This window comes from Triticum aestivum, chromosome 5B (assembly GCF_018294505.1).
Source record: "Triticum aestivum cultivar Chinese Spring chromosome 5B, IWGSC CS RefSeq v2.1, whole genome shotgun sequence".
NCBI lineage: Eukaryota > Viridiplantae > Streptophyta > Magnoliopsida > Poales > Poaceae > Triticum > Triticum aestivum.
The window spans coordinates 9,318,279-9,390,367 of record NC_057807.1 but is presented as its reverse complement, the minus strand read 5'-3'; the positions used below and the strand labels follow the sequence as shown (position 1 = coordinate 9,390,367).

At 44.4% G+C, this 72,089-nt stretch overlaps 3 protein-coding genes across 3 annotated transcripts; 1 reads left to right on the top strand and 2 right to left on the bottom strand.

Annotated features, from left to right (window-relative positions):
• The first annotated feature begins 7,806 nt into the window (after positions 1 to 7,806).
• LOC123114538 (E3 ubiquitin-protein ligase WAV3-like) lies at positions 7,807 to 9,380 on the top strand. Its single transcript, XM_044536054.1, has 2 exons — positions 7,807 to 7,852; positions 7,990 to 9,380. Exons 1-2 carry the CDS (start codon positions 7,807 to 7,809, stop codon positions 9,378 to 9,380), a joined length of 1,437 nt encoding a protein of 478 aa, XP_044391989.1.
• Positions 9,381 to 38,747: 29,367 nt separating this feature from the next.
• Positions 38,748 to 40,317, bottom strand: LOC123115424 (uncharacterized). The gene is made up of 2 exons (XM_044536584.1): positions 39,371 to 40,317; positions 38,748 to 39,279 (listed from the first exon to the last, which is right to left on the bottom strand). Exons 1-2 carry the CDS (start codon positions 39,747 to 39,749, stop codon positions 38,942 to 38,944), a joined length of 717 nt encoding a protein of 238 aa, XP_044392519.1. The 5' UTR covers positions 39,750 to 40,317; the 3' UTR covers positions 38,748 to 38,941.
• A 16,842-nt stretch (positions 40,318 to 57,159) lies between these two features.
• Positions 57,160 to 58,892, bottom strand: LOC123115423 (cell number regulator 2). Its single transcript, XM_044536583.1, has 4 exons — positions 58,726 to 58,892; positions 58,550 to 58,621; positions 58,223 to 58,435; positions 57,160 to 57,503 (listed from the first exon to the last, which is right to left on the bottom strand). The coding sequence occupies exons 1-4, from the start codon at positions 58,838 to 58,840 to the stop codon at positions 57,442 to 57,444; spliced, it is 462 nt and encodes a 153-aa protein (XP_044392518.1). The 5' UTR covers positions 58,841 to 58,892; the 3' UTR covers positions 57,160 to 57,441.
• Between the last annotated feature and the right edge of the window lie 13,197 nt (positions 58,893 to 72,089).

Below are 72,089 nucleotides of genomic sequence, written 5' to 3'. Positions count from 1 at the left end.
AATATTACAGTCTAGAAAACTATTAAGGTATGGATTTGTTTGATTAGGGCCAATAGTACAGTCTAGTTAACTATCCCCGGTATGGGTTAAGCAGCACAATTTTTGTGCACTTCCTTGACTACATATTAAACGAAGTGATGAAATCTCGAATGCAATCAATACTAGCTAGCTAAATTATTGTAGCTGCACAGGGGTGTTCTCGTTGATGGTCGGTTTCTGAAAAAGTGTGAGGAAATGTTAGTAACTGATTAAGGTCTCATTTGGTTCATAGGGTAGGAAAATCATAGGAAATGAGATGGCATCTATCTGAAATCCTATGAGGAATAGGAAAGAAGATGTCTTTTGGTTCATATTATAGGATTTTTTTTCATTGAGTCTAGTCTAATGTTTATGCTTCCCTTGGTTCATAGGGTAGGAAAATCATAAGGATAGGGAAGTCATTGAAAATGAGACGACATGTGTCTCAAGGGATAGAAAAGGAGATGCCCTTTGATTCACACCATATGACTTTTTTCATTGAGTCTAGGCTAATGTTTATTTTCCTATGAAATGTGGGGGATAGAAAGAATTCCTCCATAGGAATAGGATTTCATTCCTACAAATCAACAGGCTCTAGATGATTTTTTTTTCTATAGAAATGCTATCATATGGAAATGCTACAAAAATCTTCCAAACCAAAGGAGGCCTTATTTTCGTATGAAATGTGAAGGATAGGATGAATTCCTCCATGGGAATAGGATTTTGTTCCTACAAATCAAAGGGCTCTAAAGGAATTTTTTTTCCTATAGAAATCCTATCCTATGGAATTCCTACAAAATTCCTCCAAACCAAAGGAGGCATAAGCCCTTTGGAATATGACAAAGTTTGTTCTCAACTCTTCCATCATAACTACAGATGGAATAATATGATGTACACAGTGCTTTACCTCTTGCTCATAGTGGAGAGTAACTTATACTAGTGTCACGCATATGAGACTAGTCTAATTTACTACCTTTATAGTGCACAGTAACATAGTAGTAGTATCATAGATGGTCTCATTTATTAGCTTATAGACTCATCTTGTGTAAGGAAGCGCTATGTTACAGTAACATATTATGTTACCACTTCTCATTAACTACTTGCCACATAAGCAAAATTTTCTTGAAGTGCGCTATATTACTAGCTATGTTACTCCCACTATGACTAGCCTTAAGACCACGTGCATCTGATCGCAGCATTGGATGTTGTGTAACTAAAGAAAGACCGACCGAGTCATCTATTTGGAGTCTTAATTAATTTGTAATTCTTAGCCATATGCCCAACCTATTCAGACTCGATGGTATATCGCAAGATATTGACTCGATCATGTAGTCGCTATCTTTTGCTTACTAAGACTTGGGAGAGATGCCTCTAACCAATTACAAGTGAAATATATCAAATAACTTAACTAACTTGGAGGGTTGGAGAAATTAATTTGAGCCTGGTGCACTCTTACTCCGACCTTATGGCACCACTGTCGCATGCACCCCACTGCTTTAGCCCCACGCTCTTTAACCAAGTGCTACCTACTAGCCTTGGCCAAGCTAGTGCCACAACATTGGATGCCGAGGTGCAAGAGAAACCCTAGGGGCCTCTATGTTGGTCAGCATGTTGAATCTATCCCGTATTCAGGTGTGTTGTCTCGTTAGTGTGATGCCCTTCGACAGTGTCGGAGGAACTCCTCCATGTATTGCAAACGTGCGTGTGGGGAGGGGGGGGGAGGGGGGTGTATATGCGTGCGTCCTTGCATTTCTGTGCGCGCATGTGTGTGCGCGCGCACGCTTGTTTTCTCTTCTCTTCTTTAGTTCCCATGTGCTTCTAGCTCACTTGAGCCCATCTTGTAATGGTGCAAATCCTTATTCAGGTGTGTATGCTCTCGTTCGATGACTGTTCAAAAAAACATGTTTGAGTTTTCCTTTCTCTACAGTCTACTTAGCTCGACAAAAAGGTGCTCCACGCACATATGTTCCCAAGATGTTTTTCTCTTCTCAAGAAAATTGATTATGTTTTTAAAGAACAAACAAGGTCTAGCTATCATCTTCGAGCGGGAAGTTTTATGTCTATAGCTAGCTGATTTCTTTGTTCTTCTGTAACAAAGCTAACTTATATGCTTAGGATTGTTAGAAATTAATCAGTCATATACCATGTTCAATGAATAATAAACTTTCAGATCCCAATCTCTCCTTCTTTAATGAATGATTGGCTTGACATCTTCAAGGGGTGCTGGGTTGTTTTTCTAATTAATGATAGTGTGCATAAAACCTTATCTTTGACCAGCTCCTAGCAGTCTAGTCTTGAGAAGTATTGAGGTCTTCCTGGTCTAATTGAGGCATGTACTGTGCAAACTAATATAACTAGAGAATACCTCGTGCATTGCTGCGTGAATCGATTGCAATATATTTTAGTGATTTGATTGTATGAAGCTTTCATCGTTGAATTACTAATATATGAACTAAAGCTGAAAATAAATATTATATATTGTATTTGATTATTGTGTAGTAAGAAAATATTTTGAATATAGGTGGTACAACGTAATAGAAATGCATGTTGAGTGGACTTTTGATTAGGTGGCATGTGTGGTGAGATGAAAGGTGTGCATGAGGTCAACTAATAATGATTTTTTCCTCTCATGCATGTAGTGGTGGGCCTTTGATGATGTGGAATGTGTGCATGTTGAGATAAATAGGATAGTGGGGATCAACTTCTTATTTATATAGGATGTGATGTGATGAAATGTTTACTTGGCAATACCATTGTTTAGGACTTAATGGTGCACATTACTCATTCCTAGCATATCCATTTAAGGACGCAAACCTCCTGTTTTATTATTCCAATATTGCCCCCTTAACTATGAATGTCAGACGTAGCAAAGGGGCAATTGTAGTGAGGTGTACGAGTTCTTATCAATTATGACCGTCAGCTGCCAGAATATGCGAATATACGTAGTATAACGTAGATAAATACAAAGGTTCGATCTAGTGGAGTATCTATTTTCGTGTACACCTCCTTTGACTATATATAAAATATGTGATGTAGTCTACGTGCTGTCCAAGTCTAAAAAACTATGAAGGTCGATCTGGTCTATATAATTAGGCATCCCATTTTTTCTGTAGACTTCCTTGACTACATATTAAATGACGTGATGAAATTATGAGTGTGATAACTAGCTAAGTATTGTTGTACTTGTAAATGGGTGTTTGGTCGTAGTCAAACTTGTTAGAAAGGAGAGAGGGATTGGCGGAATATGATGGATGTATTATTGAGCCTCGAGGGCGAGGATATATTGAGTACAAGGCTTGAAGGGCAAGACGTCTCTCCTAGAGATAAGGTAGGAGACGGATTACAAATCCTAGACTACCAAACATATGTAACCCAAATATATCTCTAACATCCCCCCCCCCACCCCCAGTCGTAGCGGTGGCGGCAGCCGAAGAAGAGCAGCGGCGGCTAGGTTAGGAGTGTGGTGGCGGTGCTCGAAGTAGGCGAGGAAACCGACAGCGTGACGAAGACACGCGCGGACGGTGGCATTCTCGCACCAAGGGAGGCGGCACGATGCACCATGGGAAGTCGACGCGCCCGGACGGCGAGTGGACTGCGGGCTGCGACGCTATGGCCCGAAGGGGCGACACAACGGCGGCTGGTAGGTCAGGGCTATAGTAGGAAGACCTCGGGGCGGCAGCGGGGACCGTGTTCTGCAATGCTACAGCCCGAAGAGGCGGTGTAGCGGCGGCTCCACAGGTCGGTGCAACCATGGGGACGGCCTTGGGCGGCGGCGCTGACCGCATGCAGTAGCGCTACAGCCCGAAGAGACGGTGTAGCGGCGACTCGCAGGTCGAGGAAGCCGCGTGGAGAACCACTAGCCGGGGGCGATGGCCTGACGGGAGGCAGCATGGACCCTAAGGGGCGACGCAGAGGCGACGACGGCTATAGGGGTAGCCGGCGGGAGGATCTCGGGGCGGCGGCATGGACCACGTTCCGCGACGCGACAGCCCGAAGGGGCGTCGATGGTAGCGGCGCGCGAGTTGGGGTAGCCGACGGGAAGACCTCGGGCGGTGACGCAGCGGTCCGAAGGGACGACACAGCGGCAACCTGTTGCTCGATGGGCGGTAGGCGCGTTCTCGGGGACGTGCTTGGCGAAGACAGGCATGTGATCGGTTGATCAGAACGACAGCGACGCTGTATGCGTCATGGCGGGGACGACGCGCAGATCGCAGTCGATGGCGACATTGTCGGTGATGTCCCGGGCAATGACGACGAAGACGGACCGGCGACGGAGACTGCGCGGATGAGCGGTCGGTAGCGACGCACAAAGGCATCCCTTGAGCGACGCGTCCGGCCTTGCCGTGCGGTTGATGACGAAGCAGCCGGTGTAGTCGATGCCTATGTCGGAGTAGAGGCGCGGGGGTCGACGGCGGCGGCGGACGACGCAAACCGATCAAGCATAGATCGGAAAACCAAAAAAAACGCCGATCAAGATGACCGGCGGGAGAGAAAAACTCGGAGCAAAGGCTCGAGAAAAAGACTCTCTAGGGCAGCCGGTCAATGACCGGGCGGACGAACCCTAGGTACGGGCGGCGCGGCCCCCGGCGGCGGTTATGGAGGCCGACTGCCCCCGGGGCGGCGCGCGGGGCGGAAGCGGCGGGTGACGGCTAGGGTTGGATCGGTTAGTCTGATACCATGTTGGAAAGGAGAGAGGGATTGGCGGAATATGATGGATGTATTATTGAGCCTCGAGGGCGAGTATATATTGAGTACAAGGCTTGAGGGCAAGACGCCTCTCCTAAAGATAAGGTAGGAAACAGATTATAAATGCTAGACTACCAAACATATGTAACCCAAATATATCTCTAACAAAACTTAACAACTTTGCGCATGTTACTATCACTGATGGTTGTTTCTTATCGAAACATCAAGGTATGTTAGTGAATGAGAGAACCCTCTGCGATACGGCAAAGTATTCGTTCAACTTGCTGCTCATACGTCCACATGAAATAATATCATGCACATTGCGTTTTATGTGTGGATTAGCATCAGCTTAAGGGTACGTGCATGTGAATGTCGAGTAGGAGTATTTGTAACTGAAGAAAGACTGACCGAGTCATCTATCTAGAGTCGTATTTAGTACTCCCTCCATCCGAAAATACTTGTTATTAAAATGGATAAAAAAATGTATCTAGAATTAAAATACATCTAGATACATCCCCTTTTATTTATTTTGACGACAAGTATTTTCGGACAGAGGGTTCATAGTCAAGTACAATCTATACACAGTTTAACACTCGACGGTCTGTTGTAAGATACATGCCTCGATCTCTAAGTTTTTCTAACATAATACTCCTCTGTTCCCAAACAAGAATGGCTGATTTAGTAGTAGACTAAAACAGTGACCCTTATTTTGAGACGGAGGGAGTACTTGCAAAACCAATGACACTTATTCTGCCAATGCACAAGGGGGTGCCTGGTGTGCAGGTCAGCATGTTGAATCGGTCCTGTAGCAAAAAATTGACTGAAAACCCCTACAAGGCTGAAGTAATCATCTGAGAAAAACCAAGTGTAAAAACACGACAAGACAAAAAATACATAGTTAAAATAGCCCTAAAGCACCGCCAAACGGGCACACGCGGTAGCAAAGATGACTTGGTGAAACACATAAGCAAAGCACACATCGAAGGACCACAATCCATGTCATCGTTCATAGCCAATAGCACCAAAGACTCAACTACAACATCCAACATGAGAATCCTGTCGAGGGCACCGAATCGCTATAACCGTGACTATCAGCTCCGCCAACACAAGAGAGAGAACTTAGACCTTGAACTGGATTTTTTTTATGTCGACTAGCTACCTATTTCTTTGTTCTTTATGAAACAAAGCTAACTACTATATTTTGGATTAAGTAGAAATTAATCATTCATACAACATGTCCAAGAAAAATATCAACTTGGCTACCCAATCTTTCCTTCTTTAATGCATGACTGACTTGGTAGATTCGTGTTGTGGTGGTTTTTCCAATCAATTATCGTGTGCTGACAACAATACAATTTGTCTTTAGCCAGAGCCCATGCATGAGTCTAGTCTTAATAAGTATTGAGGTCTTACAAGCCTAGCTGAGGCTCTCTATACTAATATAATATGGTGTGATAAAATTTTATAATAACATATACTAACTAATTCCCATGTGTAGGACTTGGTGCAAATTACTCTTTCCTACAAGTCATCATATATACAGAAAATTCAGTTACCTACACCAAACTTCCTTTTTATTAATCCATGATTGTTCTAGCCTGGCAATGCGTATGTTTCTACTCTGAAGATGGGTTGATAGAAGACGGTGGTGTCGGCCCATGCAGTGTGCGCATGTGGTGCCCACTGAGAGTACACCGGACCGGTGTGTGACCCAGTCCTGGCATTGTGGCTTGGATGGGGTACCCGGCTTTAGATGTTAAGCTTTGGTACGATGTCTGTTTGGTATTAGGCTCGGACATTCGGCACCCCTTCATCAAGGGGATATGCGTAGCGACATATGTTGCCTAAATGGAGGCTTCAGGCTTACTGATTTATTAATTTGTAAGACCCTTGTGAATAATTAATAAAATGGATGCATGCATCGCTCAAATGCAGAGGTCGGGGGTATATCCTCATTTTCTGTTAAAGAAACTAAAAATATTAGCCAATGGCTAGTGGACAGTTGTAATGGGAGGCAGGGGCGGAGCCACGCCTTGGACCCGGCCCTTGAGCGTAGGTTTTCTCCCAGCTATTACTTATACTCTCTGTAGTCCTTTTTACTTCGCATATTACATTTCTGTCAAGTCAAACTTTGTAAAGTTTGACTGAATTTGTATTAAAAACACCAACGTCTATGATACCAAATATGTATGCTATGAAATTACATTTCATAATGAATCTAACAATTTAGATTTGGCATTTTGAATTTTGATACTTTTTTCTACAAGTGTTGTGAAAGTAGACTTACTTTGACTTTGGAAAACTTATACTATGCAGGACCGGAGAGAGTACTTAGATAGATTTTTGTATGTGCCCAGGTTCAGGCAGCCCAGCACAACCAAACAGGACAAGTGAATGGGTTGGGATATACAGCTAGCAAACGATCTTGTACATTTCCATGTCCACCTAGCTCTCCACCACTGAACACACGGGCACGACCAAGGCATGACCTAGCTCGCGAACTCCAATGCTCATGTGTCACCGTTCGCCAGCGGCCGCCCTCCTCCCTAGCACCCCTAGTAATTTTATTTACACCGAAAGAAATGTCAATGCAAACCAGGCATTTGCAGACTAGTACGAATGGATCAATAAGCCACTAGCCTTGCCTGCTCACATGGAATATTCTTATTCTTGCAATATTTAGCAGTAGTATAAGCTTATAAACATCTACTGCCTCCGTTTCAAAGTAATTTAATTTCTAACTTTATCCCAGGCCAAACTTCCTTGACAATTAGTAAACGGTCCATACAAAGTGTATTGATCCCATTATCTTGTTTGCACGGCCTTGAACATCATGTATGTATGACAAAGTTTTAGTATTTGACAAACTGTTTCAAAGTCCACTTGCCAAAATTACTTTCCCTCTCCTATCTAGTACATAGCTATCTTGTTGTTTTTGAATGTTGGTAGCTATCTTGTTGTTGGATGTGTGTATATATAGAGGTATCACTGCCCATCTATCGATCTCACTCACACATACAAGCGACAGGCAGACAGACAGACAGACAGAAGTTGTGCTGTGCTCTCTGCCTCTTGTTAGCGACCTTAGCAGGACCAGGCGGGATGGCGTCGTTCGGAGACGATGAGAAGCCTCCTTCTCCGAATGCAGGTACAGCTAGCTAACTTAAGTCAGTAGAGATGCATGCATGAATATTTCAACTCGTGGCCCCAATATATCTGATTGATTCATCAATGGAATGGAGTTATTGATCGAGGATTATTTATATGCCATGTGCCCTTGTGCAGGTAGCAAAGATGGGCTGGTGACCATGGCAATTCCGGCGTACAACAGGAAAGATGTGGGGCTGACCAAGGACACGGTGACGGCGATGGTGGAGATCAAGGCGACATCCTCCGCCGCCATGAGGGAGGGGCTGGACCTGGTGGCGGTGCTGGACGTGAGCAGGCACAAGATCGAGAGCGTGAAGAAGGCCCTGCAGTTCATCATCATGAAGCTCACCCGCGTGGACCGCCTCTCCATCGTCAGCTTCGATAGCACCGCGCGCAGGCTCAACCCGCTTCGCTGCATGACGCAGGCTGCCCAGACCGACCTCAAGGCCGTCGTCGACGGCCTGGAGGACGGCGGCGGCGCCGACATAATGGCCGGTCTCGAGCTGGGGCTGGCCGTCCTCCGCGGCCGCGTCCACACCGAATCCCGCACCGCCAACGTCTTCCTCATGTCCGACGGGCAGACGACCTCCGGCGACCCCAGGCAAGTTAACCCCGGCGAAGTGGCCGTCTACACCTTTGGCTTCGGCGCCGGCACGGACCACAAGCTGCTGAGCGACCTGGCCAACAAGTCTACTGGCGGGACGTACAGCGCGGTGCCCGACGGGACCAACCTCAGCGCGCCCTTCTCGCAGCTGCTCGGCGGCCTGCTCACGGTGGTGGCGCAGGACGTGCAGCTCACGCTTGAGCCCAACACCGCCGATGGCGACCTGGAGGAGATGGCCGTGGCCCCGGGCACGGACTACACGACGATCACTGACGACAAGAGCGGCCTTATCACCATCAAGTTCGGCACCCTCTTCAGCGGCGAAGCCCGCAAGGTGGCCGTCAACTTCATGCTCAGGGACAGCGACGAGACCGAAGAGTACGACGCCACCTTGGCCGAGGCACGGCACAGCTACGCCGGCCAGAAGACGCGCCAGTCTCTCGAGGCCATCCTCATTGTGCGCACGCCGAACCCAAGCTCTCCCGCCGACGCCGGTGTCGAGAACCGCTCGGTGCAGGCCGAGGAGTTGCGCCGGCTGCACGCCGACTCCATCAACGCCGCGAGCCTCCTTGCAGAGGCCGAGAGGCTGGAGGAGGCGCGGGAGAAGATCGTGGACGCGCAGAACGCGGTGGAGGACATCGTGCTGCTGAACGACGGGGAGAAGATGGTCAACGCGCTCCGCGCCGAGCTGCTGCAGCTGCTGGCCTTCATGGAGTCACAGGAGCTCTACAACCAGCGGGGACGCCCCTACGCCCTCGCCACCGTCACGTCCCACGGGCGCCAGCGCACCGCCCCGAGGGACGACGAGGGGGAGGTCAGGTGCCTCTATGCGGCGCCGCGCATGACCACCTACCTGGAGCAGGCCAAGAGGTCCGAGGAGAACCCCAAGGAGCCCGTGCCCTCCGCGGACGACGATCTCTAGTCTAGGAGATAAGAAAAACGCCACCCCTTCGCCGCCATCGCCGACGCCAGCAACAAATTATACTGTACTTTATCATTGCATGTATTTGTACGTCCTTACTTTCCCAGGCTTTCTGTTAATATAAACTGCATGTAATTGCTTGAGTTTGATTAATAAAGTTGCTTATCTACCAGTTCAAACAAACCCAGCCCATCTTTATAATACCCTCACGTATTTTAGAATTTTATTTTACTACAATCTGGTCAACGGACAAAATGGTAATCATCAAATCATCCAAAAATAAAACTATGAATTACATGTAAAAATATACAAGTATGTTAAAGAAACCAATGTCCGATTTTTAAGATTCCCGAGCAAAAATCCATTTTGCGCCCACGAGATTAGCTGCCATTTTTTAATGGAGAGTGCTTTTAGGTTGATTATTTTTAAAGAAGATTAATAGATAAATTAATCAGATCCACCAATTTATTTCAGAATTTTTGGAGTTACAGAAGTATACTTTTGATTCAAATTACTACATACTGTTCTGTTTTTGACAGATTCTGTTTTCTATGTGTTGTTTTCTTATTTTGATGAATCTATGAGTAGTGTCGGAGGGTATGAACCATAGAAAAGTTTGAATACATTAGATATTACACCAATATGAATTTAGAATGAGTTCACAACAGTACCTAAGTGGTGATTTATTTTCTTATACTAACAGAGCATACGAGTTTTCTGTTGAGTTTTGTACTGTGAAGTTCTTAAGTTTTGAGTAAAGATTCGATGGACTATGGAATAAGGAGTGGCAAAAGGCTAAGCTTGGGAATGCCCAAGGCACCCCAAGGTAATATTCAAGGACAACCAAGAGCCTAAGCTTGGGGATGCCCCGGAAGGCATCCCCTCTTTCGTCTTCGTTTATTGGTAACTTTACTTGGAGCTATATTTTTATTCACCACATGATATGTGTTTTGCTTGGAGCGTCTTGTATTATATGAGTCTTTGCTTTTTAGTTTACCAAAATCATCCTTATTGTACACACCTTTTGGGAGAGACGCATATGATTCGGAATTTATTAGAATACTCTATGTGCTTCACTTATATCTTTTGAGCTAGATAATTTTTGCTCTAGTGCTTCACTTATATTTTTTAGAGCACGGTGATGGTTTTATTTTATAGAAATTATTGATCTCTCATGCGTCACTTATATTATTTTGAGTCTTTTATAACAGCATGGTATTTGCTATGGTTATAAAATTGGTCCTAGAATGATGGGCATCCAAGTTGGGTATAATAAAAACTATCATAGAAAGTGCATTTAATGCTATGATCAATTTTATGCTTAATAATTGTTTTGAGATATAAAGGTGGTAATGTTAGAGTCATGCTAGTTGGATAATTATGAAACTGAGAAATGCTTGTGTTGAAGTTGGCAAGTCCCATAGCATGTACGTATGGTAAAAATTGTGTAACAAATTTGTTGCATGGGGTGCTCTTTTGATTGCCTTCCTTATGTGTGGAGGTCGGGATCACGCGATGGTTAACTCCTACCAAACCTTCCTTTAGGAGCATGTGTAGTAGTACTTTGCTTCGAGGGCTAATAAACTTTTGCAATAAGTATATGAGTTCTTTATGACTAATGTGAGTCCATGGATTATACGCACTCTCACCCTTCCACCATTGCTATCCTCTATTATGCCACGCAACTTTCGTCGGTATCATACATCCACCATTTATCTTTCTCAAAACAGCCACCATATCTACCTATTATGACATTTCCATAGCCATTACGAGATATATTGCCATGCAACTTTCCACCGTTCCGTTTATTATGACACGCTCCATCATTGTCATATTGCTTTTGCATAATCATGTAGTTGACATCGTATTTGTGGCAAAGCCACCTTCATAATTCTTTCATACATGTCGCTCTTGATTCATTGCATATCTCGGTACACCGTCGGAGGCATTCATATAAGTCATATCTTGTTCTAGTATCGAGTTGTAATCCATGAGTTGTAAATCAATAGTGATGATCTTCATTATTAGAGCATTGCCCCAAAGTGAGGAAAGGATGATGAAGACTATGATTCCCCCAGAAGTCGGAATGAGACTTCGGACTTTATAACAATAAAAGAGGCCAAAGAAGGCCAAATAAAAAAAGAGGCCAAAGAAGCCCATCTCAAAAAAAGAGAAAAGAGAGATGGGACATTGTTACTATCCTTTTTCCACACTTGTGCTTCAAAGTAGCACCATGATCTTCATGATACAGAGTCTCCTATGTTGTCACTTTCATATACTAGTGGGAATTTTTCATTATAGAACTTGCCTTGTATATTTCAATGATGGGCTTCCTCAAAATGCCCTAGGTCTTCGTGAGCAAGCAAGTTGGATGCACACTCCACTAGTAGAAAAAAGGTCTAATGTGCAGCTCATTAGTCCAGGTTTGAAAGTAAGCCGGCACTAATGTGACCATTAGTGCCGGTTCCAACGGCTGGGCGGGCCGCTCCCTTTAGTACCGGTTCGTGCGGAACCTTTAGCACCGGTTCGTGCCACGAACCGGTACTAAAGGGTGTGGTGGCAGGATATTGTCAGACTGGGGCCCGTCCAGCACCTTTAGTACCGGTTCTTGCCACGAACCGGTACTATAGGTCGTCCTGCATATAAACCCTTCGTCCAGCTCGCTCTGTTCTCCCCCCCCCCTTTCCCCTCTCCTCCTCCCTGTTCTTCCTCTTCTCCCCTCGAGCTCATCACACATTTTGCCCAAATTTTGTCAAGATTTGAAGGCCCCCCATCCATTCAAGTGATCACAAAGGTTAGCAACTTTGTCCTTTCATCTCTCATTGCTAGATTAGCTCTTGCAATGCTTTATATAGTGATTAATTTGTGGGGTTTAGTAATTTGGGAGGAATTATATGTGGTACTATATTTTATTTATATGCAATTTGAGCTTAAAATAACTCTTAGTTTGCATATGTAGGTGTGGTTTACTTAGTGCCTTCCCGTCTCCGTCGTAAGCACCGTCGATCGTCCGTCCCGACCCGCCGCTGGCACCACCTTGTGGTGAGCCTGTTGTTCTTATCTTTTTTATATAAAAAAATCATGTTTGTGTGATTTAGATATATAGTTACTTGTATAATTAGCTTACCCGTACGTTGTTTTTTATATATAGTGCCATGGTTTTGATATCCGTCCCCGTCGGCCCTCGTCCGTGTTATGATTCGGATGTGGTATATTCTCTTTTAAAACTATTTGTTGCATTTCGTGTTTATGACAAATTGTGCCCATCAAGTTGACATAGATATTTTTATCCTGGAGGTATGTGAACCGGAAATTCCAACCGACCCTATTGTCGAGAGGTTAAATTTAGTTGAAAGAGAAAACGAGTATTTGAAAGAAAAATTGAAAAGAATTGAGGGGGAGAAGATGGAATTGGAGTTTCATGTTGCCGATGTCGTCGATGATCACAAGATCAAGATGAAGAAAATGCGGTTGAAGATTAGAAAGATTAGAAAATATGCCATTGATAGTGTGCCTTGGTATCATTATGATGTTGGATCAATTGTTACCTTAGTTGCAATCTTGATCGCATTTGTTGTTGCATTTAAATTCTTTAGCTAGAGAGTTATTTGTATGTTGCATTTAAGTGTTGTATATGAACTTTATGTATGAACTTGTATTAATTTGGTCTATTCGGTGGTGTGTAATGAAGATGCGCCGGCAATGGATGTACGATGACCGATGCTCTCCCCAGTTCATTGATGGCGTGCATTGCTACGTCTTGAGCTAGCGTTGGTTTTCCCCGAAGAGGAGAGGGTGATGCAGCAAGTGTAGCGTAAGTATTTCCCTCAGTTTTTGAGAACCAAGGTATCAATCCAGTAGGAGGCTCCTCAAAAGTCCCACGCACCTACACAAACAAACTGAGAACTCGTAACCAACGCAATAAAGGGGTTGTCAATCCCTTCACGGCCACTTGCGAAAGTGAGATCTGATAAAGATAGTATGATAAGATAAATATATTTTTGGTATTTTATAATATAGATGCAAGAAAGTAAAGATGCAAATAAAAGTAGATTGAAAGCAAATATGATAAGAGATAGACCCGGGGGCCATAGGTTTCACTAGAGGCTTCTCTCGAGAGCATAAGTATTACGATGGGTGAACAAATTACTATCAAGCAATTGATAGAAAAGCGAATAATTATGACATTATCTAGGCATAATCATGTATATAGGCATCACATCCAAAACAAGTAGACCGACTCCTGCCTGCATCTACAAATATTACTCCACACATCGACCGCTATCCAGCATACATTTAGAGTATTAAGTTCATAAGAACGAAGTAACGCATTAAGCAATATGATATGATGTAGAGGGATAAACTCATGCAATATGATATAAACCCCATCTTGTTATCCTCGATGGCAACAATACAATACGTGTCTTGTAACCCTTTCTGTCACTGGGTAAGAACACCGCAAGATTGAACCCAAAGCTAAACACTTCTCCCATGGCAAGAAAGATCAATCTAGTAGGCCAAACCAAACCGATAATTCGAAGAGACTTGCAAAGATAACTCAATCATACATAAAAGAATTCAGAGAAGATTCAATTAATAACCATAGATAAATCTGATCATAAACTCACAATTCATCGGATCTTGACAAACACACCGCAAAAAGAGATTACATCGAATAGATCTCCACAAGAGAGGGGGAGAACATTGTATTGAGATCCAAAAAGAGAGAAGAAGCCATCTAGCTAATAATTATGGACCCGTAGGTCTGTGGTAAACTACTCACAACTCATAGGGGGGGCAAGGATGTTGATGTAGAGGCCCTCCATGGTCGATTCCCCCTCCGGCAGAGTGCTGGCGAAGGCTCCAAGATGGGATCTCGCGGATACATAAGGTTACGGTGGTGGAAATTGTGTTTCGTGGTGCCCCTAGATGTTTTCGGGGTCCGTAGGTATATATAGGAGGAAGAAGTACGTCGGTGGACGCCCGAGGGGCCCATGAGACAGGGGGGCACGCCCTACAGGGGGGTGCCCTCCTATCTTGTGGGGCCCTCGGAGCTTTCTTGACTTGCACTCCAGGCTCTCCGGATCAGATTGGTTCCAAAAATAACGCTCCCTAAGGTTTCATTCCGTTTGGACTCCGTTTGATATTCCTTTTCTTCGAAATACTAAAATAGGCAAAAAAAACAGCAATATGGGCTGGGCCTCCGGTTAGTAGGTTAGTCCCAAAATGATATAAATATGTAGAATAAAGACCATAAGCATCCAAAACAGGTAATATAATAGCATGGAACAATCAAAAATTATAGATACGTTGGAGACGTATCAAGCATCCCCAAGCTTAATTCCTGCTCGTCCTCGAGTAGGTAAATGATAAAAAGAGAATTTTTGATGTGGAATGCTACCTAGCATAATTCATAATGTAATTTTCTTTCATTGTGGCATGAATGTTCAGATCCAAATAATACAAAATAAAAGTTCATATTGACATAAGAGATAGTAATACTTCAAGCATACCAAGCAAGTAATCATGTCTTCTCAAAATAGCATGGCCAAAAGAAAGTTATCCCTACAAAATCATATAGTCTAGCTATGCTCTATCTTCATCACACAAAGTATTTAATCATGCACAACCCCGATGACGAGCCAAGCAATTGTTTCATACTTTAATAATCTCAAACTCTTTCAACTTTCACGCAATACATGAGCGTGAGCCATGGACATAGCACTCTATGTGGAATAGAATGGTGGTTGTGGAGAAGATAAAAAAGGAGAAGATAAAAAAGGAGAAGATAGTCTCACATCAACTAGGCGTATCAACGGGCTATGGAGATGCCCATTAATAGATATCAATGTGAGTGAGTAGGGATTGCCATGCAACGGATGCACTAGAGCTATAAATATATGAAAGCTCAACAAAAGAAAACTAGTGGGTGTGCATCCAACTTGCTCGCTCACGAAGACCTAGGTCATTTTGAGGAAGCCCATCATTGGAATATACAAGCCAAGTTCTATAATGAAAAATTCCCACTAGTAAATGAAAGTGACAACATATGAGACTCTCTATCATGAAGATCATGGTGCTATTTTAAAGCACAAGTGTGGAAAAAGAGATAGTAGCATTGTCTTTTCTCTATTTTTCTCTCATTCTTTTTTTTCTTTTCTTTTATATATTTTTTCTTTCTTTTTTTTCTTTTTGGCCTTCTCTTTTTTTTTGCCTTTCTTTTTCTTTTTCTTTTTGCAAAGTCCGAAGTCTCATCCCGACTTGTGGGGGAATCATAGTCTTTATCATCCTTTCCTCACTGGGACAATGCTCTAATAATGAAGATCATCACACTTTTATGGATTTACAACTCAAAGCTAGAACAACATACGACTCTAGGTGAATGCCTCCGGCGGTATACCGGGATATGCAATGAATCAAGAGCGACATGTATGAAGAATATGATGGTGGCTTTGCCACAAATACGATGTCAACTACATGATCATGCAAAGAGCAATATGACAAAAGTAATGTGTGTCATATGAACGGAACGGTGAAAAGTTGCATGGCAATATATCTCGGAATGGCTATGGAAATGCCATAATAGGTAGGTATGGTGGCTGCTTTGAGGAAGGTATAAGGTGGGTGTATGGTACCGGCGAAAGTTGCACGATACAAGAGAGGCTAGCAATAATGGAGGTGTGAGAGGAGTGCGTATAATCCATGGACTCAACATTAATCAAAAGAACTCATATACTTGTTGTAAAAATTTAGAAGTCATCAAAAACCAAAGCACTACACGCATGCTCCTAGGGGTATATATTGGTAGGCAAAGACCATCACTCGTCCCCGACTGCCACTCATAAGGAAGACAATCAATAAATAAAATTGTGCTCCAACTTCATCACAAAGCGGTTCACCATACGTGCATGCTACGGGAATCACAAACTTCAACACAAGCATTCTTTAAATCCATAATCACCCAACTAGCATGACTTTAATGTTACTACCTCCATATCTCAAAACAATTATCAAGCATCAAATTGATCATAGCATCCAATTCACTTCATATGATAGTTTTTATTATACCCAACTTGGATGCTCATCATTCTAGGACCAAATTAAAACCATAGCAAATACCATGCTGTTCAAATAATATAAGTATAGCATGAGAGACTAGTACTTTCTATAAAATTAATCCACCACCATGCTCTAAAAGATATAAGTGAAGCACTAGAGAAAAAACTATCAAGCTCAAAAGATATAAGTGAAGCACATAGAGTATTCTAGCAAATTCTAATCAAATAGGCTTCTCCAAAAAGATGTGTTACAGTAAGTATGATTGTGGTAAACTAACAAGCAAAGACCAATATAATACACGACGCTCCAAGCAAAACACATATCATGTAGCGAATAAAAATATAGCTCCAAGTAAAGTTACCAATGAACGAAGACGAAAGAGAGGATGCCTTCCCGGGGCATCCCCAATCTTAGGCTTTTGGATATTCTTGAATATCTTGGGGTGCCATGGGCATACCCAAGCTTAGGCTCTTGTCACTCTTTATTCCATAGTCCATAAAAGCTTTACCCAAAACTTGAAAACTTCACAACACAAAACTCAACAGGAAATCTTATAAGCTCCGTTAGTGAAAGAAAACAAAACCACCACATAAGGTACTGTAATTAACTCATTATTTATTTATTTGGGTGTTAAACCTACTGTATTCCAACTTCCTTATGGTTTATAAACTAATTTATTAGCCATAGATGCATTGAAATAAGCAAACAACACACGAAAAACAGAATCTGTCAAAAACAGAACAGTCTGTAGTAATCTGTAACTAAAGCAAACTTCTGAAACTCTCAAAATCCTACCAAAATAGGACGTACTGGACAATTTTTTTATTGATCAGCATCAAAAAGAATCAATGCAAAATCTCTTTTCTTTGATTTATTGAATATTTTCTCGTGAGCGCGAAGTTTCTGTTTTTCAGCAGAATCAAATCAACCATCATCATAGTTTATCCTATAGGTTCTACTTGGCACAAACACTAAACAAAAGATCAAAACACATCTAAAAAGAAAGTAGAAACAAAATTTAACACTAAACAGTAAAAAAACAAAGAACATAAAGGAAATTGGGTTGCCTCCCAACTAGCGGTATCATTTAACGCCCCTAGCTAGGCATAAAAGTAAGGATAGATCTAACGAGTGCCATCTTTGGCACTTGATTCATAAGTAGCACGATCGTCATCTCCAGAGATCTCTCCCTTTTTAGTAACGGCCAAACCTTGAGGTCCGCATCTTCCTTACTAGAAGTTTCACCTTTATTTTTAGGAACATAGATGAGCTTGGTGGTTTTTGTAGGGAGTTTTGGGGTATCTTTCATGGGAGAAAAAGCCGAACCTAAGTTGGTAATTATATCTTCAAGTTCACCAATTTTAGCAGAATCAAGATCTATTTTTTCATTAACTATAGGTTCTTTTGCTTTAAGATTTTTCAAGGTAACTCCAACCCTAGATTCATATTGGGTGATAAGATTATGAATCTTTTTATCCAAATTTTCAATCAACTCAACAGTGGCAATTTTATTTTCAATAATATCAAGCCGTTGCATAACGTGTTCTAAAGTTAAAACAGTTCCATTAACCAAAAGAGGTGGTGAGCCAAATAAATCTAACATAGCTCTATAAGCATCAAACGTATGGCTACTCATGAAATCACCTCCAGTAGCAATATCAAGAACACATCTATTCCAAGGAGTAATGCCTACATAAAAATTGCGGAGAAGAACGGAAGTGGAAAGCTTCCTAGGAGATTTGTATTGGGCATTGCAAATTCTATGCCAAGCATCTTTTAAATTTTCTCCCTCCCTTTGCTTAAAATTGAGAATTTCTTGTTCGAGAGAGATAATAAGGATAGGAGAACTATTCATAGCGACAAGGCAAACGAGCAAACACACGGGCAACGGAAAAAGGCGAGCGAAAAGAGAGGAGGAGATTGGGAAAGAGAGGGCGAATAAAACGGCAAGGGTGAAGTGGGGGAGAGGAAAACGAGAGGCAAATGGCAAATAATGTAAATGCGAAGGAGATGAGTTTGTGATGGGTACTTGGTATGTCTTGACTTGAGCGAAGACCTCCCCGGCAACCGTGCCAGAAATCCTTCTTGCTACGTCTTGAGCTAGCGTTGGTTTTCCCCGAAGAGGAGAGGGTGATGCAGCAAGTGTAGCGTAAGTATTTCCCTCAGTTTTTCAGAAGCAAGGTATCAATCCAGTAGGAGGCTCCTCAAAAGTTCCACGCACCTACACAAACAAACTGAGAACTCGCAACCAACGCAATAAAGGGGTTGTCAATCCCTTCACGGCCACTTGCGAAAGTGAGATCTGATAAAGATAGTATGATAAGATAAATATATTTTTGGTATTTTATAATATAGATGCAAGAAAAGTAAAGATGCAAATAAAAGTAGATTGAAAGCAAATATGATAAGAGATAGACCCGGGGGCCATAGGTCTCACTAGAGGCTTCTCTCAAGAGCATAAGTATTACGGTGGGTGAACAAATTACTATCAAGCAATTGATAGAAAAGCGAATAATTATGACGTTATCTAGGCATGATCATGTATATAGGCATCACATCCAAAACAAGTAGACCGACTCCTGCCTGCATCTACTACTATTACTCCACACATCGACCACTATCCAGCATGCATCTAGAGTATTAAGTTCATAAGAACGGAGTAACGCATTAAGCAAGATGATATGATGTAGAGGGATAAACTCATGCAATATGATATAAACCCCATTTTGTTATCCTCGATGGCAACAATACAATACGTGTCTTGCAACCCTTTCTGTCACTGGGTAAGAACACCGCAAGATTGAACCCAAAGCTAAGCACTTCTCCCATGGCAAGAAAGATCAATCTAGTAGGCCAAACCAAACCGATAATTCGAAGAGACTTGCAAAGATAACTCAATCATACATAAAAGAATTCAGAGAAGATTCAATTAATAACCATAGATAAATCTGATCATAAACTCACAATTCATCGGATCTTGACAAACACACCACAAAAAGAGATTACATCGAATAGATCTCCACAAGAGAGGGGGAGAACATTGTATTGAGATCCAAAAAGAGAGAAGAAGCCATCTAGCTAATAACTATGGACCCGTAGGTCTGTGGTAAACTACTCACAACTCATAGGAGGGGCAAGGATGTTGATGTAGAGGCCCTCCGTGGTCGATTCCCCCTCCGGCAGAGTGCCGGCGAAGGCTCCAAGATGGGATCTCGCGGATACAGAAGGTTACGGTGGTGGAAATTGTGTTTCGTGGTGCCCCTGGATGTTTTCGGGGTCCATAGGTATATATAGGAGGAACAAGTACGTCGGTGGACACCCGAGGGGCCCACAAGACAGGGGGCGCGCCCTCCTATCTCGTGGGGCCCTCGGAGCTTTCTTGACTTGCACTCCAGGCTCTCCGGATCAGATTTGTTCCAAAAATAAAGCTCCCGAAGGTTTCATTCCGTTTGGACTCCGTTTGATATTCCATTTCTTCGAAATACTGAAATAGGCAAAAAACCAGGAATATGGGATGGGCCTCCGGTTAGTAGGTTAGTCCCAAAAATGATATAAATATGTAGAATAAAGCCCATAAGCATCCAAAACAGGTAATATAATAGCATGGAACAATCAAAAATTATAGATACGTTGGAGACGTATCATGCATACTTTTCTGATTGCGGCTCAGGCAAACAAGCGGGCGAATGGTCTTATGCCTTGTCCAGGTGCTGGATGTAATAATGGTCACAATTACTCTAACTCAAGAACCATTCACGTCCACCTGTTTGAGTCCGGTTTCATGCCCCACTATAATGTTTGGACCAAGCACGGAGAAAGAGGGGTTATGATGGAAGACAATGAAGAAGAAGAGGATGATGATAGCTATCCTGGCCATCGGTTCCCTGAATACGATGATACAACAATGGGGGAAGAAGCTGAGCCGGCCATGCGGGAAGAAGCTGAAGAAGAGGCATGAGATGAGCCCGCTGATGATCTAGGTCGGGTCATTGCCTATGTGAAGAGAAACTGCGCAAGTGAAAAGGAGAAGAAGAAGTTGCAACGCATGTTAGAGGATCACAAGAATTGTTGTACCCGAATTGCAAAGGTGACAAGAAAAAACTGGGCACCACACTGGAATTGCTGCAATGGAAGGCAGAGAATGGTCTATCTGACAAGGGATTTGGAAAGTTGCTAGTAATGATAAAGAATATGCTTCCAAAGGACAACGAATTGCCCGAGAGTACGTACGAAGCGAAGAAGGTTGTCTGCCCTCTTGGTTTAGAGGTGCAGAAGATACATGAATGCCCTAATGACTGCATTCTCTACCACGATGAGTACGAGGATTTGAATGTGTGCCCGGTATGCGGTGCATTGCGCTATAAGATCAGTCACGATGACCATGGTGATGTCGAGGGCGAGCGCCCCAGGAAGAAGATTCCTGCGAAGGTGATGTGGTATGCTCCTATAATACCACGGTTGAAACGTTTGTTCCAAAACAAAGAGCATGTGAAGGCGATGCGATGGCACGACGAAGACTGTAAGAAAGACGGAAAGTTGAGAGTACCCGCTGACGGGCGCAGTGGAGAAAAATCGAGAGAAAGTACAGGGAGGAGTTTGCAGGTGACCCAAGGAACGTATGGTTTGGTCTAAGCGCAGATGGAATTAATCCTTTTGGGGAGCAGAGCAGCAACCATAGCACGTGGCCTGTGACTCTATGTTTGTATAACCTTCCTCCTTGGTTGTGCATGAAGCGGAAGTTCATTATGATGCCAGTGCTCATCCAAGGCCCTAAGCAACCTGGCAACGACATTGATGTGTACCTAAGGCCATTAGTTGAAGAACTATTACAGTTGTGGAATGGAAAAGGTGTACGTGCGTGGGATGAGCACAAACAGGAAGAATTTGACCTAAAGGTGTTGCTGTTCGTGACCATCAATGATTGGCCTGCTCTCAGTAACCTTTCAGGACAGACAAACAAGGGATACCACGGATGCACGCACTGTTTGGATGATACCGACAGTATATATTTGGATAGTTGTAGGAAGAATATGTACCTGGGACATCGTCGATTTCTTCTGAGCGGGCATCCCGTAAGAAAGAATGGCAAGCATTTCAAAGTGAGGCGGATCACCGGATGAAGCCTCGCCATCATACTGGTGCTTATGTACATGATATGGTCAAGGATTTGAAGGTAATCTTCGGAAAGGGTCCTGGCGGACAACCTGTTTTGAAGGACGCTGACGGACGCGTACCCATGTGGAAGAAGAAATGTATACTTTGGGACCTGCCATATTGGAAAGACCTAGAGGTCCACTCCGCAATCGATATGAGGCACGTGATGAAGAATCTTTGCGTGACCCTGCTTGGCTTCTTGGGCGTGTATGGGAAGACAAAAGATACACCAGAGGCATGGGAGGACCAGCAACGTATGCACGGAAAAGATGGCATACATCAGGGTCAGGCCAGCTACGCTCCTACCAAAGAAGAGAAGGAGATCTTCTTTGAATGCCTGCTTAATATGAAGGTACCGTATGGCTTCTCGTCGAATATAAAGGGGGAATAATAAATATGGCAGAGAAAAAGTTTCAGAACCTAAAGTCTCATGACTACCACGAGATTATGATGCAACTGCTGCCGGTTGCATTGAGGGGGCTTCTACCGGAAAATGTTCGATTAGCCATTGTGAAGCTATGTGCATTCCTCAATACAATATCTCAGAAGGTAATCAATCTAGAAATCATACCAAGGTTACAGAATGATTTGGTGCAATGTCTTATCAGTTTCGAGTTGGTGTTCCCACCATCCTTCTTCAACATCATGACGCACGTCCTAGTTCACCTTTGCAAAGAGATTAACGTTTTGGATCCTGTATTTCTACACAATATGTTCCCCTTTGAGAGGTTCATGGGAGTCTTGAAGAAATATGTTCATAACCGTGCTAGGTCAGAAGGAAGCATCTCAAAGGGCCATGAAAATGAGGAGGTCATTGAGTTTTGTATTGACTTTATTCCTGACCTTAAGCCGATTGGTGTTCCTGAATCACGGCATAAGGACAGACTGGATGGAAAAGGCATGCTAGGAGGGGATCAAATAATATGTATGGACGGGCATTCTCTCACTGAAGCACACTACACAGTTCTACAGAATTCTGCCTTGGTGGCTCCATATATGGAGGAACACAAGAATTTTCTACGCTCCAAACACCCGGAGCAGTCTGACGACTGGATTACACGTGAACAAACGAGGACTTTCGCCGGTTGGTTGCAGACACGTGCCATGCATGATGGCGATATTGAAGATGACATGTACTTGTTGTCCCAGTTACCATCTTCGAATATAATGACTTTCAAAGGGCACGAGATAAATGGGAATACATTTTACACGATTGCCCAAGATAAGAAGAGCACCAACCAAAACAGTGGTGTCCGCTTTGATGCAACAACCAACACGGGAAAGGAAACATATTATGGTTACATAAAGCACATATGGGAACTTAACTATGGAGGTGGTTTGAAGGTCCGTTTGTTTCGGTGCAAATGGGTCAATATGACACGAGGCGGGGTAACAGAAGACCTGCACGGAATGACAACAGTGGATCTCAACAATCTTGCGTATGCAGATGAACCATTCGTCCTAGCCAATGATGTGGCGCAGGTTTTCTATGTGTGAATAAATAGACCACAACATGTCCCTAGTGAGCCTCTAGTTGACTAGCTCGTTGATCAACAGATGGTCATGGTTTCCTGACTATGGACATTGGATGTCATTGATAACGGGATCACATCATTAGAAGAATGATGTGATGGACAAGACCCAATCCTAAGCTTAGCACAAGATAGTGTAGTTCGTTTGCTAAAGCTTTTCTAATGTCAAGTATCATTTCCTTAGACCATGAGATTGTGCAACTCCCGGATACCGTAGGAATGCATTGGGTGTACCAAATGTAACAACGTAACTGGGTGGCTATAAAGGTGCACTACAGGTATCTCCGAAAGTGTCTGTTGGGTTGGCACGAATTGAGACTGGGATTTGTCACTCCGTATGACGGAGAGGTATCTCTGGGCCCACTCGGTAATGCATCATCATAATGAGTTCAATGTGACTAAGTAGTTGGTCACGGGATAATACATTACGGAACGAGTAAAGTGACTTGCCGGTAACGAGATTGAATGAGGTATTGGGATACCGACGATCGAATCTCGGGCAAGTAACATACCGATTGACAAAGGGAATTGTATACGGGATTACTTGAATCCTCGACATCGTGGTTCATCCGATGAGATCATCGTGGAACATGTGGGAACCAACATGGGTATCTAGATCCCGTTGTTGGTTATTGGCCGGAGAGCTGTCTCGGTCATGTCTGCATGATTCCCGAACCCGTAGGGTCTAAACACTTAAGGTTCGATGACGCTAGGGTTATAGGGAAGGTTTGTACGTGGTTACCGAATGTTGTTCGGAGTCTCGGATGAGATCCTGGACGTCACGATGAGTTCTAGAATAGTCCGGATGTGAAGATTTATATATGGAAAGTCATCATACGGTCACCGAAAGTGTTCGGGGGTTTATCGGCATAGTACCGGGACCATCGAAGGGATTCCGGGGGTCCACCGGGAGGGTCCACCTGCCCCGGAGGGCCCTTATGGGCTGTATGTGGAAGGGAACCAGCTCAACGTTGGCTGGGCGCAACCCCCTAGGGCCCATGCGCCTAGGGTTGGGGGGACCCTAAAGGGGGCGCCCCCTTGGCTTGGGGGCAAGCCCCCTCCCCTTGGCCGCCCCCCCCCCCTCCCTCTAGATCTCATCTAGAGGGGCCGACCCCCTTCCCCCTTCACCCTGTAAATAGAGGGAAGGAGGGAGGGCAGCCGTACCACATCCAAGGCACAGCCCTCCCCCTCTCCAACACCTCTCCTCCTTCGTTTGAGCTTGGCGAAGCCCTACCGGAGAACCGCTGCTCCACCACCACCACACCGTCGTGCTGCTGCTGGAGCCTTCTTCCTCAACCTCTCCCTCCTCCTTGCTGGATCAAGGTGGAGGAGACGTCACTGGGCTGCACGTGTGTTGAACGCGGAGGTTCCGTTGTTCGGCGCTTAGATCGGAATCCACCTTGATCTGAATCGCTACGAGTACAACTCCTTCATCCGCGTTCTTGTAACCCTTCCGTGTCGTGATCTTCAAGGGTATGAAGATGCACTCCCCTCTCTCTCGTTGCTAGTTTCTCCATAGATTGATCTTGGTGATGCGTAGAAATTTTTTAATTTCTGCAACGATCCCCAACAATGGCATCATGAGCTAGGTCTATGCGTAGTTTCTATGCACGAGTAGAACACAAGTTGTTGTGGGCGTCGATTTTGTCAATTTACTTGCCACTACTAGTCTTATCTTGATTCGGCGGCATCATAGGATGAAGCGGCCCGGACCGACCTTACATGTACGCTTACGTGAGACAGGTTACACCGACTGACATGCACTAGTTACATAAGGTGGCTAGCGGGTGTGTGTCCCTTTCACTTTATTCGGATCATATTCGATGAAAAGGGTCCTTATGAAGGGTAAATAGCAATTGGCATATCATGTTGTGGTTTTGGCGTAGGTAAGAAACGTTCTTGCTAGAAACCTATAGCAGCCACGTAAAAAACTTGCAACAACAATTAGAGTGCTTTTATTGCAAGGGAAACGAACACTGGAAGCGGAACTGCCCCAAGTACTTAGCGGACAAGAAGGCCGGCAACACCAAAGGTATATGTGATATACATGTTATTGATGTGTACCTTACTAGTACTCGTAGTAGCTCCTGGGTATTTGATACTGGTGCAGTTTCTCATATTTGTAACTCAAAATAGGAGCTATGGAATAAGCGGAGACTGGCGAAGGACGAGGTGACGATGCACATCAGGAATGGTTCCAAGGTCGATGTGATCGCCGTCGGCACGCTACCTCTACATTTACCCACGGGATTAGTTTTAAACCTCAATAATTGTTATTTAGTGCCAGCTTTGAGCATGAACATTGTATATGGATCTCGTTTAATACGAGATGGCTACTGATTTAAATCCAAAAATAATGGTTGTTCTATTTATATGAGAGATATGTTTTATGGTCATGCCCCGCTGGTCAATGGTTTATTCTTCATGAATCTCGAACGTAATGTTACACATATTCATAGTGTGAATACCAAAAGATGTAAGGTTGATAATGATAGTCCCACATACTTATGGCACTGCCGTCTTGGTCACATTGGTGTCAAACACATGAAGAAGCTCCATGCAGGTGGACTTTTGGAGTCTCTTGATTAAGAATCATTTGACACATGCGAACCATGCATCATGGGCAAAATGACCAAGACTCCGTTCTCCGGAACAATGGAGTGAGCAACCAACTTATTGAAAATCATACATACTGATGTTTGCGGTCCAATGAGCGTTGAGGCTCGTGGAGGCTATCGTTATGTTCTCACCCTCACTGATGACTTAAGTAGATATGGGTATGTCTACTTGATGAAACACAAGTCTGAGACCTTTGAAAAGTTCAAGGAATTTCAGAATGAGGTAGAGAATCAACATCACAGAAAAATAAAATTCTTACGATCAGATCATGGGGGAGAATATTTAAGTCACAAATTTGGTACGCACTTAAGGAAATGTGGAATTGTTTCACAACTCACGCCACCTGGAACACCTCAGCGTAACGGTGTGTCCGAACGTCGTAATCGCACTCTATTAGATATGGTGCGATCTATGATGTCTCTTACCAATTTACTGCTATCATTTTGGGGATATGCTCTAGAGACAGCTACATTCACTTTAAATAGGGCACCCTATAAATCCATTGAGATGACACCGTATGAATTATGGTTTGGGAAGAAACCTAAAATGTCATTTCTAAAAGTTTGGGGATGCGATGCTTATGTCAAGAAACTTCAACCTAAAAAGCTCAAACCCAAGTCAGAAAAATTCGTCTTCGTAGGATATCCTAAGGAAACCATTGGGTATACCTTCTACCTCAGATACGAAGGCAAGATCTTTGTTGCCAAGAACGGGTCCTTTCTGGAGAAAGAGTTTCTTTGGAAAGAAGTAAGTGGGAGGAAAGTAGAACTTGATGAAGTACTACCTCTTGAACCAGAAAGTAGCGCAGCTCAGGAAGATGTTTCTGTGGTGCCTGCACCGACTAGAGAGGAAGTTAATGATGATGATCAAGGTACTTCGGATCAAGTTGCTACTGAACTTCGTAGGTCCACAAGGACACATTCCACACCAGAATGGTATGGCAACCGTGTCCTGGAAATCATGTTGTTAAACAACGGTGAACCTTCGAACTATGAAGAAGCGATGGCGGGCCCAGATTCCAACAAATAGCTTGAAGCCATGCAATCCGAGATAGGATCCATGTATGAAAACAAAGTATGGACTTTGACAGACTTGCCCGATGATCGGTGAACGATAGAAAATAAATGGATCTTTAAGAAGAAGACGGACGCGGATGGTAATGTTTTTTCTTTTGCGTTTTCATTACGTCTTTTTTATTATGTACAAATATGAATGAAAACCGCCGAATATGAATGAAACCCGTTGAATTCGTGTCTTTTCGGTCCAATTTTAGCCGAACTTCAATTCAAAAGATGGCGTCTGGGGGTCGACCAGGGACGGTGGTTGGGAACCCGCCGCGGCCAGAAAAGCGTCGGCTAGCCCCAGGAAACTTTTCATTCAGACTAATGGAGAAGCCCGGGTTTACAAGAAAGTGAGTGGGAGCTTTGTAGCATTTCTCGTATTATATGTGGATGCCATACTATTGATGGAAAATGATATAGAACTTTTGGAATGCATAAAGGCCTACTTGAATAAGTGTTTTTCAAAGAAGGACCTTGGAGAAGCTGCTTACAAAGATCTATAGAGATAGATCGAAACGCCTCATAGGTCTTTCACAAAGCACATACCTTGATAAGATATTGAAGAAGTTTAATATGATCGGTCCAAGAGGGGGTTCTTGCCTATATTGCAAGGTGTGAAATTGAGCTCGGCTCAAAGCCCGACCACGGCAGAAGATAGAGAAAAGATGAGTGTCATCCCCTATGCCTCAGCCATAGGGTGTATTATGTATGCCATGTTGTGTACCAGACCTGATGTAAACCTTGCCGTAAGTTTGGTAGGGAGGTACCAAAGTAATCCCGGCATGGAACACTGGACATCGGCCAAGAATATCCTGAAGTACCTGAAAAGGACTAAGGATATGTTTCTTCTTTATGGAGGTGACGAAGAGCTCGTCGAAAAGGGTTACATCGATGCTAGCTTCGACACAGATCTGGATGACTCCAAGTCACAAACCGGATACATGTAAATTTTGAATGGTGGGGCAGTAAGCTGGTGCAGTTACAAGCAAAGCGTCGTGGCGGGATCTACATGTGAAGCAGAACACATGGCAGCCTCGGAGGCAGCACATGAAGCAATCTGGATGAATGGGTTCATTACCGACCTAGGAGTTATTCCCAATGCGTCGGGCCCGATGACTCTCTTCTATGACAACACTGGAGCTATTGCCCTTGCCAAGGAGCCCAGGTTTCACAAGAAGACCAGGCACATCAAGCGTTGCTTCAACTCCATACGTGAAAATGTTCAAGATGGAGACATAGATATTTCTAAAGTGCATACAGATCTAAATGTCGCAGATCCGTTGACTAAACCTCTTCCACGAGCAAAACATGATCAACACCAGAACTCTATGGGTGTTCGATTCATCACAATGTAACTAGATTATTGACTCTAGTGCAAGTGGGAGACTGTTGGAAATATGCCCTAGAGGCAATAATAAAATGGTTATTATTCTATTTCCTTGTTCATGATAATTGTCTATCATTCATGCTATAATTGTATTGACCGGAAACCGTAATACATGTGTGAATAAATAGACCACAACATGTCCCTAGTGAGCCTCTAGTTGACTAGCTCGTTGATCAATAGATGGTCATGGTTTCCTGACTATGGACATTGGATGTCATTGATAACGGGATCACATCATTAGAAGAATGATGTGATGGACAAGACCCAATCCTAAGCTTAGCACAAGATCGTGTAGTTCGTTTGCTAAAGCTTTTCTAATGTTAAGTATTATTTCCTTAGACCATGAGATTGTGCAACTCCTGGATACCGTGGGAATGCTTAGGGTGTACCAAACGTCACAACATAACTGGGTGGCTATAAAGGTGCACTATGGGTATCTCCGAAAGTGTCTGTTGGGTTGGCACGAATTGAGACTGGGATTTGTCACTCCGTATGACGGAGAGGTATCTCTGGGCCTACTCGGTAATGCATCATCATAATGACCTCAATGTGACTAAGTAGTTGGTCACGGGATCATGCATTACGGAACGAGTAAAGTGACTTGCCGGTAACGAGATTGAACAAGGTATTGGGATACTGACGATCGAATCTCGGGCAAGTAACATACCGATTGACAAAGGGAATTGTATACGGGATTGCTTGAATCCTTGACATCGTGGTTCATCCGATGAGATCATCGTGGAACATGTGGGAGCCAACATGGGTATCCAGATCCCGCTGTTGTTTATTGGCCGGAGAGCTGTCTCGGTCATGTCTGCATGATTCCCGAACCCGTAGGGTCTACACACTTAAGGTTCAATGACGCTAGGGTTATAGGAAGGTTTGTACGTGGTTACCGAATAATGTTCGGAGTCCCGGATGAGATCCCGGACGTTCCCGGATGAGATCCCGGACGTCACGAGGAGTTCCGGAATAGTCCGCAGGTGAAGATTTATATACGGGAAGTTATCATACGGTCACCAAAAGTGTTCGGGGGTTTATCGGTATTGTACCAGGAACAGCGAAGGGATTCCAGGGGTCCACCGGGAGGGTCCACCTGCCCCGGAGGGCCCTTATGGGCTGTATGTGGAAGGGAACCAGCCCCAAGTGGGCTGGGCGCCACCCCCTGGGTCCCATGCGCCTAGGGTTGGGGGGGAACCCTAAAGGGGCGCCCCCCTTGGCTTGGGGGGCAAGCCCCCTCCCCTTGGCCGCCCCCCCCCCCCCTCTAGATATCATCTAGAGGGGCCGGCCCCCTTCCCCCTTCACCCTATAAATAGAGGGGAGGAGGGAGGGCAGCCGCACCACATCCAAGGTGCAGCCCTCCCCCTCTCCAACACCTCTCCTCCTCCGTTTGAGCTTGGCGAAGCCCTGTCGGAGAACCGCTGCTCCACCACCACCACGCTCTCGTGCTGCTGCTGGAGCCTTCTTCCTCAACCTCTCCCTCCTCCTTGCTGGATCAAGGCGCGGGAGACGACATCGGGCTGCACGTGTGTTGAACTCGGAGGTGCCATTGTTCGGCGCTTAGATCGGAATCCACCGCGATCTGAATCGTTACGAGTACGACTCCTTCATCCGCGTTCTTGTAACGCTTCCTTGTCGCGATCTTCAAGGATATGAAGTGATACGTCTGCAACGTATCTATAATTTATGAAGCATTCATGCTATTTTATTATCTGTTTTGAATAATTATGGGCTTTATTATACACTTTTATATTACTTTTGGGACTAACCTATTAACTAGAGGCCCAACCCATATTGTTGTTTTATTGCCTGTTTCAGTATTTCTAAGAAAAGGAATATCAAACGGAGTCCAAAAGGAATGAAACCTTCGGCAACGTTATTTTTGCAAAGAATATCACCCAGGAGACTTGGAGTTCACGTCAGAAGAGCCTCGAGGAGGCCACTAGATAGGAGGGCCCCCCTACTGGGCGCGCCCCCTGTCTCCTGGGCCCCTCGAGCACCTCCTGACCGACTTCTTTCGCCTATATAAGCCTACGTACCCTAAAACCATCAAAAATCAAGATATATCGGGAGTTCCGCCACCGCAAGCCTCTGTAGCCACCAAAAACCTCTCGGGAGCCCTTCCCAGCACCCTGCCGGAGGGGGGATCCTTCACCGGTGGCCATTTTCATCATCCCGACGCTCTCCATGACGAGGAGGGAGTAGTTCACCCTCGAGGCTGAGGGTATGTACCAGTAGCTATGTGTTTGATCTCTCTCTCTCGTGTTCCCTCTATGGCACGATCTTGATGTATCCCGAGCTTTGCTATTATAGTTGGATCTTATGATGTTTCTCCCCCTCTACTCTCTTGTGATGAATTGAGTTCCCCCTTTGAAGTTATCTTATCGGATTGAGTCTTTTATGAGAACACTTGATGTATGTCTTGCCGTGCTTATCTGTGGTGACAATGGGATATCATGTGCCTCTTGATGTATGTTTTGGTGACCAACTTGCGGGTTCCGCCCATGAACCTATGCATAGGGGTTGGCACACGTTCTTGACTCTCCGGTAGAAACTTTGGGACACTCTTTGAAGTACTTTGTGTTGGTTGAATAGATGAATCTGAGATTGTGTGATGCATATCGTATAATCATGCCCACGGATACTTGAGGTGACAATGGAGTATCTAGGTGGCATTAGGGATTTGGTTGATTTGTGTCTTAAGGTGTTATTCTAGTACGAACTCTTGAATAGATTGATCTGAAAGAATAACTTTGAGGTGGTTTTGTACCCTACCATAATCTCTTCGTTCGTACTCCGCTATTAGTGTCTTTGGAGTGACTCTTTGTTGCATGTTGAGGGCTTGTTATATGATATATCTATGTTATTATTGTTGAGAGAACTTGCACTAGTGAAAGTATGAACCCTAGGCCTTGTTTCCTATCATTGCAATACCGTTTAGGCTCACTTTTATCGCTTGCTACCTTGCTGTTTTTATAATTTCTGATTACAAATACCTTTATCTACCATCCATATTGCACTTGTATCACCATCTCTTCGCCGAACTAGTGCACCTATACAATTTACCATTGTATTGGGTGTGTTGGGGACACAAGAGACTCTTTGTTATTTGGTTGCAGGGTTGTTTGAGAGAGACCATCTTCATCCTACGCCTCCTACAGATTGATAAACCTTAGGTCATCCACTTGAGGGAAATTTGCTACTGTCCTACAAACATGTGCACTTGCAGGCCCAACAACGTCTACAAGAAGAAGATTGTGTAGTAGACATCAAGCTCTTTTCTGGCGCCGTTGCCGGGGAGGCTAGGTAAGCGGCACCCACACCCCGTCAACTAAGCTCTTTTCTGGCGCCGTTGCCGGGGAGGTTAGCGCTTGAAGGTATATCTTTAGATCTTGCAATCGAATCTTTTTGTTTCTTGTTTTATCACTAGTTTAGTCTATAAAAGAAAACTACAAAAAAAGGAATTAAGTTTGTCTCATACGCTTCATCTTTTTAATATCTTTCGTGAGAATGATGGAAAGGAAAATTGTGTTCAAGTGCTAGAAGAAGAATGCATTAGAATGTTTGGTACTAGATCTTTGAATGATGAGCATGATTGCAATGTTGTTAGTATGAATTCCTTGAATATCCATGATGCTAATGATATGCAAAGCCACAAGCTTGGGGATGCTATGTTTAATGAATATGATATTTTTTTGTCCCCCAAGTTTTGATGAGCAAATTTATTATGATGAAAGCATGCCTCCTATTTATGATGATTATATTGATGAAAGTGGGTTTGGAAGAGTGTCAATTTTAGGTAGTATTGATCCCACTATTTTGGAGGATATTGAATCTTATTGTGATGAATATGAAAGTGGATTTGGAAGAGTGTCAACTTTATTTAATGATGATTCCACTATTTCGGAAGAGGTTCCAATTGATTATGAGAACAAAGTTGCTATCTATGATGATTATTGTGATGACTTGTATGCTATTAAGAATAATGATAAACATGAAACTTGTCATCATGATTTTAGTTTTCAATTGGATTATGCCTCACATGATAATCATTTTGTTGAGTTTGCTGCCACTATTATTCATGAGAAGAATTTTGCTTATGTGGAGAGTAGTAAATCTTCTATGCTAGTAGATCATGAAAAGAATGCTTTAGGTGTTGGTTATATTTTTGAATTCATTCATGATACTACTAAAATTTATTATGAGAGAGGAACATATGCTTGTACGAATTGCAATAATATCAAGTTTTCTCTCTCTATGTGTTAAAATTCTTGAAGCTATGCTTGTTTTATCTTCCTATGCTAGTTGATTATTGTTCCCATAAGTTATTTGCTCACAAAATCCCTATGCATAGGAAGTGGTTTAGGCTTAAATGTGCTAGTCATATGCTTCATGATGCTCCCGTTATGTTTCAATTCTTATCTTCTATGTGAGCATCATTGTCATCATCATGTCTAGCTAGAAAGGCATTAAAGAAAAGCGCTCGTTGGGGGACAACCCAATATTTACCCTTACTGTTTTTGTGTTTTCACATGATTATGCTACTGTAGTAATCATGTTTTATAGCTCTTGTTTCAATAAAGTGCCAAGTAGAACCTTTGGAAAGACTTGGGTGAAGTTTATGTGATCTTGTTGTAGAAAACAGAAACTTTAGCGCTCACGAGATTAGCTGCCATTTTTTATTGGAGAGTGCTTTTAGGTTGATTCTTTTTGCATATGATTAATAGACCAATTATTCAGGTCCAGCAATTTATTTAAATTTTTTTTGAATTCCAGAAGTATACGTTTGATACAGATTACTACAGACTGTTATGTTTTTGACAGATTCTGTTTTCATTGTGTTGTTTGCTTATTTTGATCAATCTATGGCGAGTATTAAGTGGTATGAACCATAGAGAAGTTAGAATACAGTATATATTACACCAATATGAATTTAGAATGAGTTCATTACAGTACGTAAGTGGTGGATTTATTTTCTTATACTAACGGAGCTTACGAGTTTTGTTTTGAGTTTTGTGTGGTTGAAGCTTTCAAGTTTTGGGTAAAGATTCGATGGATTATGGAATAAGGAGTGGCAAGAGCCTAAGCTTGGGGATGCCCAATGCGACCCAAGGTAATATTCAAGGACAACCAAGAGACTAAGCTTGGGGATGCCCCGGAAGGCATCCCCTCTTTCGTCTTCGTTCATCGGTAACTTTACTTGGAGCTATATTTTTATTCGCCACATGATATGTGTTTTGCTTGGAGCATCATTTTCTCCTGTTAGTATTCCCTTGCTGTTATTTAGATTAATGTTTTGAATCTTTATTTTCAATAAAAAAAAGTCAAGGATAGCCTTTGCCATGCTTATTTTGGTAGTATACATGCTGCTGTTTGAAAACAGAAAGTTTACCGCTGTTGCAAAAATTCCCTAGAAAAGTCAGAGAATTGTATAGTGTTGAATATTTTTTCATATTAAGCTCTGATAAATTTATTACAGTGGGAATTTTAGTTCATAATTTTTGGAGTCAGGGAAGTATTGTTACTCTTGCATTCTTTACAGACTGTACTGTTTTGGCAGATTGCTGTTATGTTTGCATTGTTTGCGTATGTTTGCTTGTTTAATGACTCTATTTGAGGATAGGAGTATTAAATATGCAGAGGCATTTAGTATGCAATGTTGAATAATAATTTTAGTGATTTGTTACAGTAGAAAGTGATAAGTTTTTGCATTGGTTTATACTAACCGATCTCACGAGTTCTTGTTGAGTTTGTTGTGAATGAAGCTTTTGATAAAAAGAAGAGAAACCATGATATGAAAGGAATTAAGGAGACACAAAAGCTCAAGCTTGCGGATGCCCAAGGCACCCCAAGATATTATTTCAAGAAGTCTCAATCATCTAAACTTGGGGATGCCCCGGTAGGCATCCCACCTTTCTTCTTCAACCACTATCGGTTAGTATCGGTTGAACCTAAGTTTTTGCTTCTTCACATGAGTTGTGCTATCCTTGCATTGTCTTTTTTATTTTGTTTTGCTTGCTGTTTGAATACAATACCAAGATCTGAAATTCCTTAATGAGAGAGAGTCTTCACATACTTACGTAATTATTTAGCTACTCATTGATCTTCACTTATATCTTTTTGGAGTAGCTTTTCATTTACTCGTGTGCTTCACTTATATACTATGAGTAAATTGTTGAATGAGTTGATTGTCATAAATCTGAAATTATATATGCCTCATTTGCTTATTCCATGGGGAGTAATGACTTCACATCTAAGAAGTAGAGGTTGTAAATTTATTGACGGTTAGCAAGCATTGTATTGGTCATTTGAACAATTCATGAAAGAATATTGAAGGAAGAGAGATTTCACATATAAATATATTATCATAGACATCTTTTATAATTGTGAGCACTCATTAAGTATGACATGCTAAAGAGTTGATGTTGGACAAGGAAGACAACGTAATGGGTTATGTTTTCTCGCATCTCAGTTAAAGTATATTGTCATGGATCATTCAACCATGTTGAGCTTGCCTTTCCCCCTCACAAATTCCTAGCACCAAGTAGAGATACTACTTGTGCTTCCAAATATCCTTAAACCCAGTTTTTGCCATGAGAGTCCACCATACCTACCTATGGATTGAGTAAGTTCCTTCAAGTAAGTTGTCACCGGTGCAAGCAATAAAAATTGCTCTCTAAATATGCATGACTTATTAGTGTGGAGAAAATAAGCTTTGTACGAACTTGTTATGGAAGCAATAAAAGCGACAGACTGCATAATAAAGGTCCATATACAAGGGGCAATATAAAGTAGCGTTCTTTCGCATTAAGATTTTGTGTATCCAACCCTAAAAGCGCATGACAACCTCTACTTCCCTCTGCGAAGGGCCTATCTTTTACTTTATGTCTTTTACTTTATGCAAGAGTCAAGGTGATCTTCACCTTTTCCTTTTTCATTTTATCCTTTGGCAAGCACTTTGTGTTAGGGTGATCCTGATATATATATCCAATTGGATGTATGTTAGCATGAACTATTATTGTTGACATCATCCAAAGGTGAATACGTTTGGAGGCAACATTATAAGCCACAATCTTTCTCTGTGCCTGATTAAAACTTCATAACCACAAGTATTGCGTGAGTGTTAGCAATTGTAGAAGACTATATGATAGTTGAGTATGTGAAGTTTGCTAAATGAAAGCTCTGACATAGACTCTTCCTGAAAGTAAGATGAATTGCAGTTGTTTGATGACTAAGAATGAAGTTTGCTAGTTTTCAAGAAAATTTATGGTCTATGCTTTAACATGTGAATTTCTTGTTACTAGTTCGTGAAAAGTTTTATGAGATGAACTACTGTTATGACATATATTGATGCTAGTAAAGGTGATTGAAATTATCATTGATCAAACTTGTGCACCTCTAGCATTCACACTTCATAAATTCTTTCTTTTATCATTTACCTACTCGAGAACGAGTAGGAATTAAGCTTGGGGATGCTGATACGTCTCCAATGTATCTATAATTTATGAAGCATTCATGCTATTTTATTATCTGTTTTGAATGATTATGGGCTTTATTATACACTTTTATATTACTTTTGGGACTAACCTATTAACCAGAGACCCAGCCCATATTGCTGTTTTATTGCCTGTTTCAGTACTTCGAAGAAAAGGAATATCAAACAGAGTCCAAACGGAATGAAACCTTCGGTAGCGTTATTTTTGGGAAGAATATCACCCAGGAGACTTGGAGTTCACGTCAAAAGAGCCTTGAGGAGGCCACGAGATAGGAGCCCCTCCCCCCCTACTGGGCGCGCCCCCCTGTCTCGTGGGCCCCTCGAGCACCTCCCGACCGACTTCTTTCGCCTATATAAGCCTACGTACCCTAAAACCATCAAAAATCAAGATAGATCGGGAGTTCCGCCGCCGCAAGCCTCTGTAGCCACCAAAAACCTCTCGGGAGCCCTTCCCGGCACCCTGCCGGAGGGGGGATCCTTCACCGGTGGCCATTTTCATCATCCCGACGCTCTCCATGACAAGGAGGGAGTAGTTCACCCTCGAGGCTGAGGGTATGTACCAGTAGCTATGTGTTTGATCTCTCTCTCTCTCGTGTTCCCTCTATGGCACGATCTTGATGTATCCCGAGCTTTGCTATTATAGTTGGATCTTATGATGTTTCTCCCCCTCTACTCTCTTGTGATGAATTGAGTTTCCTCTTTGAAGTTATCTTATCGGATTGGGTCTTTTATGAGAACACTTGATGTATGTCTTGCCGTGCTTATCTGTGGTGACAATGGGATATCATGTGCCTCTTGATGTATGTTTTGGTGACCAACTTGCGGGTTCCGCCCATGAACCTATGCATAGGGGTTGGCACACGTTCTTGACTCTCCGGTAGAAACTTTGGGACACTCTTTGAAGTACTTTGTGTTGGTTGAATAGATGAATCTGAGATTGTGTGATGCATATTATATAATCATGCCCACGGATACTTGAGGTGACAATGGAGTATCTAGGTGGCATTAGGGTTTTGGTTGATTTGTGTCTTAAGGTGTTATTCTAGTACGAACTCTTGAATAGATTGATCCGAAAGAATAACTTTGAGGTGGTTTTGTACCCTACCATAATCTCTTCGTTCGTACTCCGCTATTAGTGTCTTTGGAGTGACTCTTTGTTGCATGTTGAGGGCTTGTTATATGATCTATATATATTATTATTGTTGAGAAAACTTGCATTAGTAAAAGTATGAACCCTAGGCCTTGTTTCCTATCATTGCAATACCGTTTACGCTCACTTTTATCGCTTGCTACCTTGCTGTTTTTATAATTTCTGATTACAAATACCTTTATCTACCATCCATATTGCACTTGTATCACCATCTATTCGCCGAACTAGTGCACCTATACAATTTATCATTGTATTGGGTGTGTTGGGAACACAAGAGACTCTTTGTTATTTGGTTGCAGGGTTGTTTGAGAGAGATCATCTTCATCCTACGCCTCCTACGGATTAATAAACCTTAGGTCATCCATTTGAGGGAAATTTGCTACTGTCCTACAAACCTGTGCATTTGCAGGTCCAACAATGTCTATAAGAAGAAGGTTGTGTAGTAGACATCATGAAGATGCACTCCCCTCTCTCTCGTTGCTAGTTTCTCCATAGATTGATCTTGGTGAGGGTTAGAATTTTTTTAATTTCTGCAACGATCCCCAACAGCATCTCCATAGCCCGTTGATACGCCTAGTTGATGTCAGACTATCTTCTCCTTTTTTGTCTTCTTCACAACCACCATCCTATTCCACATATAGTGCTATATCCATGGTTTGCGCTCATGTATTGCATGAGAGTTGAAAACGCTGAAGCGCGTTAAAAAGTATGAACCATTTTCTTGGATGAAACAGGGGTTGTGCATGATGGGAGTATTTTATGTGATGAAAATGAAGCATAGCCTAACTATATGATTTTGTAGGGATAAGCTTTCTTTGGCTATGCAATTTTGATAAGACATGATTACTTTTTAGTATGCTTCAAGTATTACTATTTTTTATGTTAATATGAACTTTTATCTTGAATCATTTGGATCCGAACAATCGTACCACAATAAAGAAAATTACATTGAGAAATATGCTAGGTACATTCCACATCAGAAATTATATTTTTATCATTTACCTACTCGAGGACGAGCAGGAATTAAGCTTGGGGATACTTGATATGTCTCCAATGTATCTATAATTTTTTATTGTTCCATGCTATTATATTACCTGTTTTGGATGTTTATGGGCTTTACTAATCACTTTTATATCATTTTTGGGACTAACCTATTAACTGGAGGCCCAGCCCAAATTGATGTTTTCTTGCCTATTTCAGTGTTTCGAAGAAAAGGAATATCAAACGGAGTCCAAACGGAATGGAATCTTCGGGAGAGTTATTTTTGGAACGGAAGCAATCCAGTAGACTTGGAGTAGACGTCAAGGAAGCTTCCAGGAAGCCACGAGGCAGGGAGGCACGCCTACCCCCTGGGCGCCCCCCCCCCCCCCCCCCCCCCACACACACCCTCGTGGGCCGATCAACCCCGCCCGCATCGGCGACGCATGTCAGGAGTGCAGCAAAGATGGCGGTGGCGGCGTGCAGGAGACGACGACAGCGGCGACGGCGTAGTTTTTTCTTTTGCGTTTTTATTATGGCTTTTTTATTATGTACAAATATGAATGAAAACCGCCGAATATGAATGAAACCCGTTGAATTCGTGTCTTTTCGGTCTAATTTTAGCCGAACTTCATTTCAAAAAACGGCGTCTGGCGGTCGACCTGGGACGGTGGTTGGGAACCGCCGCGGGCAGAAAAGCGCCGGCAGCCGCCCCAGGAGACGCTATTTCGAGCCCGGGGGTGCGGAACGGCTAGAGATGCTCTAACATCCAGTGTACTGAGTGATGTTGGATGATATTTTGTCATGCGTATACAGAGTTCGGAAATCAGTCTTGGACATTAGCCAATTTCATTGCATATATACTTGTAAGAGCATCTCCAGCAGCATGTCTAAACTCTAGTGTAGTAGAAAATGTAAAATATCTCCAGAGATTTTTCTTTTTCTTTTCTTCTCGAGTCATATACATTTTTGCATCGGATACCACTGCCCTGTAGTACAACTGCAACTGCAACCAGAGTCTGCTCCTAGCTATACTTAGTACACTACAAGTATTATACTACGTAGAGTACTGTTTATACCAACTGAACCCAGAAATGGTAGAAATCTCGTTGAGCCAGTTGCAAAGCTAGCTTGGACTAGGAGCGCTCCGACTCGCTATAGCTCGATCGACCATGTCGCGCACGGCCTCCGCGCTCATCTCCTCGAAGATGATGGCCTCCACGCTCGCGCCCACCCGCTCTGCCTCCGACTCCCCGTGCCACTCCCACTCCCTCGCCGACATGGAGCTTGAAAGGTCCAGCTCCGCAAGCGCCGGGACCCTTGCGATGTCCCCCGCGATCCGCTCCCACGACGAAACCACCTTCCTCCACTCCTCCTTCTCGTCGGTGAGCGGGTCGGGTGGTGGCGGCGAGCTCCCAGCTGGCGTCCACGATGGCTTCTCGTCGTTGTCTTCCTCCTCCCCTGCTGTATTTATCAAGAAGCAGAGCATGAAACCAAGCAGAGGAGAATTCTCCTTGGAACGGTGACGTCAGAAGCAGAGTAGTGTAGTGCTTACAGTGGCTAAGCGTGGGCGACGACGACGCCTCCTCCTCCTCGTCGGAGCAGCGCAGCACGTCCAGGACGGACACCGGGCTGAGCCGCCTCGCGCCGTCGCCGCCGTCGGATTCCGTAGCCACAGCATCGTCGTTGCAGCACGCGTGGCCCGCGCGCGGCAGAGGGCGGAAGCTCTCGCGCTTGCGGCGGGCGGTGCAGGGGAAGCATCCGGCGGCAAGGCCGGCCCAGCGCCACCGCGGCAGCGCCCTCCTCATGGCCCTACGCCAAGAAGCCCTGGCGCCCCTGTCTTGGACGGAGGAGCAGCAGGGCTCTCCGTGAAGGAGGAGGAACGGCTCCTGCTGCTCCCGGAGCAGCTCCGAGAGCCTCCTGCCGCCGACCATGGAAGCAGGTAGAAACAGAATAGAGACAGAGAGGTGCGTGCAACGCTAGCTAGCTCCTGCAAGTGCCAGGAGAACTCAGCTCAGCTCACCTCTGTCAGGTGCGCTTCTGAACTTGTAGCGGCTGAGCACTAGCTCTCACGGACTATGGACAATCCATCGACATGCATGGCGGGGCTGTGGACGGCGACTGATCCTGATGCAAAGCTCGACATGTCTCCTCCTCCTCTCCTTCTCCCTCTCCTTCCTGAAAAGCAAAGCAGTGGTAGGGCACTGCCGCTGTAATTACCACTGTCGTAAGGGGCCTCACTGACAAAAAGTGTGTGTTCTATTTTTTTTTGCAGGTAAAAAAAAGTGTGTGTTCTAGAGACAGAGAGACCTGTTGTGAACAGGAAAGAAGGTCGTCCCACTGACTCTCTTCTCTTGGTAGGTGTAGGTGGTCGCCGAGGAGTGGTGGAAAGGTGGAGGAGTCATGCGTGCGTGGTGCAATCCGCTGAAATGGCGGGAAGATGGATAAAAAACACTGCTAGGAAGAAACAAGGTGAGATTTTTGATCTGATGGCGATGTTGTTTGCTCAAGGGGTGGCAAGCTGGTGCTTTTAAAATGATGATTCATGTGCGGAGATGAGCGAGCAAGGCCGCCATGGATTCAATTCAGGCATCTGTTTTCTTATTTACTTTGACCTTGAGGTTACAGAAGCCTCCAACTAAGGCGAGGTGAAAGAAGAAGAGGAACTGTGAACAATATCCTAAAAAAAATAAAAATAAAAATGAACTGTGAACTGTGAACAAGAGCAAATACATGCTATCTGTAACCTGGGCCGCGCATAGCCCGCCAGGGCCTTACAGCACAAGTTCGTTTGTGGGCCGAAGAGAGAGGCCCTTCTAGAAGGCCTTTTCTCCCTGGACAAAATTCGTAGATGCGGACACGGTTAGTAGAATTTTTCATTTGATTTTTTTTTCACAGTGAAGGTTAAATTTTAAGTTGCAAAGCCGGGCGGCACGATTCTGGAGAGACAATAACCAGGCGTATTGACTTTTCTTGGGGACGTGGTAATTACTGTTTCACCGTCAATAAAGCTATACAACCACAATGTTCTTTCTCAGAAAATGCGGTGAAAGTGCCATAAGCAAAAGCGAGCTCGAAGAAAAAACACAAAAGAGACCGTGGTTCGTAAAGACACTCGAGAGACGTAAACTGTGTGGTTACCTCGTTCTTTTTCGGTTTCGACGATGTCTCGATGACAACTCGTCATGCATCCATAGGGATAAGTGTGTGTGCGCGCGCATGTTCACCATCATCAGAAAAGATAGACATGTGTATTTATAAAGCCGCCATGGGTGTATGTACGATAGGAAGTGTCGACACTCGACAAAATTATGATGCATCGCTTTCACATACACACTTTCTCTATCTCTTAACATCACAAATGGGAGGGGGAGAAGAATCATGAGACAATCAGGACAAGCATATATGCGATTCCTCCACCAACTTTTGGATAGTGAAAATCAGGACAAAAAGGGGGCAACTATACAAAAGTTACCTGAATTTTGTTGAACTGGCAGTCGATTTTGAGCGTGTGCGCTTTTCTTGTTCTTCCCCGTGTTGAGCACCCTCCAGTGCATGCCTAACCCCCCCAGGCCTCAACCCTAGACGCTAGTGGTCGGTCGTCGATTCCTTGTCCATCTCGCCAAACAGCCATTGCCCAAGTTGCCACCCTCCTAATTAAGTCCCCTTCCCCCGGTAGCCCACCCTGGACCCCGAACCGTCAACCCTTTGTGTCGCCTCCATCTGCAATATCGCGGCTAGATGTGTTGTTCCGAGCTCGGGTCATTCTTGGCTATCCCTTACCCGGGATGCCACGAGCTCCTCGTATGCGGCTCGGCGCTCTGCCCCTCACCTTAATCTCTCCAAAAATCTATTCACGCTAGAATCGGTTTCAGGCAACTGTCAAATAGCAATCGTGAAAACAATAACCAATCATACTAGATTTTTCTTATGGCTAATGTCCCAGAAAAGGTGGCCAAAATGTCATCAACGGAATCATCTTGGAAACAACCAGACAAAAGAGATGGCGGTTCGCAAAGGCTCTAGAGATACGTAAACCGATTTCTCTAGAAGAAAAAGAGGTTTGTAAAGGTTTTTCTATCTTATGGCTGGTGTAATTACTGTTTCACATCATGCATCATTCCACAACATTCTTTCGTGAAAGAGTGGCGAAAGCGCCATCATCAAAATCAGCTTGGAAAAGCAGCACAAAAGAGGCAGTCGTTCGTCAAAGACACTAGAGACGTAAAATGATTTCCCGAAAAAAGGAGACGTAAACCGCAATGACTACCTCGCGGTCTTTGCTTTCGACGATGACTCGCCACCACCACCACCACCATAAACAGACATAGACGAGCATATATAAAGCAGCCGCCATGGGCATATGTACCCATAGGAGAAGGGAATCGATCGATACTCAACAAAATTAATATATGGTGCATCACTTTCATACATACACACACTTTCTCTCTCTATGAGAGAGAGTGTCACAAAGGGAGGGAGGGAGGGGAGAGAAGAATGATGGGACAATGAGGACAAGCATATGTGCAACTCCTTCACCAACTTTCGGCCGGTGACAAGAAATTATATAGATTTAGAGAGGCATGCATGAGGGTGACAGGTGCCAAACATGAGGAATAAGAAGGACACAGAGACGATCGATGGATACATCCATCCAGTAATCAGCCAACAGATATGTAGCAAAGCTGCAGCACTAGCTACTAAATCACAGAGACAACAATAATTGAGATCCAGCGGAGGGAGTCGAAGAGCATCTCCTGCTCGCTGGACCGATCCTGGCCGTCCATTTCCGATCAGAGGGAGCGCAGAAATCGGCGATGTTCGAGCAGCAGCAGCATCGATCAAGCAGCAAGTAGGTACGTTTTTTTGGTGCCATTTTCCATCCACAATTTCTTGCTTTTATATATAATCAAGGATCATGCATGCATAGTGCTAGCTTCTTATGGGTTGTGATTAATAGCAGCCCGTCCGTCGTACGTTCGTCGTCCGTTCGTTCGTTCGATCGATGTTGCAGCAGGTCAAAAAACATCTTCTCGTGCGTGCGCCCGCGCCGTGCCATGCGCTTTGCTACCGGATCAGCGAGGCGAGCGCCTGCATGTCCAGGGCGCCGCCGGAGGCCGACGCGGCGGCGTAGAGCTGCCTGAGGGCGAGGGCCTGGCGCGCGGCGTCGAGGCGGCGGCTCAGGGCCTGGCCCTGGGCGCGGAGGCGGGCGTTGGCGAGCGCGACGAGCCCCGCGCGCGCCCTGGCCACCCGGAGCTTCTCGGCGAGGTGCCGGTTCCCGGCCCGGAGCGTGGCGGCCGCGGCGCGCTGCTCCTCGAGGTGCCGCTGCTTGCGCGCGCGTGACCGGCGCGCCGACTCGCGGTTGGACACCTTGCGGCGGAGCCTCCGCTCCCTGTCGCCGTCGTCTGGTCCGGCGGCGGCGACGGTCCCCGCGGATCCCGACGACGTGCCCTCCTCCGGCGACGACGTGGTCATGGGCGGCGCCTCCAGCGACGGGGCGGCGGGGCTCAGCAGCATGCCCTCCTCCGGCGACGACGCGAGCATGGGAAGAAGAAGATCCGGCGAGGACGGGGCAGCGGGGCTCAGCACGCCCTCCTCCGGCGAGGACATGGCCGGCACGGACGGCGGCGCCTCGTCCAGGCCGGAGCCGAGGTAGGCGAGGAAGGCCTCGAAGTCGAGGTCGACGTCGGAGAGGGCCATGGCAGCTCGCCAGGGGCAGAAGCGTCACAGCGTAACCTGGAGTGTGCTGTGCGAGTGGCGGGAGAGGGAAAAGGGAGGGAGACAAGTGTAGGAGGGCCCTATTTATAGCCCGTTTCGGACGGCCGGTGGCGGGCTGCCATATTGGGCCCACCTCCGTTTTTTCCCCTTCTCGTGGACGTCCCGCGTGGGCCCACGCGCCTCGGTAGCGAGTGCCCACTGACGATGACCTTTTTTCTTTTTTTAAAAAAAAGTCGTGCCGATGGTGGTGCGTTGTCGATCGATCTCGACGTCGAGGTACCAAATGTTTTGCTGCATACTCCCTCCTTTCCGGTTTATAAGGTTTATCTCAAAATTTTAGTTTTTCCATTTTATAAAGTTCAATTTGGTTGTTTTCCATCACATGTTCAGATTTCAAGTTGCATTAAATCATTACATGCAAGTATTAAGAGAAAATTGATCAATGCATGTAATTTATGTATGCATGCATTGTAATTAATGCATTGATAAACATATTTTTTTGAGGAAAACAAAAGCATTAATTGGGTTTTGCAAACTATAAAAGTATTCCACCACTCATCATCTATCTTGGTTGGTGAGATTTTTGAATTGAGTCTTATAAATCGGAAAGGAGGGAGTATAATTTATTTATTTATTACATCTCGATGGTCACAAGGTTAAATACTCTGACAACAACGTAGTAGTTTGCCTGCTGTGAACCAGCTAGCTCGACTGAGACTTTTGATTCGTTAATTAATTAATTACCTCACGGCACTTGAGATTCTTTTCTTTCGGCCTTGTACAACTTCACTTTATTAGCCGGTGATATCCAAGGTTGGTCAACCAGGATATATATGGAGACATGTAATTTCATGGGTTAATTCTTGCAGAAATCCCCATGGATCAATTTGCTAAAGTACCGAACGATTCTCTCTGATTGCACACCGCTAGCGGGATTCCCTCCATTGTTTTCCATCTGTTCGCTAGTCACAACCACCTTCCTCTAATCGTTGGCAGTTTTTTTTTTCAAAAGCGGTTGGTTATAAATTCAACAAAAAAAAATGCGTATGTTGTGACTTGAACTCAGAGCATATACAACCGGACTTGGAAAATCCATTCCCTATACGTCTGCGGACGCACTCGGGCATGTCAGCGGACCGAGCCGGGCCACCCCTCATATGTGGCAGCCACACACCTCAAATCCGAACTCTTGAATTGATGCAAATCCATGCACATCAATCAAACACATCAATGTCGCACATAAATAATAAATTTTAATGGCGAAAATACATAGTTCAAACTTATACTACCCCAAAACTGCTTCTCCAAAATAACCGCCTCCTCATGAATTTGCCTTCTAACTTCTCCAAAAACCAGACCTACCAGGGGTCAACTGGTTCTTCCGACACTACTCTCTTGACTTCGCGAATAAGCCTCACAACCGCTCCTACCTTTGGAGAATCATAAACGACCAACTCCCCCTCACATCCGCAAAATCCCATTTGTCTGTACCGGAAATGGCACCTCCACCTTCTTTTGGCTCGACGCTTGGCTTCTTTCCACACCACTCGCAGGCACTTACCCATACCCTCTTCTCCCACTCCACTTCACCCTCTGTCTTGGGTTTCTCATGTCATGCAGAATGGTTTACTCGCTACTCTATGGAACCACCTAACCAGTGTTGCTTCCGTAGAGTTTGCGTCTGTTTTGTCTTTGTTGTAGGATGTCATCGCGGACGACGTGACCAACGACAAGTTCCTCACCCACATCTCCTCGCTCTCCTGGAGGTGGCCTACTCACTACTTCCTCCGACCAAGAGATCGATCTCAACGCTGGGCACATCTAGAGCTCCAACGTACCTATCAAGGTCAAGATCTTCAGCTGGCTTATGTATCGTGATAGTTGAGCACGATGACGAACTTACATTCTAGCACCATCACCTCGGATTCAGCCCGCCCCCGGTGTGACATCACGCTGGAGGACTCGACGCACCTCGCCATCCTTTGCCCATGCAAGACACATGTCTGGTCCTTCTTGGGGCTGCTGCCCCTCCCTCCATCGACCTTGTTTCGGCTACTCCTACGCCGGTTGGTCTCGACATCAACATTTGCCCACCGTCTCCCTTGCCATTCTATCGAAGTTGTGAGACTCCAGGAATTAGCGTGTCTTTCACAACGAGCTCGACTCACCCTAGACACTCTCTGTAACATCATCTCAGACTTTACGCTTTGGACGGCCTTCAGGTTTAAGGACCCAGTTAGTAGGGCGCCCGTCTCTTGGCACCTATATATACGTCTCCTCTTGCTGTAATCCTTGATGTAACTCACCCTACGGGCCTTTGAGTAATATATTCAGGTGGGGATCCTCTACCCCCTGTGCCTATACGAAATAACACAGTTCAAACATAAAATTTATTTTAAGTGCACAATTCAAACATTAGCTCTTTGGTTTTCATTGTAGGCCCACATATACTTCACAAGATCACTAAGTAGTTGCGCGTGCGCCTGATGATCTCAAAGATTTTGATGCATCTACAGAAAGTTTCATAAGCTGATCTGCATGTTATTGTTCGGGAATGTGGACTTGTTCTCTAGGCGTCTCAAAATCATTGTTTTGGGCTACCCATCACCCTTGTCCTCGCTAATCATATTGTGCAAAATGACAACATGTCATCAGCTGCCACAAAATCTTTGGTTCTCACACCATTGCAGCTCCATGAACAATTCCCAATGAGCTTGGAGCACTTAAAATGCCCTCTTCGCATCCTTCCTATCAGCCTCTTGCATTGTTGCAAAGTGCCTTTTTTCGTTGGGGATCAGATGTGGTGTTCACAAATGCCGCCCATTGAGGATAGATACCATAGGCAAGATAGTATCCCATGTTGTAGTCGCGACCGCTGACAGTGTACGATGGAAATTCCCCATTACAAAGTCTCCTAAAACGGAAGATCCCTGAAGCACATTGATGTCCTTGTGAGAACCAGGAATTCCAAAGAATGCATGCCAAATCCACAAGTAATGTGATAGCACTGCTACCAATATGATGGTGGCCTCTTTGGTGTGACCTTGGCACATCCTGCGCAAACCTTTGGGGCAGTTCTTCCATTGCCAATGCATGCAATCAAGACCCGAGCATACCATAAATCCTCTTGCCTTTCCAATAGCCAATAACATTTTTGTATCCTGCACATTCGGTTCTCTCGGATACTTTGGTCCAAAAACCCGCACCACGACGCGGGCAAACTTGACAGTGATCTTTAGGAAAGGGATCTCCCCCATTCCGACCATCTCACCAACAGCATCGACGGCGGTACCATGTGCAAGCATCGTCAGAGCAGCCATACATTTCTGCTTAGCAGAGAATGATAGTTGTCCATAACAATCTCTGGTGAGTTTGAAGGGATCGTGTGCCTCCACTCCCTCCACCACGTGCAAGGACAATGGTTTGCGCATACGGAACCATCGACAAAACCATGTGTTGCCGCAATGACGTTTTCTTTGAAGCCATGAGGAGGCCAATGGAAGTATTTCATGATGCTAGGGTTGGTGGTAGTCGTCCCCTAGAATGGCGACAATAGCAGTTTGTACAGAGGGTTTGAGCATCTTGAAGCAGGGTGTGTGGAAGATGGTTGATTGTCATGTTCCTCCTCTTCAATGATATCACGTACGAGCGGTCGTGTTGGGATCCAAGGACATCGCGATAATCTCCGGTTGACATGACATAACATTTTGGTTCTATTGCATGCAATGGACCGCTTTTTCGCCCAGGAAACCAGCGTCGGTAGCGTTGGTGCTCCTTAGGATCTGGGCATGGTGATCTCCCTCTTCATTCAGATTGCGCCGACGGGGCAGACAACAATGTTGGGTGACGATCGACATGGCGATACGCAAACATCGACAAGGACCATATTGTAATTTTTCCTTTTTTTGGAAGCTTCTTCCTGGAAAATCTTGGGGACACACGGCTTTCTGGATGACGCCCGTAGGTTACACATGGTTAATCTACCACTTGGTAATTTCATGAAAAATAGTTACTTTATTTCTGGTGGAAAACTAGACCTTGGAATTAGCTACGTAGCTAGAATAGAGTGCATCGACCATCTTTTACTTTGGTCAGCACAGCGTAGAAAGCAAAACTTTGGAATGGTCGACGAAGATCGATGGAGAGCGACGTGCATATGCATGCTTGGCTTTCCGAGGAATTTCGAATGACAATACCAACCTACCCCAGCTACACCTAGCTAGCTTAGCTACCTCTAAACCTTAATCACTAAGGCATGAGCAGTGCCCAAATCTAACGCCTTCATCGATGTATCACCTGTCTAAGTCATACTATATACGTTCAACCAAATTAAGGCGGGGTGACCTAGGTATGAACAGATCACAAATTAATGAATTTTCTGATTTCTTTTTGGCGAGGTGGCTTAATTTTTGCGTATCAACAACAACAACAACAACATCAAATACTACTATATTAACCTTAGTTAACTGGCTTAATTTTTGATCAGTTTTTTAAATTTATGTGCATACGTATGCATATACGTGTCGAAGAAACTGGCTGGCCAATAATAGTCGGGCAAGATAACGAGTTGATTCCAGGTCCACTGAAAGGTACGGGTCGACCACGAAAAGACGGCGACGTATATATTCTGGCTTTAACTAACTAATAACCAATGGATCTATGCAATGCAAAAAAGAAAAGTAGATATTCTCATCTAGATGGAATGAGCTCAGCCAGCCACTGGAACAGCATATACCAAAGCTCGATCATCAGGTCACCATCATCACCCGTATATAATGCATGCATCGACCGATCGCATCTAGGCGGAATAACCAATTCCAAAGACGTAATAACATAGTATTAGCTTCTATAATCTCATATAAATTAAATATGGAAGAAGACACTAACATGCATGCATGCATGCATGCATATATGCGCAAGAAAGTTATAAGAATTTCTTCTCGCTGTATATTTTTATAAATTTGGAATAGTTTATAGTCCCTTCATCTTCTAGACAGACCTAAGACAAGTAACTTAGAACGGAGGTAATACACAAAGTTAGATACTCCCTCTGTAAACAAATATAAGAGCGTTTAGAACACTATTTTAATGATCTAAACGCTTTTATATTTCTTTTCGTAGGGAGTAGTAAAGAACTACGACAAGTTAGAGCATATAAGTGCAAATTTATTACGGAATGAATGAACTAGCTAACTGGCCAGTTCTTTTTACCCTCCCCGTCTAGGTGAGTAAGTCATCTTAGGCTATGCACCGTGACCAAAGAAAATGGGAAAACGAGAGACATTAATGTTTATTTGCTAATTAATAGTATTGCATGCAATGAACTAACCACTGCATGTCGTGTTTGATAGTCTCAAGTCATTAAAAACATACACGCAAATGGCAGAGCGGCGGAGCCTTCGAGAACAAGGAAGCCAGTAGCAGGTTGGATCGATCCTCTGTTGCACTGTACATGAAGGAAGCATGCGAGTCCTACTCTACTATTTATGGCCTCCAAAGTCGAAAGGTAAGCATACGTGCCGCCACTACGTGTGATCTACCATTAGCTAATCCCAGTACTAAAGCTGCGTGCTTTAGGCTAAAGCAGGGCAGGTAGGGTGCAACATTTTCTTCTGTTCCGACGAGTGGGCGGCACGCACTGCACCACCACTAATTAAGCACAAATATCATCGTCCACTCTTTCCAGAGTATGTATGGAAATGAAAGCTGATTGATTAGCTAGCTACTTAAACATTAACAAGTACGGGTTAATTTGCTTACCGAAGTCCGGTAGTAAATCAGTTTAGAACGAAATTGATTTTGGATGATCATATTCTAGTCCTATAGCTTGGAATTAGTTAAGTTTTGGTTGGTGTCCGGATGCATGAATCTTACTACAGGGGATGGTAGGAGCTAGGGATTAGTTATGTTAGTTAATGGACAGATGGCGTGCATGTGCATCCATGCACCTCCAAACTTCCAAAGCCTAGCTAGCTATGTAGCCAGTAGACATACAGATCGATTGGTGTCTGGTCTGCGTCTGGATCATGCATGGTGGGCATATGCATTTGGGCAGCCACATGGGCGTGCCTCAGGATTTTCGGAAAAGGCGGTAATGCAGGCATATGCACTATGCACAGCTTTAATCTGGGGCCTTTGCAGAATCTAAGAATTTTTTTTGAGAATCTAAGAGCCTTGTTTGGTGCCAGGTGTCAAGCAGCTAGCAGTTCGTTTCTACCACCTTAGCTGAAATGCCTGGATCTTGTCAGATTTGTGGAGCATCCTTTTGCCCATCCTTTTTACTATTCTAGCTTGATGGGTTTGTCCATTGCATTGCATGCGTGGATCTATCTGCTTTTTCGTGTGGAAAACCGACAATGCCCCGCGGAATCACAAGGCGGTAATGCAGGCATATGCACTATGCACAGCTTTAATCTGGGGCCTTTGCAGAATCTAAGAATTTTTTTTCAGAATCTAAGAGCCTTGTTTGGTGCCAGGTGTCAAGCAGCCAGCAGTTCGTTTCTACCACCTTAGCTGAAATGCCTGGATCTTGTCAGATTTGTGGAGCATCCTTTTGCCCATCCTTTTTACTATTCTAGCTTGATGGGTTTGTCCATTGCATTGCATGCGTGGATCTATCTGCTTTTTCGTGTGGAAAACCGACGATGCCCCGCGGAATCACAAGAAAAATGAAATGATTTGATGTATGCTGCTAAATGGGGAAACGGAGGTGTTGGCCGGTCACTTGCCTGGAAAATTGGAGAAATCTGTTGGGCAAGTTTTCAAGCCAACCGATCTACATCCGACATCACACAATCATTCCGTTCACACCACCCCAAACCAAATAGTTCTCACCCTCCCTTCCCGTGTCGCCGATGTCTTCTCCTCCGCCGATTTTCAGTATTTTTCGTGCATCCCTCCCCATCTTCCTCAGCTGCAGCAACATAGATCTCCGACCTGACACATCGATTTACGGTTAGTAGCCTTGCCCTATGTTATTAAATATTGCCCGCCTCTCTTCATTAGTTCAGACTTTTGAAGTAACTGACTGGAGCGTGAATTCAATATGATATCGGAGCCAAGAGATCTCGAGTTCAACATACTGCCAACGCAGTATTGAGAAAAAGAAGTATGGCCTACATCGACCCCATGTCCAAGAATTAAAAAGCTCAGACGTGAGAGGGAGTATTGAAATATATTGTCTGCCTCTCTTCATCAGTTTAGACTTTTGGAGTAACTGCATGAACCATGAATTCAATAGGCATCTCAATATATGTGGGCTGTCGTCGCCTTTGCATTCATCTTTTTGGCAACAAGAGCGCATATCACGAATATAATCTCATGGTTAGAAATTCGAGTGAGATGGAAAAATTGCCGGCCGCCTCATAATTCATTTGAAACATGCTACGTATAAAAATGGGCTTGGCATTTTTGGAAATGGGATAGCTTTTGGTTTCTCTAGACATCGTGAAATGCTTAAAATGCAACATCTTTTGTGATTAAATTGCCATTTTGCATAGTGCATTTTTTGTTGCTGGTTAAGGTGGACACGTATTTGCAAAAAAAAAAAGGTGGACACGTGTGTGGAGGTGAGGCAATGAGATCGTTCACAAAGCTAACCAGATCAAAGAGGACGCTCACATGCATAGCATTTGCACAAACTCATCAAGAAGTGGTTGGCTAAAGGGGCTAAAAAGTGACTACACACATATTAATTTGTGAGTCTTTTTTATTACTATCTTCAGAGATTTCTGTGGAGCTTAATTCCTCGGATATATGGACTTATTTTTTTCGAAAAGAGGGTAACACCCCCTTGACTCTACATGGGCCGGTGCACACAACTCTCAAATTATTTCTGGACTTATAAATTAGAGTAATATATAGTTATATGTTCTTTGTTATGTTGAGATAAGAATCATACCATGAACAGAAGAAAATAAAAGAATAAAGTTTAGAACAAATTCCTCGGATATATTGACTTTATTTCTTTTTTTGCAAAAAGAGGGTAACAGCCCCTGACTCTACATCCATCTACGCACAACTCTCGAATTATTTATGGACTTACAGTAGACTAACATATAGTTATATGCTCCTTGATTTGAAGTTCATGCATGTTGTGTGCAATATGGTCACATCTATCACTAGATAAAGTCATCAAGAAGTGGTTGGCTAAAGGGGCTAAAAAGTGACTACACACATATTAATTTGTGAGTCTTTTTTATTACTATCTTCAGAGATTTCTGTGGAGATAAGAATCATACCATGAACAGAAGAAAATAAAAGAATAAAGTTTAGAACAAATTCCTCGGATATATTGACTTTATTTCTTTTTTTGCAAAAAGAGGGTAACAGCCCCTGACTCTACATCCATCTACGCACAACTCTCGAATTATTTATGGACTTACAGTAGACTAACATATAGTTATATGCTCCTTGATTTGAAGTTCATGCATGTTGTGTGCAATATGGTCACATCTATCACTAGATAAAGTCATCAAGAAGTGGTTGGCTAAAGGGGCTAAAAAGTGACTACACACATATTAATTTGTGAGTCTTTTTTATTACTATCTTCAGAGATTTCTGTGGAGATAAGAATCATACCATGAACAGAAGAAAATAAAAGAATAAAGTTTAGAACAAATTCCTCGGATATATTGACTTTATTTCTTTTTTTGCAAAAAGAGGGTAACAGCCCCTGACTCTACATCCATCTACGCACAACTCTCGAATTATTTATGGACTTACAGTAGACTAACATATAGTTATATGCTCCTTGATTTGAAGTTCATGCATGTTGTGTGCAATATGGTCACATCTATCACTAGATAAAGTCATCAAGAAGTGGTTGGCTAAAGGGGCTAAAAAGTGACTACACACATATTAATTTGTGAGTCTTTTTTATTACTATCTTCAGAGATTTCTGTGGAGATAAGAATCATACCATGAACAGAAGAAAATAAAAGAATAAAGTTTAGAACAAATTCCTCGGATATATTGACTTTATTTCTTTTTTTGCAAAAAGAGGGTAACAGCCCCTGACTCTACATCCATCTACGCACAACTCTCGAATTATTTATGGACTTACAGTAGACTAACATATAGTTATATGCTCCTTGATTTGAAGTTCATGCATGTTGTGTGCAATATGGTCACATCTATCACTAGATAAAGTCATCAAGAAGTGGTTGGCTAAAGGGGCTAAAAAGTGACTACACACATATTAATTTGTGAGTCTTTTTTATTACTATCTTCAGAGATTTCTGTGGAGATAAGAATCATACCATGAACAGAAGAAAATAAAAGAATAAAGTTTAGAACAAATTCCTCGGATATATTGACTTTATTTCTTTTTTTGCAAAAAGAGGGTAACAGCCCCTGACTCTACATCCATCTACGCACAACTCTCGAATTATTTATGGACTTACAGTAGACTAACATATAGTTATATGCTCCTTGATTTGAAGTTCATGCATGTTGTGTGCAATATGGTCACATCTATCACTAGATAACTTAAACAAAAATCAGAGCCACACTACCTACATGTAAAATTAGCAGCTCATTCTGGCAGCGGCGGCGGTTGCTCGGTGGTATAAAAAACTTGATGTAAATTCTATTATGTTTGAGTTGTTTTCTACTTATAATTGTAACAAATCTGGAAGTTTTCCGCAAAAGAGCGAACATCAAAGATTGATCGTATACAAAACCCTGTGCATGGCCTCACTCTCTCGACCAGTTCATACAATCTTAATGATGCCATATAATCTGCACACACGCATGCACGCATATACCCGCGAGACTTGAATCTGAATTACCAACCAAGAACTAGCTAATTGATGCTCTCGCAGCACCCAAAGCCGCCATGGCCGCCCCTCGGGCCCTTCCCCGCGCCGGCCTTCCTCTTGCTCTTCTTCCTCGGTGTGGAAGAATGAGTGCAAGAACAGCCGGAACCGCCGCCGTCGCCCATGAGCGGCGCGGCCTCCATGGCGCTGTTGCTGCAGTCGGAGAGGTCGTCGGTCGTGCGGACCTCCACGCAGGCGCACCGCTCCAGGGACGCGAAGAAGGCCGCGGCGATGCCGCCGCCCACGACCCCCGCCGCGCGGCCCAGCCCGGCGGCAGGCACCGGTGCTGACGCGTGATCCAGGCCCCTGGAGCGCTGGCGCTGCTCGGCGCCGCGGGGGCGGCAGGCGAAGGGGGCGCACCGCGACGAGGACGCGGCTGCTGCGAGGGGTGGCATCTTATCAACCATATGCATGGAGATGGAGTGCAGCGTGCGAGGTTAATTAGTTTGATTCTTGCGCGGCTTTATACACCCAGCAAAGCATGCATGGTCAGTGCAGTGCAGTGATGCTATTATTCTTGGCGCCAAAGCTTCAGTCCCTGCGCGCCTTTATTTCTTGTACGATTGCCGAATTTGTCCTTGGCTTTCTTTACCGCTAATTGGACGACATCTCCTGATCCTAACGTACGTATCAAAACCAAGCGTCTCTTTTGAACACCACAATTTGATGGCCCGGCAATTACGTCTTCTTGTTCACCCGCTACAGGCATCTGAAAACACGCTGCCCCTGCCCGTCCAGGAGCCCAGATTCACAAACCCCTCCCGTATTCCAACGAGACCAACTGGTAAAAGCGCCTCACAGCAACCTGCTAGGCCCCACAACACAGAGAGAAACACTCACACCTTCATCCGGCGACCGACCGAGCCTACACGGTGCACGCGGACCAAACAACCCGCACCCATGGGATGGCAGACGAACCGACCCCGGGAGCGTGACCACCCCACGCACTGGTTAGGAGGTTGTTGGAGAGGCTGGCTTTCGGTTTGTTCGGGTCGGAGTCCTATTATGCGGTGTTTGTTATCATCACACGATACAAAAGGGCAAACATATAACGAAACTGCAATACAGCTACAACATCACATTGATGTTTGTTATCATCACACGATACAACATTTAGACTTGGAGTCTGACGGCAGTCTCCCGGCCGTCGATCGGCGAGGAAGAAGTGAAAATACCGAGCATGTCACTAGCGAACCCAACAATAGAATGGGCTCCGGATTGGAGATTTGCCCTCTAGAAGAGCCCAATGAAGCATCACAGTCGCGCTAGGTATAGGCCTTGATCCATCTGCCCACATCTCGTTGATCACCATGACAGTTGACTCCGTCAAGATGCATGCCCCAAGCCAATTTAGTTCCCTCTCTTGTGAATTCTACACATTATCCTAAAACTGCTGGCACGTTGCTACTTTCTATAGTTAGTTACAGGCATCTCCGAAAATTGCCTTTGGACCTCGGTATCCAAAGAGGCCTTTAAATTCAAATTTCAAATTTCATCAAAATTCATGACCAGGTGGACCAGGAGCGTTGGTTCGATCTCCAGATCCGCATCCATGGGCTTGAGCTTTGCTGCCATGTTGCTCATCATGAGGATGTGCTCTCTTATTCCATGACCACCGCCAGTGTAGTTCTCTGTCACCACCAGTTGCTTTATCAACTGGGTGGCATGACCAGTGAACTGGTTCTTTATCTTTGTAAGCAACTCCCCTACGGAAGTGCACTCTACAATTGAGCCCACGATGGCGTTCTCAATCGTATTCTTTTGGTTTTCGATGGAATATAACATCTCCACAGGAGCATGACCCCCCCTCTTTTTACCCCAGGCAGCATCATCATCAGTAGCCTCTCTGACTGGCTTTGTAGGTTTAACCAGCTGTGGAGTGTCCACAACCGAGTCCACCTCAGCACAGACAAATGCCAGCTCTACTTTCTTCCTTCACTCAGTGTAGTTGTCACCTCTGAGTGTCGGAACGTCTTTTAGGCAACTCATCAAGTGGTAGCCTCCTGAAATCACAATTTAAGTGAGATCATTATAACAATCATATGCATTAATCTAATGTTGGTCAAATTAAACATACAATTGTTTATGCAATTAAATCTATATTACCGTTGGGAAAAACATTAGAAATAAATGCACCTTTAATTTCAATAATAAAACATGATCATGTTATTAACAACGTTGGTCATAAAATTAACATAATCATATTCATTTTAATAATCTCTTTAACATGCTCTTAAAAACTTAATTCTATCTAAACTTTTATTTTATTTGTAAAAGAGCACTATTAATTATTTACTCAAAGCGGAAAAAAACATGAATAGAAAATCATGAACTTTTTACCATGTACAGAAACTTTTCTTTGACCAAATAAAAATTCATGACCTTTATTATTTTCTTTGTAAAATTCATGAACATTACTTTTTCTGAAAACTTTCTCTTTTCATTTTCAGAAACTTTTCTGTTTACTTTTCTATTTTCTAAAAAGAAAAATTTGAAAAAATTTGCATAGAAAAACTATTTGAAATCTGCCCAAAATCTGGAGAAACAAAAAACAAAATAAAAGTTGCAGCTGGCCCGGCGCGCGGCCAGTACGCCAAATAGTACGCCAAATGCATCACTAATACTCCAGTTCATGCATGCAACCCACCCGCTCAAGTTAATGTATAGACGGGCAATTTATATTACACTACGCGTAAGTACCGACAGCTATGGCTAGCTCCATAGTCCACTTTGATTCATTATCGTTATATGTAAATATAATCTAACCAGTGCTGCCCTTTCAATCATCTCACTCTGACAAAAATAGGCAGGTCGTGCCCTAACCAGTCTACAACGAGTGACCCGCATGCGTACAATGGATGTCACAATGATTAATGCATGCACGCGGCATTACAAAGCGCGGCAGGCCGGTCTTCCCTACCGTCTACCATGCGAGGTCAAGCCCTGCCGACCGCTGGATTTGTCTACTGATTTATGTAGTTGAATCCTACACGAGTGCACAGTAAACAAAAAGAATTCATCAAAAAGTTTTAAGTTTTAAAGATGGAACTTACAGTTCTTGCATCTAAAATTGCCAAGTTTTTAATTGTTTCAGAGATATAATTTTAAGCAATTTTTCTATCGGCCGTAGACACAAAATAATTGATTCTTATCGGTCCCTTGTACTAAGTTTTCAACATTGAAACTTAATTTTTTTTAAGTCTTCAAAATAGATCTTATTGAAAGCGCTGGTCGCGAGAAACACGAATATGAAAACAAAACTTGATTTGCACTTTTGTTTAAAAGACATAGAACTTGAAAATCGGAAGCCAAAATTAAAAGGCGGCACCAGGTACCCCAAGTGCCCCCGCACTTGTGTGCCGCAAATCCTCATCCATATGTACAATGGCGTGCTTGTATGAAAACTACTCCTACGCACCACCGCAAACAGATATGTAGATGGCCCTTCTTTTAGGCTCCAAGGCGTGAATCGCATAAATTTAGACTCGTAGATTGCATGAGTACTTACAAACCGAGGAACAGCCCATAGATAATACCCACCCAGAATACCATAGCAGTTGCGATCTCGCGCGAAACAAGTAGCTGGGAAAATGCGAAAAGAACACAACGACATATCTAGATGTGCAAGCATTTTTTTTTTGTAGTTTGATCAAGTCACTTAAATGTTCAATAACAACGACATATCTAGATGGGCACTAGGCAGACCCAGTTTGATACTAATTCGGTTGGTTTCACTCCATTTTTCACCACTAAGAATGTGTAAACCTTGCAGCTAAAAGTGAAAGGCGCATGTACTCGCAGAAAGATCGAAGCAGAAGTTGGAAGTTATATTGATCATGGATATAGACGCCCATACAGTCCACACGCTCAATAACACGCATATATCACATAAAGAAGGCATTGATACAATTATACCGATTCGAATATCTATGGAAACGACTCATATGTGGAAGGCGGACACGATACACTCGATCATAAACATAATCTGATGACGAGACCGGCGTAGAAGCTGGCATGCACTGTGTGCAGTAGTCAGACTGATATGCATGCAGTGTGTGCAGTAGTCGACTGATCGGAAGATGCGGACGCACTAGCGAGTCATCCCTGGGTTCATCTGGGGCGCGGCGGTCGCGGCGCCATTCTCCTGCCATCCTGTAGAGCCGACATGAAAGTTGATTAAAACAGGTACTGCCGCAGCGCCTGATGATACGTACCGCCTCCATTACATTAGGCTTTTAAATTCAAAGTTCAAATTTCATCAAAATTCTTATTTTTTACATTTCAAGAAAGTCTGAAAAAAATACAGATATACATGAATGGATAACACACATGTGCTTAAATTTTCAGGGCAAAATACGATGAAATGAGGGTTGTGCAAAAAGGAAAAATCTAAGGCTTTTTAACACATGATACTATTCATCCTCCTAGACCATGAATTTGTCATTTTTATAAAGGTCGCATTCAATGTATTTCATCCTGAAATTTTACACACATACACATAACATCCTTATTTACATGCACAAATTTTTTTAAGCCAAAAAGTTTGAACTTTGAATTTTTCGAAAAAAGGCCTCCATGGAGGCCGAGAGCCAAACGTCCATTCTTGGGGAATCTCCAACTATGCCCTTTAAATAGACCATCATATGCGACAGGAGGGAGTCACTGCTAAACCACCGCAATTTTTGTGTGACATAAATTGTTGGTACTTACATCAAATTAATTAAAATCTTTTTTGTGGTTATGACTTACTCCGGCGATATGTACGTATAATGCAAAACTTATACGTTATGGTATTGTAATTGTTTGTCAAAGTCTGGTCCGGCAAAATGAAATACTCCTACGTAAAGAGAGAGTAGGATGGATTGGTTTACCGGCGCTCATGTCGAAGCCGCGGGTCTTGAGCTCGCGGTACTCCTGGCAGAGGGCGCAGGCCTCGCAGAACATGTGGACGCAGCAGTCGGGGCAGGGCTTCTCCTGGAGGCCATACTGTTCCCGCAGCTTGGAGCGGTAGCGGAAGGAGTGGAGGCAGGCCAACCCCGTCAACCAGTTCAGGAGCAGATACCCGGTCCCGCTCACAAAGCAAGCTGATCATACCATGTCAAGTATTATTCAGCAGTTAACAGAGGCATGCATACCGAGACGTAAAATACTGCTAATCATCAGATCGTGGAGGTTTAATTTAAGACAAATGGACTGACATGTTTCTCCCTTGTCGACGATCGCGGCGATCCTCCCGAAGGTGACGCAGGGGCAGAAGAAGGTCAGGCAACCTGCAGCACAGCACAGCCCGGCCGTTGATCACAGTTGAGAAACCACGCATGGGATGGGAACCGAAAGCATGGCAAGTAGAAGAGCGGCAAGGGAGAGGTCTTACAGCCGCCAACGTCGTCGAAGCAGCCGCACAGGCCACTGGACCAGGAGGTAGTGTTGGCCATGGTGGGCGTCGGTGCTGCTTGCCTGCTGTGTGAGCGGCCCTGTACGCTGGGCATGGCTCGTATTTAAGGACGGAGTCGGGTTATTCCGGACGACGACTGACTGCCCATTTTCCACGCGACAAAAATGCAGTCTCTCGCGTGCGCCATGCGCTCTGAAGATTCTTAACCGTGAGAAGCGGGAGATGGTACTACGGGCGTGGACTACACGCTCGGTCCACGCTGCGATGAGAAAGGTATTGTACTAGACTCTACAGCCCGACTTGGCAAATCCAACCTCTCAAACGTCAATCAAGCCTCAAATACCCGTTCAACAATGAATACTTGAAATCCATACTATTACATGCATCGTAAACCTAATATTAAGCGGAGCTCGTCCGGCTCCGTCGTGCCCATGTCCGGTGGCCGGCAGCGCTCCCCAGAGTGTTGGTCCCGTCGCCGGCGAGGTAGAGTAGGACGTGGGACACGAGCTGGCTCATGGGAGTCGAGGCCCCGTCGTCTCCCATGCCCTACTCTTTCTCGTCCAGGCCCGCAAGTGTCATTTGACGTGAGATCGATGATGGATCCGTTCTGGAAGGAGCCGGCAACGTCCGCCACGACACGGTTGCGCAAGCACTAGTGCACCACACGGGGTGACTGAGTGCTCGCGCTGGTTTATTGCGGGCTCGGCCCGTCGTACGTGCGTGGGAGCGCGTCATGGGCGGGTCCACAACGGGCTGGACCATGCACAGGAGTGGGTGGTTGCCTGGGGGTCATGGCCCAACACTGGTCCGGGTGTAAGATCGTCACGGTGATCGTTGTAATGGCATGTGGTGTGGAGTTTGAGCTCCGGAAAAGCTGTTCGAGCAGCGGGTGTTTGTGCGCCGGAAAAACCATTGTGTCCACCGTGCCATCTCTTCCTTTTTCTTCCTTTGGTTTGAGCCAGCGAGAGAGAGTGAGAGCGACGGGAGGATGAGCTAGGGCAAGGTTACGGCGCCAACACAGCTATCCTCTGAGCGATGGTTAGCGAAGCTACGCCGCACCGACATTAACGATCCATCAACTCGTCATCACACAGTTAAGATGCTCAACGACGGTGGACCATGCACTCTTGTAGCCCGTACAGTCGATTGACAGCACTCCTTCCGTCCTTGATATAAGAGCATTTTGACATTACACTAGTGGCAAAAACATTGTTATATTATGGGACGGAAGGAGTACAAGAAAAGGAAACTAGCAAGGGGAGTGCTAGTGTGGCAGCGCTCTCCAGAGTGTTGGTCCCGTCGCCGGCGAGGTAGAGTAGGACATGGGACACGAGCTGGCTCATGGGAGTCGAGGCTCCGTCGTCTCCCATGCCCTACTCTTTCTCGTCCAGACCCGCAAGTGCCGGTTGACGTGAGATTGAAGATGGATCTGTCCTGGGTGGAGCCAGCGACGTCCGCCATGACGCGCTTGCAGCGCCTGCACTAGTGCACCATACGAGGTGTCGGAGAATGTGACTCTGCCTCGGCAACGTCCACCACCACGAGGGCTGCTGCCGCCTTCCGCTCCCGCTGCCTCGCACGGTAGGCACACCGCGTCATGTTTGTGTCGGAGGATGCCCACGGTCCGTCTTCTAGCTCGGCACGGCAACGGACGGGTTGCGCATCCGTCACCGCGTTCGGACCGCACCGTGCACGTGATTGGAATCTATGTAGTTCGTATTGAAATCTCTAAAAAGAATTATATTTAAAAACGGAGGGAGTACAACACTAATAGACTAGTAGAGGCGATATAGTGACAATATCTAATGTATTACATTTTTCTAACAAAGTGTAGCACAAATTAGGAGTTGCACAGCACTAAGACTCTATTTGGTTTCCCTAAAAAAAGACTCTATTTGGTTGGTTTGTAGCCATTTTTATTGGAAAAGCTGAAGCCCAGCCAAACGGCACTATTTACATTTTACATGATAGGTCATTTCTGACAGGTTGAAATTGCCACCTCTGATGGTTTTAGCAACCATTAGACCACACACAGCAGCGAAACCTAGGTTCATCGAGATGAGTATCAAGACCTCTTGGAGATAGACCACATCTAAGGCGGGTGGCCATTGGCGAACCGTCAATGGCAGGCGGGTTTTCTGAAGGAGCCCATCACATATGGATTTATCACAAGTGGTTCCAATTTTTAATCCACCTGTTATATGTATATTGCTATATCATTTTTAGGGTCGCGCGCTGTTCCATTTGAGGAGACTGTTTGAAGTGAAATGGAAACTTCTATTCGATGGAGTTATAGGTACAATTTATATGGTCTGAACAGACGAGACGCTAGATAGAGTTGCGTCAGTTCCTAAGGGAGAGAGAACAAAGGGATGTGTCGTTGTGGAGGTAACCGCACGACGGTTCGGGCAAGGAGATTCCCTCCAATTACACGTGCTAATTAATCATAGCAGAAACCACCTCAGAAAAAGAGGGGGGGGGGGGGGGGGGGGGGGGGGGGGGCAGCAATGTCCTCCTCCTTCCCTCCTATAAAACTTAAACATTGTATCCAAGCCCTTGGGTTCTCATTTCGTCCCATAGCTTGGACCATCAGTGTGTCCAACTGCAGCGAGTGTCAGCTAGCAATCTTAATGATGCCATACAATCTGCACACATGCATGCACGCACATATGAGCGAGAATTTCACTAGAATAACAACTAGAATTTGATGGCACGGCACGTTCAGCTCTCAGACAATCCAAAACATGATTATTTCTACACACAACATGAATTGGGACCGGTAGTTGCTTCTCAGGCCAATTACATTGTCTTGTTCACCCATGTTTTTCACTATAGGCATCCGAAGACATGCTCGCCGTCCAGGACTAAGGCCAACTTCACCGCGCGACCCCAAACGGACGTCCGTTTTGTCCGGATTCTGTCCGTTTGGGTAAGGGTTTGGGGTCGTGTCCGGGCGTGTCCTGGGACGCGGTGGCCGTGCGCCCAGCGCACGGCCGCATCCATTTGCCCCATCCTGTCCGTGAGGGCCAAAAATGCCCAAATTTGCGTCAAACTAGTTTCCAACCCAAATATTTGTCTGAAAATTAAAATAGTTTTACAACCCAATTGAAATTGTCTTAAATAAAATAATTTTACAACCAAATCGAAATTGTCTTGACTGAACATAAATTGGACCAATACATCTATTGGTTGCCAATGTGATCCCAGACATGCTCAACCAAGTCATTTTGAAGATTTAAATGAGTGTGCCAATCACGCATCTCGCGGCGGGGTGTTGGCAAAGTAATCGGCATAGAGCAGGGCGTGGCCTCTCTCCCTGTTGCGGTTCAGGTTGGGAGCACGGCCAGGGAGTGACCCCCTGTACCGAGGAAGCTGCCGTTGAATATGGTCGTGAACGACCAGTGCAGCCACCACAAGATCTTCATCATCCGACGACGAATCGTCGATGAACAAAGGAAGTGATGGAAGAAAAACTCGTCTCCACTGTCCATACCTTTGTTGGCAAAAGGTCGAACACCTTGCAGTCGCGGTGGCGAAGCGGCCGCGATGATCACCTCGACGCAGCAGGGGTGGTTGCCGGTCGGCTACTGGCCGCTCTGGAGCTCTCATCGGAATCTGCCTCGGCCGCCGTGGTCCGTCGCTGGCAGTCGTGTCCCCTCCGGCACCGGCAAGGACGGCGACGGCCAAACCTCCCTCGATAGACGACCAAAACTATGGCGAAAGCGTGGGCGTGGTGGCGGCCATGTCGAGACGTGGTTTGGTATGGACGGCGGGGGGGCTGCGCGGTGAGGAGGCGGCCGGAGAATAGGGCGGCGCTGGCGGGGCGGGGAGAGAGGGTGAAGCGTTGGGAGCGGAGGGACTGCTAGTGTCCCCGACAGGCGGGCCATGGGGGGGCAAGGGCGTGCGTCGCGGTCGTCCGCGCACGTCCGTTTCACCCCAAACCGAGCGCAAGTTTGGGCCGGGGATGGGTCGAAAACGGACGGAATCCGGACATTTGTCCGTTTGAGGCCGTGCGCTGGGCCGCCTTTTTTGTTCCTTTTACCCCAAACGGACGGAGCCGGACAGGATATGGTCGCGCGATGGAGTTGGCCTAACGACGGAAAGAGCCCGGATTCACAAACCCCTTCTGTATTTGAACAAGGGCAGTCGGTGAAAGCACCTCACAACGCAAACACTCACACCTTTACCCGGCAAGGCGGCGACCAGCAGGACGATTGAGCTTACATGGCGCATGTGGACCAAACAACCCGCACCCAGGGGGTGGCGGCGGATGGCGGACGAGACGAGAACGTGGCCATCCCACGCACCAGTTAGGAGGTCATAGGAGTGACCGACTTTTGATTTGTTCCGTTTGGAGTCATATTGCACCGTTCATCTAGTTTGGTGTTACCTTGATGGGCATGCGGTCATCTCATGCTCCTTAATGGACTTACCCAATAATGAATGAGGGTAAAGTAGCACAACATGAGCATAGTATTTACATCGCTATTCGCAGATAATTTTGGATTAAAAGAAACTCCTTCAGATGGTTCATCTGACTTTTTGATTGCATTTCTTGGTTGCAATTGGTCTTTGCGCCAAGGGCTGGTGGGTATTTGTACAAACTACCAAACATTTGTGATGTTTATGTGTGGATACGTATGCCCGATCAAACGGCCAGAAGCGCACCGGGCAGGCGTCGATCGAGGGCACGCACGAATTGGACGGTGCGGGAGGCATCCACGAGCGAGCATGTTTCCAGCCGACAGGTACCCCAACATCCTGCCAGAAAAGTAGAAGCTAACGAGGAGCAGCAGTCCAACATCTCCACGAAAGGCACAACAAAAGGACAACAACACAAAAATATAACAACTGCAATACAACCAGAACATCACATTGGTGTTCGTTATCATCACACGATGCAACATTTAGGCTAGCTTGCAGCTTAATGGCAGTCACTCGGCCGTGGATCGGCAAGGAAGAAGTGGAAATACCGAGCATGTCTCCAGCGAACCCAACAACGGAGTGGGCTCAGATAGGAAGGACCAGCGCGCCGCCCTCTCCGGGATCGAAAATCCGCCTTCCAGAAGGCCTTGACGATCCATCTGCCCGCATTTCGTTGATCTTGTTGGCGGTTGACTCCATGCATGTTCCAAGCCAATTGAGTTCCCTCTCTTGTGCCTTCTACATCGCATCGAGCTGGCCCTCCAAGACCTCATCCTGGCCAGTATGAACAACATACATCGAAGACAACATCGCCTTCCTCAGCCGCTCCGCCCACTATACGGCCTTCGCATGCTCGCAGACCCATTCCTTTTCCACGGCAGAGATCCCCTCTAACAAATCTTGCTCCGTCATCTGCATAGCACATAGCAAAAATCAATATACCACACACACATATACATGCACACATCACACTGCATTATCAATGGATAACATATTTTCAAAAACAAATGAAAGAAAACATAGGTCATGAATCCCCGCCCGACATAACACTCAATGACGTGCAAACCCCACACAAAATGCACTCTATAACTCAGTCTAGCAGCCCACGCGTATGTACATCTACCACGGTACTCCGTCGATGGGATGCAGCGTACCGGGAAGCCTCCAAACGCAAGACTCGCACCCTGTGCCGAGCCTGGCGGCCCTAACCAGGGCAGGCCAAACAACAACGACGGCCTTATCAATGGTAGCGAACAGCGCACCTTTACGAGTCGGCATGGACCAGTTTTGACCGCTCCTTTGCCGTCGTAGAGACCAAACATAGTCGGCCGCCGCGAAGGGGCAATGTCTGTCGTTGAAATGAACCTAGTAAGTGCGAGTCATCAGTTCGCGTTGACTACGTCCCCGCCCTTCGTACACACCTCCCGTCGTTTGGCCGTACGGGGCGTGGGATGGGCCGGAATCCTAGCCGTGGCAACGGTCGCGGAGGAGATCGGAGCAAGTTCTCGTGGAAGGGTGGTGATGACAGCGACCGCACCAACTCCACCTCGTCCAATGTTGCCTCGGTGTCGGGCGACACCTCTTGCTGGGATGAGGCGGCAGTGCAGAAACACGAGATCCAGGATGGAGGAGTTTGGGTGCTGAAGAGCCAAGCGTCGTCGGACTCGGGGGGCGTCAGCGCTGGCCAGTAAGCTCCGCCACCTCAACATCGTCCCTATGGGAAACAAATCAATACTCAGATGCCTCCTTCCAAAAACCTCGACCCGTGCCCTATCTGCAAGTCGCCTGAGCCCCCTCCTGCTCGATGCCCACGAGCCTTATGTGAATGATGCAACAAATTAGGGCATTTAGCCTATGTCTGTGTTCAATTTCTTCCTTGGGAATGCATTGCTCCAATGTGTGCCTTTCAATTCAAGGGGCAGGGTTTCTATTATATCCATGATTCTTGCACCGCTAACCAGATGAAGGGGAGATCCAATAGTATAGTGGTTACTATCATTGAGGGGGAGACCTCCACATGCCAAATGGAACTAGATCTTAGTGATTACCTGGCCAAGGCCTGGCGTTGCTTTGTGCATGCGATTGGCCCTGGGATTTTCCAGGTGTGATTTCCTAACCCTAGAGTTGTAACCCAAATCTGCTATGTGGGAAAGGTCACACTTTAAAATAAGTGGTGCAGTGATCCATGCTACACAGTGGTCACCTGTTGTGGGATCGAAAGGGGTGATATGGAAGTTGCTTGGGTTAAAGTGAGTAATGTTCCTTCGAATAAGAGGAGTGAAAGAATCCTTGTGTATGTTACTTTTTTGGTTGGTGTTCCTTTAGAGATTGATGTTGCTATGTTGCATCGTCCTAGTTCTGCCCATGTTAAAATGGGTGTAGAAATGTGGATGAGATTCCTATCATTGCTGAGATTGTCCTTGGTGGACATTTCTATGATTTCTTCTATGAAGTTGATCAGGTGCTGGTGAGGGGCCCTGATAGGGAAAAATAATGTTAAAGCCTCGTAGAATTCTGATAAGAGCACAACCAAAAAAGTGACGCCGCAGGCGGCTCCTGGAGCTAATGTGGGCAGCTTCTCTGCTGGGCTTGGGGGGAAATCTCCTTCTATTCCCCAGGAAGAGAAGCAAGACAATATTCGGGAGTCGCAGGAAAGTGTGGAGTCAGATGGCTCACTCCACACTACTCTTTTGATTGATTCCATGGCTTAAGAGCAGAGATTGTATGAATAAAAAGTAAGTGTGCTCGCTAATAAGGAAAAATCTGCACAATGCTTAAATAGGAATAGTGAAAGGAAGTCATACTCTGATGTTGTGAGATCCTCTCCATAGGTGATGGAGGTGATCAAGCACAATGAATCTGCTCTGATTGGTACTAGAGAGTACATAGTTGAATCTCGTAAGGGAAGCTGTGGGAGTTGAGGGATCCCTACTCCCCCTCTGGTCACTGAAGAAAACTTGTGCTTTAACTTGCGTAATGTGTAGAGAAAATGGAAAGAGCCGACTATAAAGCTGCGGCTGCAAAGAAGTGGAAGATGTATCCAATAGCCCCAATTGTTTTGATGCTCTATTATCTAATCATGTGTTAATTCTTACAGTTGTTAAAATGGGAGTTAACATACCAGATTCTGATTTCACTAGCATTGATGTTCTTAGGGAACTTGAGAAGTTTCGAAATATGGAATCCCTAGAAGATAAGAATGAACATCCTGATCTAACAGAGAAACCTATGTTACTAACCAATGCAAAAGGGAATCAGACTCCTTTAAACATGAATTGGGGTGATGAAAATAACTTAGAGCAAGAGAACTTTACTGTTGTTAAATCAAGAAAAAAGAAGGAGAAGAAAATTAATGTTGTTATCTCCAAACCTGTGACTAAAAGTCAGAAAAGTAATGTTTCCTTGAATGAAGTAAAGGTAACCCTACTTTGCCTCCTAGTAGGGTTACTAGGAGGAGGAAAAATAATGTGATCAAATGAATGGCCCGTTCTGGAATTTTAGGGGAGCAGGTAAGAAAGGAATGACTACCTGCTTCTCAGATCTAATTAAAGATCGTTCCTTGGATTTTATAGGCCTTCAAGAAACTATGAAAAGGAATTTTCCTTCGAAGTTTGTAAGAAAAATTGATCCCTTCGATAGATTTGCCTGGAACTAGGTTCCATTTGTTGGGAAATCAGGTGGTATCCTATGTGGTGTAAAAAAAGAAACCCTGGAGATTTTCTCTTGGGTGGTTGGTAATTTCCTTTTACAAGTCAATCTATACGATGTGAATCATAAATGTGTCTGGGCTCTCATAGTTGTCCTGGATCTGGGTTCCATCTGTTGGGAAATTAATCAGGTGGTATCCTGTGTGGTGTAAAAAAAGAAACCCTGGAGATTTTCTCTTGGGTGGTTGGTAATTTCCTTTTACAAGTCAATTTATACGATGTGAATCATAAGTGTGTCTGGGCTCTCATAGTTGTCTATGGAGCAGCCCAAGATGATAGAAAAGACCAATTCCTTGCAGAACTAGTTTTTGTTTGTGCTCAACTTCATGTCCCATATATAGTGGGTGGGGACTTTAATATTCTCCGATATAGCAGGGGGAAAACAAAAATCTAGTCCATTCCCATTACATGGATAAATTCAATTATGTTATCCAAACTTTGAATCTGAGAGAAATCCATATGGAGGGAGTAAATACACATGGACTAATAAGAAAAAACATCCTACGCTGGAAAAATTGGATAGAATCCACATGAGGTTCCTTTAGTTACAGTCCGTAAATTGGTGAGGGGCGTTTCGGATCATAATCCCTCGCTCCTGTCCTTGGGTTCTGAGAAAATAGGCCCTCTTCACCAACATGAGTTCAGATTTGAGCTAAGTTGGTTGAATAATGAGGAGTTTTATATGAAAGCAAAAAAGCATTTGGGAGCAACCTGTTTTTGCTGATGACCATATCGATGTTCTCAACATTAACCTTAAACGCATTAAGAAATATTTCATAACTATGTTTTTGTCACAACCATTTTACCGGCACAATAGCGAGCTAGATATTTACTCATCTATGTATTTATGACAAACATTTTCACCTCTGACGTCTACTACACAACCTTCTTCTTGTAGACGTTGTTGGGCCTCCAAGTGCAGAGGTTTGTAGGACAGTAGCAAATTTCCGTCAAGTGGATGACCTAAGGTTTATCAATCCGTGGGAAGCGTAGGATGAAGATGGTCTCTCTCAAATAACCCTGCAACCAAATAACAAAGAGTCTCTTGTGTTCCCAACACACCCAATACAATGGTAGATTGTATAGGTGCACTAGTTCGGCGAAGAGATGGTGATACAAGTGCAATATGGATGGTAGATATGAGTATTTGTAATCTGAAATTATAAAAACAGTAAGGTAACAAGTGATAAAAGTGAGCGTAAACGATATTGCAATGCTAGAAAACAAGGCCTAAGGTTCATACTTTCACTAGTGCAAATTCTCTCAACAATAATAACATAATTGGATCATATAAATATCCCTCAACATGCAACAAAGAGTCACTCCAAAGTTACTAATAGCAGAGAACAAATAAAGAGATTATGGTAGGGTACGAAACCACCTCAAAGTTATCCTTTTTGATCTATCTATTCAAGAGTCTGTAGTAAAATAACATGAAGCTATTCTTTCCGTTTGATCTATCATAGAGTTCGCACTAGAATAACACCTTAAGACACAAATCAATCAAAACCCTAATGTCACCTAGATACTCCATTGTCACCTCAAGTATCTGTGGGCATGATTATACGATATGCATCACACAATCTCATATTCATCTATTCAACCAACACAAAGTACTTCAAAGAGTGCCTTAAAGTTTCTACCGGAGAGTCAAGACGAAAACGTGTGCCAACCCCTATGCATAAGTTCACAAGGTCACTGAACCCGCAAGTTGATCACCAAAACATACATCAAGTGAATCACGTGAATATCCCATTGTCACCACAGATAAGCACGGCAAGACATACATCAAGTGTTCTCAAATCCTTAAAAACTCAATTCGATAAGATAACTTCAAAGGGAAAACTCAATCCATTACAAGAGAGTAGAGGGGGAGAAACATCATAAGATCCAACTATAATAGCAAAGCTCACGATACATCAAGATCGTGCCAAATCAAGAACACGAGAGAGAGAGAGATCAAACACATAGTTACTGGTACATACCATCAACCCAAGGGTGAACTACTCCCTCCTCGTCATGGAGAGCACCGGGATGATGAAGATGGCCACCGATGAGGGATCCCCCCTCCGGCAGGGTGCCAGAACACGGTCCCGATTGGTTTTTGGTGGCTACAGAGGCTTGCGGTGGCGGAACTCCCGATCTATTATTATTTTCTAGAGTTTTCAATATTTATAGGAATTTTTGGCATAGGTCTCACGTCAGGGGGGTTTCCGGGCTGTCCACGAGGCAGGGGGCGCGCCCTAGGGGGGTGGGCGTGGCCCCCACCCTCGTGGGCAGCCCGGGACTCTTCTGGCCCAACTCTTGCACTCCGGGCTTCTTTTGGTCCATAAAAATTCGTCAAAAATTGGCACGTCAATTGGACTCCGTTTGGTATTCCTTTTCTGTAAAACTCAAAAACAAGGAAAAAACAGAAACTGGCACCGGGCTCTAGGTTAATAGGTTAGTCCCAAAAATCATATAAAATAGCATATAAATGCATATAAAACATCCTAGATGAATAATATAATAGCATGAATACTTCATAAATTATAGATATGTTGGAGACATATCTACCTCTTCCTATTCATGTAACCGTTAATATATCTTTATTGTTAAATATTTGACATGTTATATAAACTTCTACTTTTTGGTACTAGAAGCATTAATAAACTAAAAATTGATGATTTATATTTAGGTACAATTCAATATTTATCATTACAAAAGAAATTCTAATAATAAACGTTAACATGTAGTTTGTTGTACAAGTTGTTTAGATTATTTATATTGGGTGCTTAAAACTATCTTTTTAGAGTGAATTTCAGCATAAGTCGGAGAAAACCAATACTATTGATTGCCTCTTGATGTATTTATTTGGTTGTATATGTAAGATTTTACAGGGTAACATTAAATATCCATATAAATAAGTAGAATGTTTTTAGAGTAGATGGACCTAGAAAATATCTTGACAGACGTATCCACGCAGGCGCACCGCTCAAGGGACGCGAAGAAGTTTCGTGTCCGGGTGACAAATGATCCTATGAAGTACATGGGTAGAGAGCTTGATAGTTGTGGCTTTCTCCCATGCAATATATTCGAGGAGTTTGTTGAGCTAATTCATTAATTTATTACTCTGGCTTTCTCCCATATAAGTATTGTCAAGTCAACTTGTTACTTCGCTTGGATTGTTATGTGCAATATTTTTTTTCTTGTTGCAATGAGGACAATCATTTAGCTATGAATATCAGTTACACCTTTTCTCTACTTATGCTTACTGCCCTACAGGTTGTCATGGGTATTTCAGCAATAATGCTAAACATACAAAGGTTTACATGCTTTTACACGTTGACTAGAATCTTTTCAAACTAACTAACCTCTCCCCCCTGATTTTCATGGGGGTGGGTCCCTTCTCCCCCTTAATCTCCAATCAAAACCCATTTTTATGTAAAAGCCTGTATCATTTTGTACGTGTAGCATTACTCGTATTTCAGATGCAAAAAAAGTCAATGTCTTCGGGATATACATTTGAGATTTTGAGTGTGTATGGAAAAGAGTTCATATATCACTTACAGTAAGTATTTTAGATGGTTTGCTTTTTGAAGGAAAGTTTGGCCTTCCAGGATACTTTAGAGATTTTTGACAGAATTTGTAGTCAAATTGTATAATATAGACCTGATTAGTTGATGGTCAAACTGTCATAGCTAAGTCATATCCTAGAACTCGTGATGTAGTCCAAAGATAGAAGATGCCATCTTGGCACACATGTAATTTCGATGTTAAAAAAAGGGGCACATGGTCAACAATTTTATAATGTCTTTTCTGAAAGTTGCCAAAAAGGAAATATTATGTACGAAATCTCCATCCGTGCATCAACATCTAATAATCAACTATCACTATCATTAAAAAGATCTGCTCGACAGTTTCTAATAATTGTTTACATGAGAGGCAGATGAAGGAAAAAATTATAAAGCTTTCTCTGAGTACTTTAAGACAATTATTTGTAAGTATAAGAAGAAAATGAAAAAGATAATCCATATCACCTCTCTTACAATTACACTTTCAATGTTCTTTCACGCATTTGTCAAAACCTCAGGCCTCCATTAGAAGATATTTTGTTTCATCCCTTGTGCATATATTTAAGCTCACAGAAAAACTGGCAAAGATAGAGGTGAAGCAGAAGCATACGGAATCTCTTCTGGAAAGCAAAGTAACGGAACATTCAATCTTTTTTCTTTCAAGCTCACGGGCATATGGTTGTATTGCCTCGCTTTCTTCCCGTTCATCAGTTACATCTGTACTTGAGCAAACAGTATTCTGTTCTTATTTTTAGGGGCAGATAACAAAATTATTACCAGGTGACAACAGGGCATTGGACGATCTTACAAATCTAAAGAAGCAGCTGTTGTAGAAACTCGTAGCTTTTTTTTTTTTTTTTAAAAGGAGGATGACCCCCGGCCTCTGCATCTGGGAGATGCATACGGCCACTTTATTGATTATTCTCGAGGACCGTACAAAGTGTTACAACAATGTGTCTGAATCCACCATCTTGGCAACATATGCCGCTACTCCTATCCAAAATGATTAGGGGGTGCTAGCTGGGCCACTACCCAAACCACTCACCTAAGCCTAATATCAAAAGCCGGAAGCCGAAACTCATTCGGAAGCCCCAGCCGAGACACATACCGGGTCTGGGGCACAATCCGGTCAGACGCACTCGTGTGTCGTCGCCGCCATCTTCCACAGGTCCGTCTTCAGATCATATTGAGGCTTCTACCTTGTCTGGCCACTCTGCCATCGACGTCACCATGACGCCAGACAGCTTCCTCTTCCTGCACGAGTCCATCTCCGCGCATCAGACGCCGAGTCTCCACAGCACCATGCCGCTGAGATCCGCCACCATCAATGTGAAAGATGAAGCACCGCTCCACCAAAGTCGCCGTCCTCTAGTCCCTCGAGCCGTGTGCACCTCCAAGAATGACGCCCCCAGGGGGGAAACGACACCAGAGAGCCGCCGTCATCCGATCTACTGATCTAGGGTTTCCTCCGGAGGTAGCAGAGAGTGGCCTTGAATTTCTCCACGACGATGCCTTCAGAAAGGGAATGATGCAGACAGCGTCGCCATCGCCGGCCTAGGCAATAGCCAATAGCAGGTTTTCACCCAGATCTGATCGAAGACCTCCATCTCTCGTACACGGGTCGCCGCCCGAGAAAGCCGCCGACGAGCAGACGCCA

Coding starts and splice junctions, on each gene's coding strand:
- LOC123114538 (XM_044536054.1), top strand. CDS start 7,807: ATGGCGTCGTTCGGAGACGATGAGAAGCCTCCTTCTCCGAATGCAG. Junction 7,853..7,989: donor GCCTCCTTCTCCGAATGCAG/GTACAGCTAGCT, acceptor GCCCTTGTGCAG/GTAGCAAAGATGGGCTGGTG.
- LOC123115424 (XM_044536584.1), bottom strand. CDS start 39,749: ATGGTCGGCGGCAGGAGGCTCTCGGAGCTGCTCCGGGAGCAGCAGGAG. Junction 39,280..39,370: donor GTCGCCCACGCTTAGCCACT/GTAAGCACTACA, acceptor TGATAAATACAG/CAGGGGAGGAGGAAGACAAC.
- LOC123115423 (XM_044536583.1), bottom strand. CDS start 58,840: ATGCCCAGCGTACAGGGCCGCTCACACAGCAGGCAAGCAGCACCGACG. Junction 58,436..58,549: donor CGTCGACAAGGGAGAAACAT/GTCAGTCCATTT, acceptor TGGTATGATCAG/CTTGCTTTGTGAGCGGGACC. Junction 57,504..58,222: donor CGGCTTCGACATGAGCGCCG/GTAAACCAATCC, acceptor TCGGCTCTACAG/GATGGCAGGAGAATGGCGCC.